Source organism: Stegodyphus dumicola, chromosome 4 (assembly GCF_044657685.1).
Source record: "Stegodyphus dumicola isolate Sdum_Otavi_A_Nest chromosome 4, ASM4465768v1".
NCBI lineage: Eukaryota > Metazoa > Arthropoda > Arachnida > Araneae > Eresidae > Stegodyphus > Stegodyphus dumicola.
The window spans coordinates 86,690,723-86,762,811 of NC_140771.1; the positions used below are offsets into that span (position 1 = coordinate 86,690,723).

The 72,089-nt window shown below is 34.2% G+C and overlaps 1 protein-coding gene across 1 annotated transcript; it reads right to left on the bottom strand.

Annotated features, from left to right (window-relative positions):
• Positions 1 to 5,722: 5,722 nt before the first annotated feature.
• LOC118205348 (protein KRTCAP2 homolog) lies at positions 5,723 to 33,050 on the bottom strand. The gene is made up of 5 exons (XM_035377640.2): positions 32,903 to 33,050; positions 23,352 to 23,506; positions 19,624 to 19,687; positions 17,874 to 17,940; positions 5,723 to 5,913 (listed from the first exon to the last, which is right to left on the bottom strand). Exons 1-5 carry the CDS (start codon positions 32,904 to 32,906, stop codon positions 5,796 to 5,798), a joined length of 408 nt encoding a protein of 135 aa, XP_035233531.1. The 5' UTR covers positions 32,907 to 33,050; the 3' UTR covers positions 5,723 to 5,795.
• Between the last annotated feature and the right edge of the window lie 39,039 nt (positions 33,051 to 72,089).

Consider the following 72,089-nt stretch of genomic DNA (forward strand, 5'->3'; position numbering starts at 1 on the left):
AAGAACTATTTCTGAATCAAAAAGACTGAGATGCTAATATTTCATAACATCAAATTTTATAGTGAAAACATTAATGGTTTTTGTAACATATATAGCAGAAAATCAAAAAATATACACTAGCAGAAAAAAATATAATTATAACTTTTATCTTAAAATTAAAAGCACTATGCATTTTTATTTTATAAGGATGAAAATAAAATATTCATACATAAAAAACAACATTAAACAACCAAAATTTCTTACCAGCATTTAATAAAAAAATTACATTTAAACTTTTATTTAATAACTATAGTTTTAACAAACAGAACAAGTACAGAAAAACTTACGTTTTTTACAGTCTGACTGAAATGACATGATAAAAACTGCTATATATTTAGTTAAAGAAATATGTAAATAAGTATTTAAAGTACCTAAAAAAACTAATATATAATCAAATTAGTAATTCTCTGCATATTCATGTAATGAAAATTGAAAAGTGCTAAATAAATAAACAAATATTTAAAAATAATCACTTTCCACTAATCTTTATATTTTTCACTAATCACTTTCCAGCCTTTTCCTTTTGAGGAGGGCAGATAAATTTACACTTTCAATATTAGAATATATGTAAAAGTTGCAATAGTAGCTCAAGTATCAGTAAAAAATTAAAAATTTACTGAAATACTGCATAAAATATCTATATTATAGTTTTATAATATTTATATTTAATTTTCTTAAGCTTCATGTTTTGTACATAAAATTCTTTCAAAGAATGTCATACTACAGGTGCTAACTTTGGGATATGGAAAATTCTCCAACAAAATTCAACAGTTTTTGGGTGTTTTCACCATACACCATTTTAAAAGAGCTTCAAACTGATTTACTTTATAATGCATGATTTAAGTTACTGCACTATTTACAATATAATTATGATGTAAAATGTATGAATATTTTATGAAATACTCTAAATTATATATTCTTTGGTTAATTTAAATTTGTAATTTTCTTACACAGTGAAAATCCTGAGCACTGAGTACTCAGTAGCAATTGGAATCTTTGATATTATTTCTGAAAACTTGTTTAATTTTGTAACATTAAGGACAATAATAATTCAAAAATAATAAAATACACATCTAATAAAGAAATTTTCCCCAAACCTCTTATCTATATTCTTAGCCTAAATGTTATTTTTTAAATTATTTATATGCAATGATTTATTATGAATATGTTGTATGCTATATCTTATAAAGAAAAATGTTAAAAGGTCGATGAAGAAAACCATTCTTTTAAAAGGGCTCAATGTAAGGAAAAGTTTGCAATCCTTGGTGTAGATAAACTTCAATGTAACATATATTCATGTAAAGCAAAATTAAATATAAATATTAACTGAATAAGCACTACTTGAAATTTCAAAAAAGTTCTAAAAATGCCGATACTACATTTAGATTATTAAGTTCAAATAAAATTTAGAAATTAATGATGAAAATCACTATGGTAGGGGAATGGATTTACAGAATTTAACTTTCATTATTCTGGGAAATATTTTCAGTACTTGCATATTATATACCATCGATCGACCACTGGTTATACCATCGATCATAAAATTGCTGCTAAATACTGTCCTGTAGTACCAGTTATGGATAAGAGTGAACACACTCATAACATCTGCACTTTTTTTCCATGCAATCCTGATTGATTCTAGTTAAGCCAGCTTTTATTTTTATAAATAAAGATATAAATTAACTGTTGAACTTTTCCTTACATTCCTTGTATTTACAGGTACAGACAGTGAGTGGGACAGAAATTCACGTTTGGTCATATAGGCATAATCCTGCCACTCTAACTGTGCAGTTCCATCCCAATTTTAAGCAAAAAGACCCTAGAGGTAGTTCAAAGGTCTCCACCCTCTTCTCATGATACCAACCCCTCAAGAGGACTTTCAGCTCACTGTGCATTATATTATGAATGCGCCCTTGCTACACAGACACTTTAATCTACAAACATCCATGTGTTCTCCAGGATTTGAATCCTGGCGCATCAGTAAGGCACTCAGTGTCATGAATCACTATACTGCTGAGTGGCTCTACAGAAGAGCAAGCAGTATGCTCAAAATTATGGTATCCTACCATCAAAACAAAAGTGTCTATTAATGGACATGATAAGGTCAGCTGAATTTGGCCAACAAAACAGTAATAGATTGAAACAGTTATGCGCAGGAAATTTGCATACATAGCATTCTAAAGAAATCTTTTGGTCGATTGAGAGAGCCTAACAAAATAGTAGAAAATGACAAAGCCTTTCTACAAAGTGGTTCAAATTTTTAAAGTTTACTAAATTAAGAGGCATCAATTCCTTCAGAATTTCACAGGAATGATTGGGACAACTTTGGCGAGATCTCCATCAAGTTTCATTGTTCAATGGCAGCCAACCTTACAGTCAATACAATAATATGCAAGTACCATATTTTTTTTCTGCAAAGGCTAAAAATACAAACTTAGGAGACCAGGAGAATCTACCAGGAAAATTGATACCTATGCATTGATGCAATGTATATTTTTTATTAAAAAAAGGAAATGTATCTTAGCCAAACAAATTCAGAAAAAAAGCTTCTATTGCACTTATAAAACTAAATTGATTTGGATCACATTCTATACCAAGTGAGGCAAACATTATCAAAAGAAATTTTCCAATTCATATTTGAAATATTAAATTCTGAGATTATTTTTTACACAACAATTAAAAAAAAACGTTGAGAATAATGGACAAAAGTTAAGCTCATATATTTTTATGCAAAAAAATTTATCATTCATAAAATTTGCATGTTTAATAAATTATTTTTACATATTTGTCATATTTGTAATATATACAAATAATTTATTTTACTGCACAACTTTTTCATTTGTATAAGTTTGATGATGTCTGATATTGTATATGCACATTAATAAAAGTTTCACTTTATGTCTATAAAAAAGTTTTTTTTTTTTGCTGCAAAATTTTCTTACCTCTGTATCGTAGCCTAATAACATTTACACCATTAAATTTTAATAAAATATTTACAGTATTCCAATAAGATTCCTATAAATATCTTTGTCTCACTCAAAAGAAAATTTAAATATCATAATGATTAGTAGGTTTTTGATAACTGGCACATTTAGGGACCAAGTTGCATAAATTAGAGAATATTGCAAACCTTCCTGAATTTTTTTACATTTTTACCTTTCTAATTTTTACATTAAAAAAGAATTATCTGTATATAAATAACTAATCCTTTTCATACTTAAAGCACTATTAAATCCAAATTTACCTGACTATTATTTTGAGTATACTTATATCGAAAAAAAAAAAAAAAAATTCAGGACAAAGGAAAAGCATAATGGGAAGAGGTAAATAATACAGTACAGTCAAAAGTCATTAATCCGGACTTGTCGGTGATTCCAGATTATCAATTTTTCCGGATTATAGATCATCAGTTTAAATCTGGTAAGATGGCATGCAGAAATTATAAAATTAAAAATATGAAACCGTAATTTATGAAATAAAGAACAATTATGATCTAAAGGGTATCAAAATTTACAAAAAAAAAGCTTAATATTTATTTGTTTACTTTATTAAACATTTCTTTCAATGTAAGTTGTTTAAGTTGCTTTGTTTTATGTGCTAATACTTTCTCTTTAATTCTATATAAACAGACATAATTTCTTGTTCAGTTACAAAGTTCCGCTGTTCAAGTCCTGTAATTGCTGTGCCGAGAATACCGACTAACTTGTCAATTGAAATTTTTTCGTTTTCACTAACCTCTCTGTCACTTTCTTCATGCCTTTATCCATTTTTTTGCAGTAATTCCACTTTTTGTTTGATGGACATCGAAACATACTTTCGCTTTGTAGATCCTTTGGGAGCTCCAGTATCGGAAATTCTATTTGACATAATCGAAAGTTCAAACTTACTTTTATAAAATTGCTCTAACAGTCTGCAAAAAATAATAAGCTGGATTCAATTCGAAGATTAAGGAACAACGCAATCTGCAACATTAACTGAAATAGATAATTTTAGCTTATACTGTCCGCTATACATTTAACGTGCACGCATAAACGTATTATGCCCTTGCGCACATGAATATGTGCAGCCATAAAGGTCTTACGCGCGTGCGTCAACTCGACGCATGCGCAGAAAGTTTGTAGCTTTGAGGTCCGGATTATAGATTATTCTGTATTATTGGTGTCCAAATTAACGACTTTTGACTGTATTTGGAAGTAGTGTGGGAGCAAGATTGAATTTGGTGAAAATGCATCGAAGTATTAATCAATTAGGATTTATTGGAAGCAAAATTATCATATTTTTAAGTTCTTTCTGATTATCCGCCCCACACCTGAAAAGTATTCACAAGCCAACACACCAAATAGTTATATGATAACCCATCATGCCACCAAATTATATATATGAAGCAGCACAAGCCCATGTATCCAGGTTTAGAAATTTGATTGTTGTTTTTCTGATTAGCGTTTTTTATCTTTCCACTGAATACACTTTTTTCTTGTAATAAATCATAATGGGACTGTGGAGTTTGCCAGCTGATGAAAAAGAAAGCTTTGCATTTCTTCAGAAATATTGCATTTTATCCAATAGTAAAGTATGCAAAATTTATATTCCACGAAGCTGTACTTCTTAAACAACATTTTATGGAGATATAATGTGAAAAACTGCAAGCAAAGTATTAAGATTGCAGGATGTAAATTCAGACATGTTTATAGATCACTGTGTACATGTGAAGAACAACAGTGCACACAATGTAAAAATTGTGATTGCTTTTTAATGAAAAACAGATCAATGATGATCATAGGGAGAATAATGCACAAAAAAATCAGATTTCTTGAAAATGGTCGTTTTAAAACAGATGTTTCTTTTTTTTTTTTTTTTTTTTTTTTTTTTTTTTTTTCAAAATTTTATTGGCTGATTCTTTATGGAATTCTTAGTATATTGCCATTTTGAAAATTTTTGTTGCCTTTTATGTATCAGCTTGGCAAGATAATAGTAGCCGACTTTAGGGGAGGTGGCTACAGTTAATCAGGAAGTATACATTTTAAATAAATTTGCATACAGGAAAAATAACATTAGTACAAGGAGAAAAGATAATAAGAAAAAATGGATGATAGGGAAATTTTGTTTAGGAATTAAAGAATTCTTTTGTAGAAACACAATGAAGTATTTGATGAGGAAAAAAAAAAAAAAAACAATATAATCATCTGAAAAATTTTTTAAAAAGTTGTTTGGTTCACAAACAACCTAGCAGTATGTTTACAAACACTTTAGCATACTAGCACCAGTTTTCACTAAACTGAAGCTTTGGCTTGTTTACGAGTGTCCATGTAACAAGCTGCTGATTTTGAGGAATATAAAGAAAGCACATACAAGGTGCCTTTAAGCTGGAATTCAGCATCTTAAAAGTTGTAGACCAATATATTTTTCATATATGTTAACATAAATTCAAAACCAATTTTAAAACATAAATTGCCTTTTTTTAGTCGAATTATGTTATAATGTATTTTTATTAAAAAGTGTAGTTGCATATTTATATAAGAAAACATTAATATTTAGCACAGTGAATTTATAAAAATCAAAACTTTTATCATTTGCATCCAAAAATTAGCATACTTACAAGCATTAAAGGATTATTGGTATTTGTTATATAAGCAACTTGTTAAAGTTCTTCAAAAGATTAAAAATGAAAAGAATCAAATAGATCTTACTTGAAAAGATATATTTATTAAAGTTGTACAAAAAGGTATAAATTGCAAAAAATTTACAAATAGGTTGTTCTATCGTCTCTTCTTTTTTTCTGGAATAGGATTAACTACTGCAGTAGGCACTGATGAGCCATAAACTTTTATAGATATTTTGTTCATGTAATATAAAGCAACCAATGAGAAAAGGAAACTGTAAAGAAGGGAAGAAAAAATATCTTAATACAAAGGAAATCATAAGCATATAATTAATATATGCATTTCAACACTAATTTAGAAAATTAGGCAAGCACATTTTGGTCATTAAATATATAGAAATTTACAATTATTATATCTACAGAGGTATTTGTTAAGTAAGAGAGAAAAAAAAGTTTTGGTACTTATTTTCTGTAGTGACCTTGGCAAAAAAGTGGACTCGGCAAATTTCTACACTGACAAGAAACAAATGGTTACTAATCTGTTCATGAGCGAAAAACAGATGGTTAATGATTTAACTGATTTTTTGTAATTGCATTCTGTTAATACAGAGATTTTTCACCATAAAATACTGATTATGCTCACTATTTTCAATCTTCCATCAATGGAAAAAAAGAAGCTATACTTGATGTTTGAAGCATTATTAGCACCAGTTGCTAAACTGTGGCCTCCAGAAAGAGATTAAAATATCAATTTTTTAGCATGTTTATGAATGATTTAAAAAACAAAATTGCTAACAAAATGACATTAAATAAAATCATAAATAGAATTTTATGGTATTCTAATTTTTCAACATGTTTACATATGTTATTACTTTAAATAAACTCATTATGTTATTGTATTATGTACCACAATTAGTGTATATATTAAGTAAGTTCTGCTGAATTATGTTGTCATTTTAAACAACTTGCAGACAAAATTGTGTTAAATACTATCATAAATACAAATAACAATATTAAATTCCTTCTTTCTCTCTGTGTACATATATCAAATAACTTGTGTTGTACAAATATTGAATGATTTGCTAGTTTATTATTCACCATAGTCAATTTTATTTTCATGGATGTTTACAACATTTGGCAACAAATCAAGCTTTCTTAAGCTTGAATTATGCCAATGGCATTTTCTGTCGCCAAGGATGCTACAAAAGGCAAGTACCAAAAATTTGTTTTCCCTTTCTTTGATAATGTCTGATGATAAAATATAGTTTTACATCACAAAGATGAAGGAATCACAGTCCATTACTATTTGTTTATATCAGCAGCTACAGTCACAAAAATTTCATTTTCAGATATCCGAGTAAAGACCACCATGGTGACTTGTTTTGTTTCAAAACAGGTAATTCACAAGGAATTTTTTTTCCTCGCAGATGAACTCCACATTTTAAAAAAGATATAATAAATAAATTTTTAAACAGAACCTTATTCATAAGTTTATTCAGAAGGCCTTAGGCCCAAATAATGGTTTCCGTTTCACCCTAATATGTCCTCATAGTTTTCATCAAACAGTTTCTAGCAAAGAAAAGTATCACCATTCTCAGCCACCCTCACCATATTTAGCACTTTAGCCATTTGTGCTCTTCCCTAAAGTGAAATCTCAACTCAAAACTTTGAGATCATCATTGCACTGATTTACAACATTGTATATTGAAGGTTACAAATAAGAATGTTGTTTCTTGAACCTAAAACTTTGTAAATGGACTGTAAAATTACAACTCTTCTTTTCTTCTTTTGATACACTTGGTACAAGTACACTGTGCAAAAAAAAGGGGGGGACAGTTCTATATCTCCCATTCTACTGGGCTGGTTGGGGAAATTAAACTTAGCCTGCTTTACCAGGTAACTCAAAATCCATTTCCTGCTCTGTCAGGAGAAATAAAAGTAGAACAAAAAAAAAAAAAAAAAAATTATATACATGTACATATTTACTACCACCAACATGAGTTGTGATGAATCGTTCTAGGTCTTTTAACAGTGTTTGGGGGGAGTAAAGTTACCCACGTCCGTGATTATCCTTAAGTCACACGTGTCCCCTGGGTGGTGCTAAATGGGTAACTGCCACAAAGTCCTGTGGTATACCGGGGTTTAGTGGGATGAGGTTTGGTCTGATGATGAATAATCTTATGACGACCCAATGAACCGCTCCTCCCTGGGAAAATCGGCGATTGTGGGGAGGATTTGAAATTCCGAGGACCTTTGATCTGGAGAGGAGGGGTCTTGGAGGAAGCAGCCATGTAGAGGATACAGGAGAAAAGCTGAGTTTTGCGTCTCAGGCCGCCAGATAGTACAGGAGCCCGGGGCAGCCTAACCAGCATGCCCTGGCTGCTCTATCAGCTGGTGTATAATCTCGCCTGCCTTGCAGTTCCAGGTGGTGCCTGGGTGGGGTCCTGCATGGCAGAGCAGGGGGCTCTTCCGAGGTCACTGCTGGCTGAATCTGGGGCTAGCCCCTCCAAACTGGCTCTTAGAAAATCGGAAGGAATTTTTCTCCACCTTTTTTCAATCAAATACCAAACTGGATGTTAGCAATATAGAATCAGATAAAAACACATCCTCTGAAATCCCTACTTTAACCACTGTAGCTCCTTCTAAGGGAGTGAATGCGCCCTCAGGTGCGGATGCTCTTCTCTTCAGGACTACAGAAACCAGAACCGCTGATGAAGGGGTGAATGTGCCTTTGGACACGGATGCCCTGAACCCATGGGGATGGATAATGACTCCTCTGTCAGAAGCGCTGTGCCAGATGCGCAAGCGGATGACCGTCACCAATGACGGAGGTTGTAAATAAAAGAAGAGAAAAGAGACAACGACAGAAGGAGCGGAAATGGCTGGAGAGGGCCATGGAAGGGACCTTGATCTCTGGGGAGAAGGGAGCGAGGGAGAAAACAGATAAAGCTGGGGCCTCTGGAACGACCTCCAAACTGGAGAGGAAGAGCCATCCAAGCAATGAAGAGTCTTGTAAGAGAGAACGCATTGCTGGTGACACCCCGGAAATGGCCCTCAAGAAACAACAGCTTTATAGTCAAGCTGTGAGGAAGGCAATTACTCTGCGGGTCGTCTGCAAGGATGACTCCAGAGACATAACATCAGTGGATTCAGACTTCATCACTTCTATAATTGATGACCGAATTATCGATGGCTCCATCACCACCTGCAGGGTCCACAAGACAGTCCTGCAGCCGAATGGCCTTAACATTGCATGTGAGGACCAGGAGACTGTGGACGTCCTAAAGACTTTAATCAATGATCTACCTGGCCCTGAAGAAAACTATCCCGGTTATCACGCCATGGCTCCCGGGGACAGAGCTACTACGAAGAGGTTTTTCACTTGGTTTCCTGGTAACAGGTCACCAAAAGATAACATCAAGCTCTTTGATGCCTGTAACAAGGGCCTGGATGTTAAGAAGATCACCATCAAGGCCAAGGAAGGATCATCATCATTCCTGGAGACGGGGGTAACACTTTGGTGCTGGGAGTGGAACCTGAGCTCATGGATTATCTGGAGGCCCAGAATTTCAAACTTTTTTGTGGTGCCCGTAGCTCTGTACAGCTGAAGGAACCAAGACAACAGGAGAAATCAATTCCTCTGCCCAAGGATCCTCCGAGGAAACAGTTGATGGAAGAAGGGGAGACTGAAAAGGAGTCGGAACCACAGCTTTCTTTGGAGGCTCTGGGGAAGATATCTGAATAGTTTTCCCCTGTCACTACTTCCTTTGAAGTCGTGGGTTAAGGATGCGGCTTTTAACTAAGTCTCTCCTAAAATCCTTCAGGGTAAGTTCTTTTCTCTCATTTAACCTGTTTTAATGGTTAAGGTTAGTCACCTAAACCTGCAACATAGCAGAGCAGCTTCATACAATTTAGCTGCTCAATTAGGTAAGCAAGGCACTTTTGTTGCCTTAATTCAAGAACCTTGGGTGTACAAGGGTAAAATCCTTGGTTAGGCCCATGAACGCACACTTCTTTTTGTCAGAGGGACCTAATAAAAGACCTAGAACTAGCATTTACATTTCTAAAAATATAAAGGCTATGAAATTATCTCAATTTACATCAGAGGACTTAACTGCTATTTTAACTAAGGACATAAACAGTTCACTGAAAGGAAACATTTGTTTTTGCTCGGTTTACATGGCTTATGACCTTATTAACATTCCACAAGAATTTATAGATCTTGTGAGTTTCTGTGAAATAAACAATATTCCTATGGTTATTGGTGGTGATATTAACACTCACTACCTATCATGGGGCAGTTCTGATACCAATCCTAGAGGAGAAAACTCATGGAACTTATAATGAATACCAACCTAACTTGGGTAAACAGGGGAAATCGCCCCACCTTTGTCAACAGAAGAAGAGAAGAAGTCATTGACCTCCCATTAACTTCTTCTGATATTTATAACCTTATTGAAAATTGGCATGTAAGTGACAATCCCTCACTTTCAGACAATTTTGTATTAGAGATGAAATTCCAGCTGAATATTTCAGAAACATTAAAAACACAAATTGGGACCTTCATAAGGACTCCCTGGTTTCTAATGTCATTAACCTTCAGGTTTTAGACAATAATTGTACAGTCGAGGAGCTTGATACTCAAGCAAACAATCTGACAAATATCATTATTGAATCTTATCATGCATCATGCCCTCTCAAACGAAGGAAGTACTCTCCTAGCAAGAGAGTTTGGTGGACCAAGGAGCTTGAAAGCCTCCACCTAGAGAGCTCACAGGAAAGCAGTCAGAAATAAATCTGAAGTTAAATGGTCTAACTTCAAAATTCTACAAAGGAAATTTAAAAGTGAAATCAGGAAAACTAAACACAACTCATAGAGATCCTTCTGCACAGATATTCTGTCCTACCATGAGACTGCCAGAGTACATAAGATTCTTAAAAGATCTCAGGAGTCTCAACTCTCATCGGTTATGCGACCAGATGGCAGTTATACTATAAACCCTTTGGATATACTTTCGACCATGTTGAATTTTCATCTGCGGGACACAAGCGTCACCTCTGACCCCCAGGAAAATCCATTGGAACTACTTCATAATCCATTAGATTTGGATTTTGCTAAGACAATAGTGAGTTTTGAAAAGGCTAAAGCGGCCCTAGATGTATTTCTTCCCTTTAAATCTCCAGAGAACGATGGCATTTACCCAATTCTGCTTCAGAAAGGCTGGGATATTTTTGGTCACATTCTTGTGGACATATATGAATCCAGTTTGGTTTTAGGATATGTTCCTAAGGTGTGGAGAACTTCACGAGGTATGTTTCTTCCCAAACCAGGAAAAGATACTTATGAAAAACCAAACTCATTTAGAATGATTACACTAACATCCTTCCAGCTCAAGCTGTTGGAGCGATTGATTTTCTGGCACCTCCAGTCAGATAATAATCTGAAACATACTTTTGGCTTAGACCAACACGGATTTAGGCCTGGCTTCTCCACTGAGTCGGCCCTACACCAACTTGTGTGGAGAATAGAAAAAACAATTATAGATGGACACTTTGCCATTGGGATTCTACTGGATATTGTAGGAGCCTTTGATAACATCGGTTTCGAGAAAATACATAAGGCCCTTATTGGAAGTCATATTCACCCTATGATAACTAGATGAGTCATCTTTATGATTAAAAACAGGAATATCTGCATTAGTCTCACTGATTGTGAAGTAAAGAGAGATATTACTAAAGGGTGTCTACAGGGTGGTATTCTTTCTCCGTTCCCGTGGAACCTGGTATTCAACTCACTCTTAGTACTTCTACGGGAGGAACCTGGCATGTCACAGGCTTATGCAGATGACCTTATTGTGTTACTACAGGGTTTCGATATCGAAACCCTACACAATCAAGCTCAGCAGATCTTGAATAAAGTTTCACACTGTGGTGAAACAAATGGCCTATCTTTCTCTGCTGAAAAATCTAAGGTCATAGTTTTCACGTGGAGAAGGAAATGGAAACTGGCAGATTTATATCTGGGTAACCAGATTATCAGACGTAAAGAATGCATTAAATACCTAGGATGTTACCTGGACAGTAAACTTACATGGATCACCCATATAAAAGAAAAGGCACAAACAGCAACAAATGTACTAATACTTTGCAGGCAAATTGTTGGTAAACAATGGGGCCTTAACCCAAAATCTACTCTATGGATTTATACTGCCATAGTCCGGCCAATGCTTTCTTACAGATGCGTGGTCTGGATCAATGTTATTAACAAAAGCACATATTTAAACATTTTACAATAGGTGCAAAGACTTGCTTGCCTATGCATTAGTGGGGCCTTAAATAGTACCCCTACTGCTGCATTAGAATTTTTATTGCAAATTCCACCCTTGAAATTATTCTTGAGCGGAGAAGCAATTAAAACCATGTATAGGTTGAATAAAAATGGCACATGGTGCCAAAAGACAGGTTTTCGTCATAAAAGCCACCTGAAAAGCCACATTGACATATGCCTGGACTTGGGCAATGAGATCCCTATAATCTATATGCCCAAAGATGCAATTACTAAAACAATAGTTCCAGATAAACTATTCTCAACTTATATACCAAAAAGGAATGAGATAGAATCTCTAATTGACCTAATTCCAACAGGATCAATTGAATGTCACGCAGATGGATCAAAATCCAACTTCACTGGAGCTGGAGCTATTATAAGAACCAAGGGATCTGGAGAAGATTTTATTAGATTTCATCTATACCTTGGTAAATTAACAACTGTTTTCCAAGCCGAGGTTCTGGCAATCAATATGGTCGCCAGGGAGCTCTTAGCTCAAAATACATTTGATAAGAATATATATATTCTCTCTGACAGCCAATCAGCCATCCTTGCCTTGGCTAATCGTGTCAAGTTACAAAACTGTGTTTTGAACTGTACTCAAGATCTCATTTCTCTGGCTCAGGCCCATAATACCATTAGTTTAGTCTGGGTCCCAGGTCATTGTGATTTTGCTGGAAATGAACTAGCTGATAAAGTAGCTAAAGATGCTTCACAACTACCCATGTCTGGCCCAGAACCATTTTACCCAGTTTCATATCAAACTGTTAAAAAAGAAGTAAGAAGCTGGATAAAGAACAAACATGATGATATATGGTCTAAACTACCAGACTGTGCTCATTCTAAATTGGTGCTTAGTACACTTAACTTATCAGGTAAACTCATACACCTCAGTAGAACTAACTTACACCAGGTAATTCAAATTGCTACCAGACATGCTTCCCACAAAGCATCTCCTCAAATGTGGTCTTGTCGAATCTTTTCTCTGCCCAGCTTGTGGAGAAGAAGAGGAAACACCTTTTCACTTTCTGGGATGATGTTCGGTGTTTTCTGTCCCTAGAAACAAATTCCTTGGGTTTCCCTATATTAGCTTTGATCAAGCCCTTCTACACAAAGGCCTCTCTGGCATAATAGGGTTTCTGATGTATACTAAACACTTACAGGTATGGTGAATTTGAAACCACAAGAAACAAGCACTGAGACGCCCTGCGAGTTTTTTTTTTTTTTTTTTTTTTTTTTTTTTTTTGAAAAGAAACTATGCAGGAATTTCCCTCTCATAGCTGTGTTTTGGAATATAATTGGGAAATAGATATCAAATCTTTATACACCACCTGGCCATTTGGCGTGAGAAAACACCTCTGCCCTCCCCCCCCTTTTTTTTTTTTTTTTTTTTTGACTCGCCATTGCACCCTTGTTTGGTCAAGAATTTGCGTCTGATGGTTGGGAGGGATTAAATCGTCTCTTCATCCAATAGGGAAGTTTTCACGATTTAACCGACACCGTGAATTTAGAGATGGGATCTTTTGCTGATACTGTATATTTGGTGTCAGTTTGGGATCTTATCTATTTATTTATTATTTACCTTTCATGGGAGTTACCATTTCAATCCTTTGATTTAAATGATCAAATGGCGGAAGAGCAATGGGCAATATTGCCTAAGCTCTTTTCCTTCTTTTCATAAGAAGGAAGCGCCACTAAATGTTATGTTATGTTTAACAGTGTTTTCAATTGTTGGAACATAGTTTACAATTTCTTGAATGACTCAATACTGTTGATTAACATACTCAACATCAATCCCCATCAAAATTATTGCATTTGTTTTTCTAAACTTCACTGAATTTAATTGCTTTTAATATCTTATTCAGCAACAAAATTGCAAACAAAAAAAAAAAAAAAAAAAAAAAAATTTGATATGAAATATCTTAAAGATATAAGGCTCAGTATTTAGTCTTTTACATGAATTTCTTTTTTTTCTTTCAAATTACTATGTTAGTCTTTTTCCAAATGAACATACTAAGGTGTGATTTAATTGTTAATTAAATTACTCAGCATCATATTCATCAAAATTATTGCATTTGACCTTCTAAAGTTATGAATGCAATAAATGAATGGAATCTTGGTTGCTTTTGACATCTCATTTTGAAATAAAATTGTAAACAAATGGGGGAAAAAGCCTTATTATATCCCAAAGATACAATGCTTTGATATTTCACAAAATCAATTTTTATTTTCACACTTTTAAAATATTTAAAAATTTTTTACTGTTCATGTTCAGTATTAAAATTTCATATTGATCCTAATATAAAAATAGTTAATCAAAAAGAAATTAAGCCTTTTCCTCCAAAAATAAAACACTGTATGATATGGCCCATAATTGCAATTTCAGCATCCTGGTAGAAAATTTAAAATTGCATGAATATGAATTAAAACATTCCATTCTTTTTGTGGTAAAACTAAAAACATTTCCATATTACTCTGTCAATGATCAGTTTTAAATACCTGAAATTTTAACCTTGTATAACATTCCAAAAAGATTTTTAAAATGGTTATAAAGTACTTCATAAAAGATGTATATTTTAAAGCATTTTAATTTTGAGTATAGTTTAAAAAAATAAAGAAAGAATTCAATGCAAGAATCAGCCAAATTACAAAATAATAATAATAATAATAAAAACTCCCATTTGACACATGCTATTATCAAACAGATGTTTTGGTTTTGAGACAGTCAACAGAAGCTTTCAACAAGCATGGAATTTTGCAATAAAATCACAGATTTCAGTTTTGAAGAGCTAAAATTATTACTTGCATTACTCTGCAAAGCAATTTAAATTTTTTTGAAATTTCTGATATTTTTCTGCACAGCAATTTTGCTAATGATGCAATTTTCACTCCACTGATGTCAGAAGTGAAGAGAAAACAGTATTGGACTACACTTCTGTTCTTTTGACCAAGCACTGCAACTTCCACTTCAACTACTATACTTTTACTGCAATTTGCTACCAACACAATAATGTTTTAATCATGTTAGACTAAGTTTCAACAAAACTGCAGTTAATGATAAAAAATTTTGGTTATAATGTACTAATTACTACATTGAATCTTCATTTTTACTATTAAATTACGCAAATGTATTTTCCTCAAATTTTACTACAGTATGACCATCACTCTAAAACTTTTTTTATAGCTATTATGTTACCATATGATAGTGATATCATAAAATCAAAACTCAAGTACACAAGGATGTCTAAACTAATGTATACTCAAACCAATCAAAAATTATGCCAATTTGATTTGTATTGATACCATTACTTTTTCCATAGGAATACTTTGTTTTTTATAGTAGTGTGACACAATACAGTATGTTCATATTACATACCATGCTTAGTTAAAAGTAAGACCCCCTTGAATATAAAACCTTCTTGACATTTTAGGAGAAATTTTAGGAAATAAAAGCGCATGTGAAAATAATTATTTTGTTGTGCAATAATTAAAAAAAAATCTTAATTTTATTATCCATCTTCCACAATTTCTTCCTAATAATAGTACCATTAACTGTGGTAAACAAAAATAGCCCAAAAACAAAGGCAAAGAGAAGCTGGTGATTCATTGTTATTTATTTGCTTTCAGTATAACAGATTCAGGCTTAAACTGAAGATTCTCAGCTATATGTAGCTATTAAAATTAGCAGTGCTGTAATTATCAATGTCAATGGTCTCCATTTGGCAACCTGAAAGCTACATCTGATCCCCAAAATAATTTTACACGGCCTGCAAAAGCATTTTGTTTACGTATTTGTAATAAGTACAGTGCTCATTTGAAAGACAGAGATATAGACTGAATTTATGTGTACAAGTGCTATTGAAAGAAAAAGAGATAACTATGTTGAGAGGAGGGTTGTCTTGATCAATGTATGTTTGTGCACCATGCCATGTAACTGGGGTAAAGCAGAAGAACATTTTACATCAGCACAATCAGTAAATTTAATTTGTCAGCTGACAACTACTGCTGCTTCTGTATTCTTATGTTTCCAATTTTTTGAATTGGTATTTCTGATACACACTTTCCCTCAGTCAAACATACTTGTTAGCTGGATGCCACAGCCATGAAATTCATATTATTTAATGTATTTCCTTGCATATTTTTATTGTCATAAATTACTGTCCAAAAATCAAGAGTAGAAAATCATGCAAATAATTTAATTTCCAAAGAATGCAGTTACAGTAAGAACATTACAATGAAAGGTAGACACAGAGAGATCACAGTATTATTTTTTTAAAAGAATCCTCTATTCCAATAAAAAATACATAGTAATACTAACATTACAACATTGCAGTGTTTAATAAGATAGCTTCACTTCTACTTCCTGTAACTTGAATCTCAATGATTCTTATTGTTAGCTCTGCTACTCTTTAGATTTTAAATCATCCATAAATAATTAGAGAATGTAAACTGACACCTGACTTGTAAAATCGTAGACCGACTGCCAATTCATATTTGCTTTGCTGTGATTAGTTGACTCTCCTATTAAGGTGACATAAAATTAAAAAAAAAAGTTCGGCGTGACCTTTGTAGTTAGTTGCCAAGGGTTTATTTTTGTTAGAAAAATGAAAACAATCACTACGAGGAGAATTCATGCTAAAATTTAGATGGGTTCATTCTCTGAATGCACCAAGAAAGAGAAAAATTCTGCAAATATTTAAAAATTTTTAGAGCTTGGTGCAAAAAGCTGGGGAAGTCAAATACATGAGGAAATAAGGTAATGGCAACAACTAATGTATAGTTTAGAAGACATGTTTATTTGTGCTTGTTGCTAGATTTAGCTTATATACTTATTACTTGGAATTGTGCATAACTTTTGTGGATTGCTTTCAAACAAAAATTTATCTAATTGAATTAACAATAACATTAAAATTATAATATGGATTTTAATTAAGGATGAGATTAAACTGTACAAGCCATGTCTTTAACATAAGGTAAAAGAGAAAAGAATGAAGAAGTACAAATTTTTCATGATAATTCGATCCTTGTGAACTTTTGTTACAAATTTTACGAGAATCAAAATGTTACCAAGAGATAACGAAGTTTATAATTATTTATATACAAACATAGGTATTTTTTCTGCATATGTCACAGAAAAATTTAATAAATAAAAGTGACGGAATAGGACTTCATTTTTTACTCTCAATTCTTATCTCATTTAGAAAATGTTCATAACTTGCTTATTTTAGTTAAAGCATAGTTAATTTCATAATTTGTTTTTTTATTTAAAGCCAAAGAATTATGTAATTCATTGAGTTAACCACTAAATTATTTGAAATAAATGCTGTTTTGATAATTTAATATTTAGATGTGAATTACTAAGTGTAACCAACTTTTAAGTTTCATATTGGAAATAAATATTAATTCGAATTTTTTTGCATTATTATTTTTTTTTCTTCAAGTATGATTAGATAAATATTTAGTAAATGAAGTTTAAAATTTTGTTAATTAAACTATTTAATTCCTGTTAGTTGTTTTCAGATTGCGCATACAGCCTGCATGCAAATTGAGTTTGAGATCACTGATTTATGTTGCTTATTTAGTATTCAAACAGTATAATTATTCTGTGTAGAATAATACTTAAACTCTTACTAATTTTACTTATCAAAATATCCGATTAAAAAACCCACCAAATATTAGAACACATATATAGCCGAAAAAAAGTTTTTTTTTTCTTTTTTAATAAATATGGTGTGTACCCAGCAAAAGCAGTCTTGTATTGAAATTCAATCAGATTATACCTTTATTTGGGACACTATATATATAAACAAAATACATTTTTATATGAAAATAAAAAATACAATCTAGACATACAAAATAATGCAAATGTTAAATATTTTCCAATAATGATTAATATACTTTACTTACCATGTTGTAATACAAACTCTGTGAACCAAACCTGAGGCAAACACAGCAACTAGCATGCTAATCATAACTGGAAAAAATTCCCGAAAGAAATTAATGAAAGCACATATGTTTTTATAATTTTTAAAGCTTAAAACTACGTTTCAGAAACAGAATTTTTTTAATTCCTTAAATTATTATTAACACATTAAATGGAAGTATTTAAAAAATCTAAATGGTAATAAATGGCAAAAAGTGAGATACAATGCCAAAGACTGATATACAATGCCCTTATTGTGCAAATAAGCAGCTGCTGAATTTCAGCATTTTTTTTTTTTTTTTTTTTTTTTTTTTTTAAATTAAGTCCTAAAGGATTTGGAAAATAGGAATAAAGGAATGAGTTTAGCTCTAGCTCTTGACTTTTTCAAACTAAAAATCAGAATTTTTAACAAAAATTTCAGACATGCATTTTCACAGGCATTTTGTTATAAAATCTGCCACCGCCCAGCTGGTATAACAGTTAGTGACACCGACTGCCATACTGATGGGCCTGGGCTCAAAACCCAGAAAAGGCATGAATTTTTTAAAAATATAGTCTGAACGGCAAGGGGAGTCACTCGAGATACATGGCAAACTAAAAATCTTCTTGAGAGGCTAGAGGAAAAGGAGTGGAAGACATTACACTGATCTCCTTTCAGGGTGCTCTAAAAATTGAGGAAGAACAGCACAGTTAGTGAACCAGGACCAATGCTGAATTTCTGGTGGCTCACCTACTTCTATCAGTAAAATCTGCTATTTTTGTACTTTTACTGCCTTTATACTTTTACTATATATTAAGTGACTCTCATAATTGCATAAACAATTGAATTTTAATTCAATATTTTTCTGTCTACATGGAACAGTTATTTGCTGATATTTGCAGTTTATTTGCTCAGCTAGTTTGTAAGTTTATACAGTTTTTATGTTAATAAATTTTTATGATTTTGATCTATACTGTTACTTCTCCTTTTCATCAGCCATCACAAGAATACAATGAAGATTTAAATGTTTTAGAAATAGATCTGGCAGTGATGCTTGCAGCTTTACTTTCTACTGCACAGGTCTGCAGTTAATATTCCGACATTGGACATTTTGTTAGTCAAAATTAAACCACACTATTGAAGCTTGAGCTAGCTTAGGCCAAATTTGTGCAGTCATGGACTACAATCCCTTTGTTGCTGCCTTTAATTGTAATTTCACCAAACTTGGCGATATTGCACTTTGAATTTGAATGCTGCCAACTAGGTGGGAAAATTTTAGTTTGCTGTCAGCTGGCACCAAGTCACATCGGTATCAATTGTCAAGAACTTCGGTTCTTAAGTAATGTATTGCATACTGTTGTGTTTTTAATAAAACTACGAAAAGACATTACTACCTCAGCCTATAATACAGTCCCAATCAGAGACAAACACGTTTTTTAATTAATGTATGTTATTTGAATACCCACAAGTGACAGAGTTTTGATTGTGCACTGAAGTTGTGCCTTCTGTTCAATTCAAGATTAAATAAAACAGTTATGTAAAAACCTTCATAAACTTACACATTTTCAGACTGAGCTAAACTCACTTAGTAATCTAAAAGAGTCAGGTGGAAGTTAATATTACACAGTTAGGAACTGCAAGTTAACACAGTGATGTTTGAAGATAAACTACAAAATGGTTATAAAAAATTACAGATATTTACAGCTACAGATTAAATAAACAAACTTATGTTTACAAACAAAACTGTCACTTACCTTCAGGAAATAATTTGGTGTGAAAATTTTTACCAAATACATTAGTTTCAAGATTACCAATTGCCTGCAGAAAACAAGAAGTCAAGGATAATTATAACTGAACATAATTTAGATTTATGCTGCTTAGAATATGTAAAGGTCGCAAAAATACTACATGAAATCATATAGCAATATTATAAAAAATAGGTACTTAGGTATTAGTCAGTGTCTGCCCAATACACAGCCAATAATACAGTACCTTCCTGAGATTGTGGCAGGCTGTTCCAAATTCTTCTTTTCCTTCCTCTTTCTCTTCTCAATTAAGGGAGAGTGGAAATGGTTTCTTTCATTCCTTTTTCTTTTTTAAATTTAAATATCAGTTCCAGATCAATCAGATAAAACATATATCTGCATCACATCACATTTTAAAAACTCTTTTCATGCAGAAAGATCTTAGGACAATCCTTGTTTGCATCACAATTTTTCATCTCATATGATGGATTGCTACGAAGTGAGACAGAAACAATTATCTTCAGACGTAAAGTATTTTTCCAAAATATTATGATTACTTCAGTTCTGAAACAGTGCAATTGTACAAAATAGAAGACATGCAATGGAAAAGTAAGATTGACAAAAAGTTAAAACAAAAACCTGGATATGAAGTTTCATGTGATTTTTAAAAGCAATATTTGCTGAAAATAAAATTAAAAAATAAATAAATAAACTCGATCTTCTGACCTAGAAAATCCATGTTAAAAGACGTCAACATTAATGCATTAAAAGATGTCAGCTAACCCCAAATATTGAAAAATTTAATAACATAATAAATAATATATACTGTTTGACACAGAAATGTAACACAATGAAGTAAACGGAAGAATATGATAAAAACTGATACACAGGCATGGAATTAAACAAAAACATGATGCACTACAGTGGCTGAATATTAGGATGATCAACAGGAAAAATCATCATCCCCGTGGTGATACAAGCACCCCGTGGTGATACAAGCAGCAACTCTTCACGCTACAGATTCAGTTAGCATTCTAATGTCTTGTCTAAACGTGTAATAAACTACAGTAACTGAACATACAAGATGATAATCAGGAAAGAGATTCAGTTGTTTGGATGATACAAAAAGCAAATCTTTATAATTTAGATTCATTCAGCATCTATGTCCAAAAATACACTACCAGTGCACTACATCGACTGAATATAAAGGCGATCAATAAGAAGAACCACCTCTTTGGATGATAAAAACAGCAATTTTCAACAATTACAATGTTCATTACAATGGCAGAAAACATAGAATGATCAAAAAGAGGAACCACTTCTTGGGCAGTACAAGTCTCTTTGCAACTCAAGATTCATAATAAGCATTTGGATGATATCTCAAGATGTGGATAACCACATAGCTTTCAACATTAGTCCAGTTTATTTTTCATTTCAGGTTGAGGCAAACAATTGCCCATAATATTCGGCAGATGCTTGATTGGAAACAGATTTAAGGGTCCTTATGCATAGCCAATGAAGCATCTGGATATTTTACAAAACTTGAATACTGATCTTGATGGTGTTTAGCCATGCTTTAGCTTGCTAAAAAGCAGCATCTTCCAAAGAGTAGTGCAAATGGTCACAGGGCTACATTCCTGTACTAGCAAACCATTATTTCATCTTTTACATGGACTTGGAAGTGACTGGCATGTTGATATTGATGACATCCCAAACTATGATGCCACAATGATGAACAATATGGCATTCAACAACTGCAGTAGGATTTTATCTGTTTCTATGATACATCAAAAGGCCCGGTGGCGCAGTGGCTAGCGCATCGCGCAGCAGCAACACAGGTCCGGGGTTCGATTCCCGGGCTGGACAAGGCCGACTCAGCCTTTCATCCCTTGAGTTGATAAAATGAATACCAAATTCGCTTGGGAACTAAACACTGGGGATCCTGCGACAAGCTGACCACTTGTTCAGGGCATATGCTTACGCACCCCAGGGCCCAAGGTCAAGAAAGGCTCTCTCTCAAGACTATCATAAGAAAGACATAAATGAAACTGACTACTAAACACCACAATGCCCATTACCAATCATTACACTAGGAGGTTTGGTCTCATTACAAGCACAGTTTTCCAAGTTGATAAGATGATTCCAAAGAAAGCCTTTTTCAAAGGAGACATGTTTGCAATATAGTTAGCCATGCTCAGGAAATTGTTTCCATTGAAAATGGAACAGCCCAAACCCTCTACACATTCTATAAAATGCTAAAAGTATTAGACTATGGGGCTTCTGTTCACATGCCTTTTGTATACGCCAATTCAACTGCTACAAAATACATCTAAATGCAACTGTACCAATAATGATTCACTTATCATTTTCAATTCACTGCCTTCAAACCTATGCACAGTCAATGAATATTGGCATTTTTCAGATGCAATATGACAATATGACCACCCAGCAGTACATCAAGACTTAAAATGAAACCCCTTGTTATTAAACTGTCAGTTCAATAAAAATTTCATTGACATCTTTCAAGCATCTTCACATTCATTTTGAAAGGAGAAAACAACTCAAAAACGGATTTCTGCATGGGAAAATGATAAATGTACACTCAAGTGACTTTTTCTTCCATTTCATCTCACTCACTAATCAAATGAGCAATTTGAATTTTAGATCATTTCCACAGCTCGTAGAGCAATGCATTACTTTGCAATCTGCAAAATACTGAAGCAAAATTCTCATGGTGTTTCTCACCCTTTCACAATTAGATAGTACAGCAGGAGATCTAAAAAAATCAAAGAATTATTTTTAAACAGTTACATTATAATCAATACAATTTTTCCCCTTCCTGGAAACATGAACAGTTATGGAATTCAACGCAGAATATTATTCAAGACAGATAGCAAATTTTTATATATCACTAACATTAATCCTTCGGTGGTTGCAAGATAAAGCAATTCTTTCTTCTCAAATATGTGCGATATTCATCAGCCATAAATTTGTAATATGAGCTATGTTTGTTAGCACTCACTGTGGTGCACAACTGAAATGCAAGCTCACCATGTTGATGACCATAAAAAAATTAATGGACTGCATTTTCTATACACTAAATTGCTTTTTAAGAGCTTTCTTTACTTGTGGAAAGAGAAGAAAGTCACACTGAGGAAAATGATGATTTGGTGGTCCACAAACAGCAAGTTTTTTTTTATTTTTTTTTTAAAGCCAGATGGAAAGTGTTTATGTAGATATCTGGTTATTGATCTTTCAGTTATGTTCATTAATGCTGTACTTTTCCAATGTTTCCCTCTTCCTTGTCAATCGATATCTATTATTACACCAATTTCCATATGAAATGTTCCCATGTTTTAAGCTGGATAGCTACTAACTCGTACACTTGTTAGGAGTCTGATTTTTCCAATAGTTGTGATTTATCCAAGGTATCACTTTTAAAGGTTTTCTGAAGCATATGAATAGTACTAGCTCCAGATTTTCTCAACAAAGAACAAAATTTCACGTTCACTATTTATTCTTGGTGATCAGGTATTATCAAAATTGCATACTGTTGTGAGCAGGAACACAAATTAGAATCAATCATACTGTTCATTTCATGAATCATTTTCTTCTCATTATTTTGAGGTATTCTCCCACACATGTTTTTTTACCAAGGATTATATCTAAAATGTTTTATGTATGCATATTAAAAAATATAAATAAAAACTCGTAATGATAAAATGTGAAAAGGATACAGTTAAGGCAAGCATGAAAAGCATTGATCCTAGAAAACCTCCTAACACTGTCATCAGTTGAGTTGATGCTAAATGTACACGGTACACTTGCATTGCAGCAAACAACAGAACAAATAAGGATGTTGATAATAAGCATGAAGCACCAGTTGATATAGCTGCAAAGGAATGACATATTACTACAAACACATTTTGTTACTTTAATTTCTACAGAGAATAAAAGTCTTAAGCAGCTAAGAAATAAAGCACAAAATAATGTCTAACAAAAACCCATACAACAAGTTATAATCAAATTTATATAGCATTAGTCATGCATAAAGTCATGCATTGTAGCTAGGGAAAAGGCAGTTACAGCCTTTGTCTGATTCTGGGGTAGTGTGGGAGATTATAGATGTCCCTCTCTCATAGTTTATCTCTTGCTCTTTTCTTTTTAGTTGTGACAGTTACTTGTCCATGAAGGTCATATTGATTTTTGATAATACAGACTTATAACCAACCTGGCCATTTGAAACTTGAAAATAAGGAATGCCCTTTTGGCCCGCTCATCGGCCTTTTCATTTCCGGGGATCCCACAATGAGAAGGAATCCGCTGCAAAATGACCATTTTATGTTTTTCATACTAGGGATCTACACTGGTTTACAGATAAGAAAATAGAAGCTTGGTAACCATTAGTAACTGCCAGTATTATTGATTGAGAGTCTGAGAAATGAAAAACTCTTCAGAAAGGGAAGGACAAGCTTTTAGATGAGTTATAGTGAATTTAATCATTTCAACCTCATCATCAAGCATGGTCTTACAGTTCCGAGAGAAAGATAGTATGTGAAATGCTCATAGAAAATTCTGGCTCCTGCAACACCATTTTTATCAAATTTTGAGCCATCAGTATAGGTATGCAACCAAGCATCAGAAGGAAAAATGATTATAGATAGTTTCCATACCTGCGCTGAACAAACCTGCAATGCAATCTTGAGTCTTTAAAACATGTTCAAAAGAGTCAGACAGTAGGAAGTCATTATAGCTTCCCAAGGATTAAGGTAAGTCGTAATAATGGCTAAACCTGAGTTGAAATCTCAAACCCATCCATCATCCTCAAGACAAAGCTTTCCCAAGTTTTCAGTCTGCAGGGTCAAAGCCCAGAATTAATTCAAGATCCAATATATGGTAAATATATAAATTTTTGATATAGCTTTAAAGCAGCTTTCTTTATTTAATACTGAATACTTAATTCATCAGTATAATAATAAGGTGTCAACAGGTGTAGTGTTGGCAGCACCACATATAAGGCAGAAGGCATTATTCTGCAATTGTTAAAGTCTATTCATTCCTTTTTGATAGACCGTAATGAGTAGAGCATCTCAAGTTTTAAGAAGGTCCTATAGTTAGCAAGAAGAGCTGAAGTTGCTCAATCCCATTTAACTCCTGCAAGACGTTTGAGCAATGACATACGTCTATCAGTATACAATTTCCCAGTGAGTTTGTGATCAGATATTGTTATTCCTAAATACTAGGTGTTCTCACTACATGGAAGAGTTGTATTGGCATAAAATATATTTAGCTGTAAAGGTTGGTGGCATAAAAAAAAAAGCACAATAAACTGTTTCATGTGTATTAACAATCATATTGTTTTCAGAACACCAGGAATAAAGTTTTAACATGGTTCTGTTTAGGAACTTTTTAAGTCTTTCTTTAAATCTGTATTATATAGGAGCTTTGTTTTCTACATGGAATAATATGACCTTTAAAAGCCACAAAAATAGCACCTATGATGCTGCCCTTATCAAGATGGTTTTTAATAACTCTGTGAAAAATAACATGTTCTTCAGTAGATTGGTTTTTCCTAAATGCCAGCTTGTGCAGGGTGTTGAAGACCCTTGGTCTCAAGATGCCATCATAGCCTGCTTATGACAAATCTCTCCATTACCTTTGCCACAACACAAGTTACAGGGATTGGTTTGTGACTATCAAAGTTGGATGCTGGTTTATCTTTAACCTTTTTCCATGAGGATTGAAGTGTTAATTTCACACCAAACTTTAATAAAAGCCTTAAAAGTACCTTTCTTGCCTTTTCCCTCCAGTATAATAAATAAGATCGGGTCCTAAAGATTTACCCTGCCTCAGCAGAGAAATAGTAGTAAATTCTAACTTGTATTTTGTAAACTTAGTCATTATACAATTCTGTAGCCAAGTGATCTGAAGCTCTAGTCAAAATATAATATTTTTAAAAATCTCCAGCTCTTTGTTTCATGTAAACTGATTTCATTTGCTTTGAAGCAAAGTATTTTGCAAACGCATCAGCAATCAGACCATCATTACATAAAAATTCATTTTTAATTTCATTGGCTCCTTTGTATTATTAAAATGTTTCGAACAGAGCGTGTTCATGTATTTATAAGCCTTTAAAGACTGTTTTATAATTTACTTTAGACAAAAATTGTTCTATGGCAGCTCTCTTACGGATTTCTCTTTTTTCATAATCACAGACCTTCTTTGCCAGTTCCTCATAACCTCGTGATCACTAGATTTTTTTAGCTCTATTGCAGAGCTCATCATGATTCTTCCTATTAAGATTGGATTGGATTATTTAATTATGGCAAAGTACACGAGGGCTATCTGCCTAAAGGGAGGGATACCTTTGTGGAGGACTTTCTAAGGGAAACTGGCTCGTATACACGTTACACATGGGGAAAACCACGAAAACACCCATGCAACCAGCCCGTTCAAGCGATTCGAACCACGGACCGAACTACCAGTGTTCAGCGTCTTTACCGCTCAGCCACTGGTGGGTCTTCCTATTAGGAAGTCATTCCAAACACAACAAAAACCTTCAGCTTACCACTAGGTATGGATCTCTTGGTGGCAATGTTAGTAATGCTGTTAATGTTAGTAACAATTTTATCAGGGTCTTGGTTGAAATCTATCTTCTTTTATCCATGTTTCTTTCCAAATAATCTCTAAAAGATGGCCAATTTACTTTGCGAAAGTTGCAGGACATTCTACTATGGGAGTGGGAAAACATTATACCTTGGAAAGAAAATAGAACCATACAGTGTCCACTACCACAATCATCAATAACAGTTCTGTGACTAATGCCCCTAATATCAGTATAAACCAACAGCAAAGCTTGGGAAAGATCTGGGTTATTGGAGGTGCCACTATAAGCAAAGTCAGGTGATCTCGTTTATCAAATTCAAGTTTCACATTATTTGGATCGCAAAAAGTTTCAAACAGCATCTCCTGCCCGGTTTCTATTACTATAATCCCAATTTTGGGAATGTGTGCACTGAAGTCACTAGTTACAATAGTCCTTCTATTGATGTTAATTAAATTAAGGTTTGGATTATTTATGGGTGGATTATAAAGAGAGATAATATTTTTAAATGGAAATTATTCATCCAGCAATTTAGCTTAGCAATTTCAATTTTATCATCTGTATGATCCATGGATTTTAAAATTTCAAAGCCAGAAGTGATGGCGTACCTAATACCAACCACAATACCCATAGCTACTTTTCTTTCTTTCTCCAGAACAAAAACATTATAACCAGGGTAGGAAAATCTCTCCATATTTGCCTTCACTTTATTTGCCTCCATAATACTAAAAATATCGACTTTTTATCATTTAAAATCTTTAAAAGTTCAATCCTTTTAGACTGAGTATGTCCACCTTTCTGAAATTATACATCCATCCATTAGCCAATGGATATTGGGATTTTGTGCCCAATGAAATGGAGACATACGGTAGCTTTTTAGAAACAAATACTGAGACAAAGCCATCCAATAATTCTAGAAATATTAAGAAAAATAGAGAATATAAAAAAAACTGCCCCGTATTTCAGAAACAGAATGTGTCTAAATCGTACCATACGCAAAGGGTTAAATAAAAACAATTAATGTAATATTAAATAGGTTAAGTACAATTATGCTATTAAAAAAAAAAAAAAACTACTGATAAAATTGTATTGAATACTATAATATATACAAGTTTATATTAAATTCCTTTTATACATGAGTTAAATAACTTATGTTATACAGATATTGAATGAATAGTCAATTTATTGTTTGCCTCTGTTAGTTTTGTTTTCCTGGATGTTTACAACATTTGACAATAAATAACTTTATTTACACCCAAATTACATCAGTGCAGTTTTCTGTCACCAAAGCTAATACAGAAGATAAGTACCTTTTTTATTTGTTTACTTTTTTCTGTAAGTAATTATAATGTGACTTTAGAGCTTGTTGGCAGATAAAAAAGAAACATTTCATCAGAAATGTGGTGTTTTGTTCAATCATATAATTCTTAAATGATCAAATTTTATGGATTGAAATTGTGCATTTCTCTGGTGTTTAAGCAAAACCACATGCGGAAAATAACAGTGTGCGCAGTGCCAAGTTGTGTGCAATGGCCCGATCTGCTATTCTCTCATGTTTTTGAGGCTGAAACAGATTGCAGTGTAGATGGAGAGAATAGTGAAAAGAAAAAAAATACAAGTGTTTTATTACAAATGTTTCTTGCAATTTTTAATTTTGTTAAATTGTTACTACAGTCAAAAGTCATTAATCCGGACTCGTCGGGACTTCAGCGATTCCGGATTATCGATTTTTCTGGATTATAGATCATCAGTTTAAATCTGGTAAGATGGCATGCAGAAATTATAAAATTAAAAATATGAAACCCTAATTTATGAAATAAAGAACAATTATGATCTAAAGGGTATCAAAATTGAAACAAACTGAACAAAAAAAAAAAAACTTAATATTTATTTGTTTACTTTATTAAACATTTCTTTCAATGTAGTTGTTTAAGTTGCTTCATTTTTTATGTGATAATACTTTCTTTTTAATTCTATAAACAGACATAATTTCTTGTTCAGTTACAAAGTTCCACTGTCCAAGTCCTATAATTGCTGTGTCGAGAACACCGACTAATTTGTTAATCGAAATTTTTTCGTTTTCAATAAACTCTGTGTCACTTTCTTCGCTATCAGGTGTGGATAATCAGAAAACACTCTCTTTATCACTTCTTTCTATTCTAGCTGTGCAATTATAATAGTACCAAAAAAGGGGTACTTTTCAGATTACATAAATCTCGTCTTTTTTTTTTTTTTTTTGTAAAATATATGCTAATTAACAACCATCAAAAATTAAGAAAATAATGAATTCATGTGATAAAGTGAAAGCTTATAATAATAAATAATAATAAAATAATATAATAATAATAAATAATAAAGTGAACACATTGAACTTAGTAAAAATCAAACAAAAACATTCCAATTTAAATAATAATTTTCATTACAAGTTATAATGCCAAAATAATGACTTAACGCATTATATATCTCAAGGCATAAAAAGTTACTTCAAAATGAAATCTACAATATTTTAGATCAAATTCTGAGCAAAAAAAAAAAAATGTGCTACAGCTGATAATATATATAACAGCACTAAATTATGGCACTTACATGTTAGCATAACCACCTTGGTGCAGTGTCAAGAGTTTTACAGAAAAAAAAGGAATGGTGATTTACAATTGTAAAAAAATTTATTACATACAAATATATTATTATAGATATATTTTAACAAGCTATTCCAAAATAAGAATCAATAAACCTACTTAGAAGGGGCTTTTGTTTCCTTTGTTTGGGTGGAAATCTCATGATAATCATTTAAGAAGACCCCAAGCAATTGTTCACTTTAATGATTTTATGGCAAAATAATGTATTCTCTCAGAATTTTTATCGCGCCCACCTCAATGAAAGCAAATTTCACAAAAACATGTTTTAAAATTTAGATTAAAAACATTATAATTTATCCAGAAAAGCCACTGGAATTTGGAATACAATAAACAAACTTACAATGTCAGATTAAAACAAAAAAACAGTTACATGTATAGCTGCTTCCAGTTGTGATATTACATAAGTACCGAAATTAATTTTGTAATTAGTTACTTATTATGCTGATGACTTTTATTTTTTCTATTGACGCCTTTGGTGACCCCTGAGTTAGACAGAAAGTACTTAGGAAGCGAGAAATAAATGGCTAACTGATATATAGTTTCTCGTCTCCAAAATCTTGAAATCAATTCTTAATGTCAATTAATGTAGCACATACTCGTATTTTGCTTTTCATCTGGAAAAAATACCAATGTGAATTAAATTGTTGCTTTTAATGATGGTTTGGTTTGACTACAGCAAAACATATGAATGCTGTATGCCTCAGGGGTGAGATGCCTTCGCGGAGACTTTCTAAGAACTTACTCGATTTTACATTACATAAAGGGAAATTACCCCGAAAATGCACATACAGTTAGCTCATTTGCCTTGAATCGAACTCAATTAAATTAAACTACCAGAATTCAGTGATTTTACAACTTAAGCGATGGTAGACATGCTCTTAATGACAGACTATTGCAATTTCAGCTAAAATTTGAATGCTCTCATTCTTTGAAACAAAACTTGGTACAGTTCCGTTGGCAGAGCAGAGTAGTTGCAAATGTTTTGCAAATTCACCAAGAGATTGGTCTGTATGAAGTTGCATGTGTTTACTTTAAAAATTGCTACAATGTTTACTTTAAAAAATGTAAAAGAATGCCTTTTCAAAATTGGCAATGAGAATATACATTCTAAAGATTTAACAAAGACTTGTGTTTTTATTACTATTGTATTTACCTATGGGATTCACCTAATAATGAAACACATTTTTTTCAGGAAAGAAGAATTATTCACTCTGAAAGAAAGTGCAGAAAAACTCATAAAATGAAGTTCTATTTCTATTTGAAGGAAGCACTGGAATAGAGATGTGAAGGTGTAATGTGCTGGGAATGAATTTTGTCAACATCAATCTGATATAAATCATTGTACTGTTGTTAATTGAAACAGTTATTATACAAGGGAAGTCTGTGACCATGCATTAATGTCTAGACCATGACTTAAAACAGATGGCACTGCTAATACTGTCAAGTGACAAAAGTCTGTTTTTGCATAGAGGAAACATGGGTTGTATCTTTCCGCCAAAGTGAGTGTGCGGCAGGATTAGCCAAGAAACAAAAGAATGTTTTTTAGTTGCTGTGCTTAACTGCTTTGCCTGAACTTTTCTTAAAGTTATTAAAGAAGATATTGCTTGATCTTTACATTATGGTAACTTGGCGTTTTTTTGGCGAAAATTTGGCGACCAACTCTTCTACAGCAACCCTCTATTTTTTTTTCCCGCCGCCATTTTGTCTTCACGAAGTAAAGACATGTTTCTTTTCTTTTTATCTACTGAACACTTCTTCCAACAATCTACTAGCCGAATTACACTTATGCTAGAAATTTTATCTAACAAAACTGCCTAATCATGACAAATATTCACTGCAAAATTGGGAAAAAGTGCACAATACCATACTCCTTACGCATTTTTCAAAATAACACATACACATAAACCATGTACACGCCGACTTATTTTTACTTAAAAAAACATCCCAGAATTGCACAAAAATGGCATTGCGCACACTCTTCACTATATCTATGTACACTGCTTTTTTCTCATAAATTAGAAAAATTTCACGAAAATACATGACAATTTTCTCAATCTTTAAACCCGGTAAAAAGAACATATATGAAGTTACCTGATCGCGAAAAAGTAATGAACATTTCCACATATAAAATATCCAAAAACTTTTACCTCTAAATCATTTATTACATTATACACATCACCAATGAATTCATACCGCAACCATTACAAATACTTAGTGTCAGATATTTAAATTATTTCCATGCACGTTTACTTCAACTAAAACGTATACCAAATTCCTACAAACATAAAATTCACAAAATAACTATCATTTAATTAAAATATAATTAAATTCAAAAACACTACTTAAAATATAAATGAGCACATACATTAAATTAATACATACATAAATACCCATTTCGAATTCACTTTAGTTACGGCCATGGGATCCAAAAATTCACGAACACTGTTTCACACAACACAGAATAAAGCCAAATACAAAATTTCCAGATTTTTTCCCGATTTCCCCCCTTTTCCGATTAAAGAACCGTAATTCGTCCATTAATATCACATGACATATCCCATGATCTCTCATTTCCCTCACACAAAATAATGCGTAATCGGAACTGAGTACTGCTCACATTATTACCAAAGTCCCAGGTAGTAACCTTTATCGCCTCCAAAATGTCGCCAAACTACCAGTTACTATATTGTAAAGATCAACCAAGATATTATTAATGGCATTATAATACACTGAGACAGTTGTAACACTGAAAAATAAAAAAGAAGCCGGATTTGAACATTGTTGCCTTAACCATAAGTTTATTGATCTCATTACCAACTGTCACATGCAAACAACTGAAAGGTTATGAGGCAATAAGAAATGAGAAAATAAACTTTAGTGAGAAATGAGAAAATAAACACTGAGGTAGCTAAGTAGACTCCTATTTAAATGAGTTTATTAGCACCGTTTTAAAACACGAATGTTTGCAGACATTTTAAATATCTGCAGTTTTATGCCTTAATTTGATAACCGATTATTTTTGGCTCTAGTGTAGAATTGGGTGCCCCTTCGATTAGCGACATTTTTTTTTAAATGTTGGTGATGAAACCTCACTTCTGTTTACCATGATAGTTTTAACTTTGTTTTGGCTTCCTGATTTTATTTAAATGAAAATAGATTGATGTGTACATGGACAAATTTAAGGCAGTGTGCAATGCCTAGTTTGTGCAATTCTAGGATTTTTTTTTTTTTTTTTTTTTTTTTTTTTCTTTTTAAGTGAAAACAGATTGATGTGTACATGGACAGAGAGTTTGTGCAATTCTTTGACTTCTTATTTTGGTTTTGTGTATGGGCCATCTTGATATTGTGCCTTCCAAGCGCCGATCTTGGCGTCAAAAAAGAATCGCCAAGAAACAAGGGGCACCCAATTGTAAACTTTTACCTTATTTTTTTCTGATTTCGTTGGCAAGTTGTTTAATTTACATTAAAATTTCTTCTTTTGATGAATATTCGTATTTTTTCTCTTGGAATTTTCTTTAACTTAACCATATCGTAAATATTTTGGCGATTATTTTTATGCTTCGGCGATATCTGAATCTTGTGCCGATAATAGAACAGTATCCATAATTTACTAATTACTTCGGATGCATACATAATTCCCTTCAGTAAATATTTAAAAAATTCCTTTTAACCCATAATGTAGAGCTACTAAAAATTTTCCAAATAATTCATATTTTTAATTTCCAAATTTCCATGTTGCATGTGTTGGTCCTTCCGTTTATATTTTTGCTTATAGGTTAGAAACCGCCCAACAAACTCTATAAATCACAGAAGCCTGCAGTTTGAAACCACCTGGCTTAAAATGAGCATTCAGAAACCTGACTGGAAGATATGTAAATTTTACTTAAAAATGGTATACAAAGAAAAAGTGGGAAAATTTGCATCTAACGAAAAAACGGTGTGAATAAAATATGCAACAGTAGGATGCCGGTACTATATTTCATAAGCACTGAAACAAGAAAACTCGACAAAAAAATTCCTCTTCGTCATTTAATGCTTTCCTTACCCATTTTTAAGTAGATTAATTCGATCAAATCAGTATTTAAAGTTTTCAACGTTTATCAACGTAACTGAACCATCAACATCACACGTCACAACCAAGCATACTGTAAATAAACTTTCACAAGACGATAGCTTCGCCAAGGCTGCGAACAAAATATCATTTTCAATATGTAAAAACATTAGATTTTGAATTAAATAATTTAGGTTTATATTCTAAATTAAAATTCAGTAGCAAACTTTTCTTTTTTTTTCTAAATATTAAAAGTTTCTTCAGTAAAATTTAACCGCATATATAACATAATAATTAAAAGTCAGAACTAAACATGCAGCTCAGGGATATACTTCTTCCGTATTATACAAGTATTACAGTACTGGAATACTTGATTGGTAGCCTCCCTCGAGAAATATGCTATTTTGAAGTAATATAACTGCAAACTGAAAAATGAATGCAAAATATTTTAGCAAATTTCGAAAAATTATGTTGAAAAGCCGTATAAATGCAGAATTGTTTCAGTGCTCAAGCTCCTGTTACCAATAACGAAAAAGATGGGCAGGTTGCTCATCCCGTTGGTTCTATCTGTTGGTCAGTAAAAGAAGTGACGCGGGATTTCGAAGTGTCATCGTGCATATATTAATGAACCTGAGTGCATTTCTTGGGCATTTGAACTCTTACATCTAGTGAACTATTATATTAATTAACTAATTTCAAAATTTAATACTTTATACCGAAATAATTCAGATCTGTGAATAATTATAAATTTTACATTTCTGATAGAGGCTGGATCCCTAGTCACTCTGGTAACTACAATTAAACCTCTGTGTTAAACACTGCTGCAGGTCCATTTTTCCAAGATAGACTACAGCCCGTGGCGATCGCCTGCGTACTTGGGTGGGCCTGGGCTACTCCAAATCGAATCCAATTAAAATTTTAAATTCCCTCCCTCTACGTTCAAGACATAGTTTCGTAAAGGTGTCAAAGCTTGTCTGCATTCGTTGACAAGTTTCAGTTTCTGAAGATTTAGCGTTTTGTGACTCAGAATATTTTGTATTTCCTTAAGAATGTCAATTCTCTTCTCTGCAGGCTTCTTAACAGAATTCGTCTTAAATGCTTGAGCGGGATTAAGTCCTTCGAGTTTCCAGCATAGAAACACTGAACTCCCATAGCTTAAGAAATTCTGGGCATAACTTCGATGCAGCTGTGTGATTGCCGGAACATATAACATTTTTTTCTTCTTTTTACAGAAAACAAGTATACTTTATGTAATTGGAGCACTCGATTTCCCTTGAGGAATTAAAACAGGTGGATTGGGCTTATCCAAAGTGCTGACACAGGAAACACTGTACTGAGAACTTCCGTGACTGTACCGGAAACTTCCGAGACGAATCTAACTACGTATTTGCATATATTGGATTCGGTACTCATAATGAACTTTCAAAGCTAAATATGAAGTGGATTAATTTGTTTATCAACAAATATGTTCCAGTAAAGCACGTCACTTGGAGCATACTAGAAATAATTTCACGGAGGAGTCCAACTTTCACGAGGAATTGATTCACACAAATATGGGTTAAGCATTTGTAAAGGTATATAAGACAGACCTATAATCTCTGTAGACCTAAGAACACTTTATAAATTAAAATCAAAGTAGATGCAGCATATCACATTAGATTAAATATCGATTTTTTGTAACTTTCTAAAAGTTTAACTGCTTTCAGTTCAAATTTAAATCTCATCAACGTACTAAGAACGGTAATTTTCTCAGTAAAACTCACAGAAGAATTTGAAGAACTAAGTAGAAAACTTAGATAGTAACTTAGAAAGTAGAGTAGGTAACTGTTTCTGTAGTTTTGTAGTGAATAACTTTCTGTAAGTATCTGCTTTTGTAATCTTTAGTCTAATTGAAGGACTGGATATCATCATCCTTTCTTATAAAAATTTCCCTTTCTCACCTCCTTTCGATATCTTAGTCTATTCATATCCATCTGATTGAGGTGCTGCAGTTATTTTATAATTTATGGACACCTAAGGAACTCCTTTGTTAATCATGTCATGATCTGTGTAGCTAAAAAACCGACTTGACATTCCCTATATGCTCACATTATGAGATTCTGCAGTGGTGTACCGACTTTCAAAAGTGGTGGGGAGGGTGCCCATATACTGAAATGGAATTTTACCAAAAGAAGTTAATTTTCTGCCGTTTTAATTACTTGAATTTGTAAGAAGGAAAATAAAGTATACTGAAATTCATTCTTTCGTAAAAAATCAAAAATGATTCGATTTTATATGTTTATTGCATTATTAATAATAAAACATTAACCTCCTTTTGGATTTCTTCATTTTGATGATAATGTTACGTTTTATAGGCTCGTGGATTTTGATTAATTATGATGACACTTAATGAAAAATCCAAACACAATTTATTCGCCAGTAATTACTGTTACACAAGACAGTTTGAAAGACACGTTTACGATCGTCGAAAAACTACGATAAACACATTGAAACAATCAGCGTCATAGTCTTCAGGCTACAATGGGGAAAAGAGCTTCACTGCAAAGCACTAAAGTACAGCTCCAAACTCGGACGATCGTTCTCAAGTTAATCTCTGAACTCAAGACACAAATCTCTGAATTCAAGTCACCCTAATATCCGAACTCAAGACACACTACTCTCCGCGTACAGGCGGGGTATATTATAGCTTTAACCCTTAGCCTGTCGAGCGATTTTCTGCAAATCCCTTTAAAACTGTCGCTAGTTTTGGGCCGAACTTCCCGTAAAATGTCGCGAAAATAACCCTAAACCTAAGAAAATTGTCAGGCAGTTCTTTTGTTATTTTCCATCTCTCCCAGAATTTTACTTCAATGATTCCGCTAAGTGAGATTGCTTACTAGATATTGTCTCGTAGATGTCAGCTGTCAAGAGACTTGCAAAAGACTAGAATCTCCGTGATGACCGTCTCAATGCCGCAGGATACAGCTGCGAAACTTAAAAGTTTACTTCCCTAAAACAAATATGCTTTTTTAAGTAAAGTTAAATATTCAGCGAAGCTAAAATTTGGTAACTGAATGTCTTAATTTCAAGGGCGAAAAAAAATATTTTTATGATTGTACGTGGATAGCTGTTTTGAAAAAGGATGGGTTTCAAATGTGACTTATTTTTCATCTGATTTATGAAAACAAGAAATTAAGTGATTTTAGGATATAGCATAAACATTTTTTTAAAATATCTTCTCGATCTCAAAGAAATTAAACGTGCCCTTGGTATAAATAAATAATAATAATGCCTTTGGTTTCCGCTTTTTCTTAAGCAATAATTTCGAGATTTTTTAATACAAACATTACGGTATTAATTTTTAAACAACTGATCTGTTTTTAAAAGCAATAAACAAAACATTTAGGAGTTATTTAAGGGCTGAAACGGTGATAATATCAATTTAAAATTTGCATTTCACTTTTTTTTATATACACTATTCTATTTTGAAAGGGAATTTTAACCCGAAACAGTCTTTATGAATTTTCAGGTGATCATGAATTTATTGACTGAGTTTAAAAATTCTTGCCTTCCTGTCCTTGAAACATTAGTACACTTTGTCTGAAAAAGGATTAAAAACGTTACCCTATAACAAACAGAAAGCTAAAAAGGAAAAGTGGCACATAGTTAATACGAAACAAATTCATTAGCTTATTATCATTATATTATTTATTAGCTTACAATATAGTTGTTGAATATGGTATTTTTGTAAATAAAGGGTATTATTGTACATTTTGTAAAAAATAAGTAAGCATTATAATATTTAATAATTATAACAATTATTAATTATTTAAGAAATCATTATAAGAATAAAATTCAAAATTTTTTGTGGAATATATTTTTTGAGGATAATTTCTTTCCTAGGAATCCCAGCATTCAATTTTTTGAAGCATTAAGTTCTAAGAAATTGTCTTGCTTCAACGCAGATTTAATTATTCACATGAAATCCCTAACAAAAGAAAATGTCTTAAACAATAGTTTTTATTAGAGTAAATATTTTTATTATTTTAATACTAATAATAATATACAAACAAATATTTAAGTTCACTGCAGTTGAGTGAACAAGAATACTGGATGTGTGATGTTTGTCCTGGATTTGTTGCTGGCAACCGAACAGGTTAGCGGCTTGGTGTCTTTATAATTTTCCCCATGCGTAATGTGAATTCAAGCAAATTTCATTTTGAAAATTTTATAAGCAGATATTCTCTTAAAACAGATAATCCATGACTATTTTAACAACTATAAAAAAATAATTTATGAATATTTTTCGTTTTACGACAACACGAGCAAAATAATTTTCTCTGAAAAAATATATGCACCAGCACTCCTTATCGGCCGCCGTTAACTGCATCGTTCTTATTCTTCACAGTATTTTTTTTCGAAGAACGTTTTGTCAGTAAAATGCACTATTTATAATCTGTCATTTTATTTTGTTCTTCTGTTATGTAAATAATCAACTTAAAATACATATATCGTAAGCTGAGAAAGCCCAGTAACGGTCGAGAAGTAAGATAGTTGAGCATGTTAAATCCTAGCGGCTGCATAGGAGGTTTCGAGGTTTTTCATAAGTGTATTGTGAATTACCAGCCTGTTTCCCTAAAAAAAAAAAAAAAACTCTTCTTTTAGGTAAGTAACCCCTGCGTGCTTTACCATAATCCAAAATCTTTGTCGGGAAATCTTTGGCGCATGTTACCTTGAGAAAATTGTGGAGTGGGTAGATAAAGATCTACCGAAAAGAGTGAATTGAAACCCAAATGTACTGCTTATCAAGCCAAAACACCACTGTAAATGTTTATGTTTGGCAAGGAATTTCTAGAACATTTGACATTTGAATTCAATAGGTACAGGTTACAAAATCGTAGCAAAATAAATTCAATCACAATCGACGAAATGAAGGTATTTTGGGAGATCTGTACGTACATGTTAGTTGTAGATTTATCATTTAGAAGATGGTAATGATCACTGCAAACAAGGCAGGAAATGATTTCAAATGCGATGACGATAAATCGTTGGGAAGAGATTTGTATGCATACACGTACATGCATGCTGTCCACTGTGAACAAACTGTAGCAATTATTTAAATTTTTTTAAATATAAACTTTGCATATAAAGCTGTTTTTTTTAATTCTCCACTATAAAAATAATACAAAAAACAGCATAGAAATGTTTTTCTCACATGCACCAAATGCACGCATTATTACCCTTTCCTGGATTTGAAGAACTCACAGAAAGAAAGAGGGAGCAGAAATGCTGACAACAAATTTTATTGGTCTCCGACTGATTGCTTTGGGAACACGAAGTCTTTGCAAACGGTTCTCAGAAGCAGTCCCAGTCCCTTATCTAGAGGGGGGCAAGCCGGGGTCTGTGCCCCGGGCGGCAAATTCAAGCGTGTTACTGGATCGTATTTGGAATGTTGTCTAATTTTTGATACAATATTAGTAATTTTAAAGACCACTTTTAAGAATATTTATAATTAATTACTAAGAAACATTTTAATGAAACAAACAGTTAAAAGAAAGCTAAGTACATCCGAATACGACTATAAAGATAAGATCAGAGAGAGGACAATCGAGGAACTGCAGGCGTCACTGACAAGGTCAGACGACCCTGTCCTCGAGGCTCGCGCCTCTGGACTCATCACAGCCTAAATATAATAGATCTGGGGGGGTTGACCTCATTTGATTTTTCACTGCCGTTTGCTTGTCTTCCCAAAAGGGATTATTGCCCCTTTAATGCAAGCTCACTTCAAAATGTCTTGCCCGATCGTATACCAACTTCGCGGAATTAATTGAAGCCCTCCTCAATTCTCGAAGGAGGTAAGAAAGCAGGTTATTTCCTACCTCCATGAAATTCTCCTCGACAACTAACAATGGTCAACTTTTCAGTCCCTCACTTTAATGTACAGAGGGTGACACACAAAGAAGAAACTATGAATTACGAACGAATTACTTTCTTTTATACTCATATTATATTTTTATAATAAAGAATGATGAGTCAGAACTTGTTTATGCTCCACAGGAATTAAAAAATTTTCAAGTTGCAACATTTAGCTGCTATATGTTTGACAATTATTATATAAAGAAGAAATTTTGGACTTAAGTAGTTAAAATCTTGCAAAGCGATAGTTAATGTACTAAAATATTATAATTATATTTAATTCTTGAAATTAAAAGTGGTCAATTAATGTCAAAAACTAAATAGGAAAAAATTGAAATTAAACTGAGCTATCATGTTTCTTAAAATTACCATCCATATTTACTGATGTAATTTTAAGAAGTGTAATAACCGAGTTTAATTTGAATTTTCTCCTATTTAGTTTTAACGTTACTTGTCCACTTTTAACTTCACTTTGGAGGTAATGTTTAATATATCAGTTTTGACGTATGTAAACTAGATAAATTAATGAACTTACAAGAAATTGATATATATATCTACTATATATATATCTACTACATATATTAAATCAACCTATCAAATATCGGATTTAAGAGAAGATACTACAGTACTAATATTAATTTGAATCGCAGTTTAATTTTTTTTTTTGTTGTTGTTTAGATAAATATTTATGAATTTTCCTTAGATCTTAAATTTCAAATTCAACATTTTAGGTAAATAGTTCTAATCTAATTTTAAAATTATTTTCATTGAATCCCAATATTCGGCCCAATATTTGGTTCTAAATTCATACAAATATTGTTATAATATATGTCATATTAAGCCGTTATTTACTTTTCCAATTTTTAATCACTGAACTTGAAGTTACTTAACTTTCTTACAGACTCCATATTTTAAGAAATATAAGAACTGTTTAAAAATTTATTTTGTTTTCCAATACTTCTCTCACCGATATGCAATGAAACACTTTTAATTTAATTAAACACATACACGTTTAATTAATCATTATGAACATATGAAACATGTTCATAATTATACAAAAAATTTCTAACTTTCTTCTATTCATCGCTTAAAATTTTTAATGTCCTGTTCACCCATTTCTTTTTAAACTTGCATTATATATTCCTTTTTGCTATACATTAGAATTTGTATATTGTTGCATTGTATTCATCCAAGTTGTATTTAAATGATAATTTTTAGAAAGTTCTGCATCATAACTCTAGTCAATAGAAGATGTTTCTAACGTCTTCGTGTTGATGAATCGTTAGTATGCATCCTTTTTTTCAGTTTAGGTTTAGATTTCAATAAAACTATTCTTAAAGAGAGATGACGCTGAGTTATGCTAATAATATCTCTAACTATTGCTATTTATAATACAAGTTAACGTGATTAATAGTATAGCTCATTTACAATTTTTATAAAAATTTCCAGCCATACCGGAAATAATAGCAAATGCTCCTAATATTTTGATTACATTTTCTTCTTCCTTTATATTTTTGTGATATAATGCTTCATGATTGCATAGAGATAAATGTAATTCATTTACCAGATATGTAAATCTATATTCAGCGCACTTTTGCGTTTACTAATATTGTACCTTCTATCTTCTTTAATATATTATTCAACACACAGCATCTCATAAGACTAATTTCAAAAACTGTGCGTTCACCAGCGATCAAGCGGTAAAGTCATTAAACATTGGTAATTTGACTGAAGTTTCAAATTCAAGAGAATGATTTGGCTGTATGACAGTTTTCGTGGCTCTTCCTCATATGTAACGTGAGTACGAGCCAGTTTATCTTGAAAATTTGCTCCTACTAGTGACCGAATTGAAAACCGAATGCAATGGACTGAATCCATTGCATTCGTGATTTTTAACTTGTATATATTTGCTTCAGATATTAATTAGTAATGTGTCATTCCTATTTTTTGTACCATGCTGAACTGCTTTAGTATTTAGGACTGAATCATTTTCCATTAGTTTGGCTGGTTATTGTTGCAAATATTTCAAAACTGCATATTTCAGAGAATTTCTATGTAAATTTGATTATCACAGTGCAAAAATACTGTGAATATGTAAATATTTTGAATATATAAATATATGTTATCGAGCTGTGTGAGGACGATAATAGAGTTCTTGAATAGTTTACATAAAGGCGTTATTGCGAATTTTAACGTGCTAGGTTAAAGTTACTGCTAGTATAGAGAAATTGGTATAAAATTATTCAATCCATTGATAATTTGCTTATATTTGTTTACATGAAATTTTTAATTATTTAATAATGTGTGATTCCCATTTTTGTACTGTGCTGAACTATTTTAGTGTTTTGTATTGAATCGTTTTCTATTAGTATCATTTATTAGTATGAGTAACTATTGCTGCAAATATTGAAAAAATGCCTATTTCAGGGAAAATGTAAATTTGATTATTTCATTGCACCGGAGAGACAGCTGCATTAGGAGGGTTCGCGAGGTTTTTATCCGTGTAACTTTTGATATGTATGTCGGGCCTCCGCCCACCAGCGGCCGAGCGTAAAGTCGCTGAATACTGGTAGTTCGGTCCGAGGTTCGAATCCCGCGAACGGGCTAGCTGCATGGGTGTTTTCGTGGTTTTCCCCATGTGTAACGTGTATACGAGCCAGTTTCCCTTAGAAAGTCCTCCATAAACGCATCCCTTTCCTTAGGCAGATAGCCCTAGTGTGCTTTGCCATAATTAAATACACCATATGTCGGGCCTCCAGCGGCTGAGCGGTAAACTCTGAACACTCGTAGGTTAGAATCCCGGCGAATTTGCTGGCTCCATGGGCCGTTTCCGCCGTTTCACTCATGCGTTATTTGCATACAAGCCAATTACTCTTCGAAAGCCCTCAGCGAAGGCATCTCTCTTCTTAGGCAGATATCCCTCTTATGCTTCGCCGTAAATAAAGAAACTAAACAATTTGTTATGTATATTTCTTTTATAACAAAAATGGCACATAAAGAATTTCTTTCTATAAAATGGATTTTACATTTTATCTCTAACCCTACCTATTTCTATGTTTATTAAAAAAAATTGAAATTTGTTAGAGAAACTTAAAGGAAGATAAGTGAGGGCGGCAGTTTTAAGTTTTTGCCCCGCCTAGGAAAAATGCTAAGTCCGGCGCTGTTCAGAAGCTATTCGGGCAAACGGGTTTAGTTATACTATTTTGCAAAGCAGAAGCCAAAGATAAAAGTGTCCGCCCTCTATTTAGACGAAAGGTCGGTGGTGAAATCGGTCAATGTCTTCTTCAAGGGCTGGCCTTTTATCTACGTCCACAAGGAAATACCACAGAAACATGTGTTCAAAAGACCAATTTTATACTTCTAAATACTTCCGGTCTGACAGCAAGATTTAAAAAAATTGTTTTCGATATAAAAAGGTAATAAGCTAATTTTTAAATTGTTTTATACACAAAACCAAGTAGGGAGATAAAATTTTATTTTCTTAATATATATATTTTCTCAGAAATTATTTTGCGAGTAAATCTTTTCAAGTTACGAAACTCTCACCTACATGTATTTTTAAATCAGATTTATTTAATGTATATGGATAAGCTAAACAAGCGCACTTTCGCACGTATAAAATATTCATTAATACATACATAAAAATGAAATAAAATTTTAAAATAATGCAATTTAGTAATTAGTGTATTAAAAATAATTTAAAATTTGTTGTGATCTCATTTCTTATGTTATATGCTTTTATTTTAGTTTTGAATATGCACTTATTTTATTTTATTATGGTATATGCATTTACCATTCTTTGTTCTCAAATTTTGTCTGATTATTTGAATATGGCAAAACAAACGAGATCGTCTGTCTAAAGGATAGACTAGTCGCCGTGGTGGGCTTTTAAGTAAAACTCATTCGTATCCATGTCACACATGGGAAAACTATGAAACCCAGCCATGCAGACAATTTGTTCGTTTGGGTTTCAGTGCAAGCAGAACTAGTAGTAATCAGCGGTTTTAGTCAGGAAGGCCACTGGTTGGCGTCTGATAGATTTAAAAATCTGATAAATCGTATTTAATAAGCATAATACTAATAAACGAAACCAGTTTATAAAACCAGTTTTATAAAACAAAAATAAAATGCTTATACCGGACGTAACTAAATCTCGATATAACACAGAATAACACTGATAAAGGAGAGTGTTATAACACTGAATTTATATACTAAACGGAATATACATTAATTCTATATATAGAAAAATTTAGCAAATTTCGTTGGGAATGTCTAGCGGCGAAATCCTTACTATATATATCCTTATTTTAAATTCATCGCATACCTCGTGTTTCAACTATTACCTCAAAATACATATAACCCACAAATAACTTTTTTTTTATTTAAATTTAATAACTTTATTTCCCTATACAAATTTTTCAGGATCTTTTCAGTTATAGGACAACACACACAAAAGAATTTTCTGTATACAAATAAATGTGCTAGTAAGAAAATGCACTTTTGACAGCAGCTCATGTCTATAATGGTAAAATTTTTCGGAACATAAGAAATTTGTTGCTTAAATTCATTTTTTTCATTGAACAAAAAAACAAATAGAATGACACATTATTAAAAATGTTTTATTCACATTCTGAAAACAAGAACATTGCTATAAAAGCAAAGAAAAAAAAAAAAAAAAAAAAAGGAACGGCATATTTCACTTAAGGTGAGCCAACTTTGACGCATAAACTTTTAAACACAAAATATTTTAAGCATGTTATGTAGTAATCGTTTGGTTTATTTGACTGTTGCAAAGCACTCGAGGGTTATTTTACATAAGGGGAAGGATGCCTTCTTGGAGGGCTTTTTAAAGGAAACCGGCTTGTGTACACGTGACACATGAGAAAAACACGGAAGCATCCATGCAGAATCCTTTCGCCGGGATTCGAACCCCGGACAGAACTAGCAGTGTTCCGTTGTGGGCTAGCTTGGGTAACGGAAAAAAGCAAAATCTCATAATGGATGCAAAATGATGGCCTGTATAATACGAAATTATTGCCATTTCAATAGCATAAAGTGACCTTCGCGATATTTTATTTTATTTTATTTTATTTAGCTCACGATAAAATACACGACTATTAATATAATTATAGTTTGACCCGAATTGAAACCCCTGTGATTGGCTCACCACACGGGCGTTTTCGTGAATTTACTTATACGTAACACGGGTACAAGATAGTTTTCCTTCGACAGTCTTTCATGAAACATACTTTCTTTAGACAGATCGCCCTTTGCGTGTTTTATCATAATCTAACAAACCAAACTAAACCTAATCCCAAGCGAGGACTAGCACTCAGAGGAGATCTTCATGAAGGACCTTTTTAAAGGCTGAAGGCAACGATGGATTGGAATTAGGGTCGTTAACTAGAACAGAAAGATTTTTTTGAATGTGAAATGCCTCTAGAAAATCCGGTTAACCAATGAAAGATGTTTTTTTGAATAATTTTGACAGCAGAAAAATTGAGTGTGTGATTTTCGATTTACGGACCAACAATGTTGGGCAACACAAGACTTCTGTGTTTCCTTTTTTCTAACATATGCCTCATGCTCCTTAACGCGAAATTTTAAAGCTCTCTTCGTTTGGCCAATGTAAATTAAAGCACACCGGCAAGGAATCCTATAAACACCCCAGGCATTCATATCCGGAATGGGGTCCTAGAGTATGGAACTCGGAATTTTATTGTCGGGAGAGTAAACGACCCGAAAGTTAAATTTCTGCAAAATACGTGCAACTTTATAGCTAATTGATGGAAAGAAGGGAATGACAAGAGAATAGTCGTTATGGATAAGAACACTTGCATTGATGTTGTCACTAAACTCTTAAACGAAGGACCGTATAATCCGATCCCTAAAAATCCTTCACCTTCGGGCCTGCCAAAAATAAAAACTGTGATCAAATCTTCACAAATCCTTTCAAGCAACTTAAAACATTCGCTTATCCCATCTGTTGCGAATTGTGCCAGATAGTATGCTCTTCCCAAAAAGTGGTATTCCTTTCCGCCCTGTTGTATCAAATTTAGGTACCGCCTCGTATCCGTTAGCTAAATATTTATTTTCTAGATTTTCAACTCTATTAGACAATAACATTTACACCATAAAATATTCAACAGAGTTTATAAAAAAGGTTAAAACATTTCTCCTAAAAATTTACTCATAGTTTCTTTTGCTGTAAAAATCATTATTCACCAATGTTCCAGTGGAGGATGCATTAAGATGTCTAAAAACCAGACTTCGCAAATTTCATTTCTTTTCCATCGAAATTGATGAGCTAATTTCTCTCACTCAATTCTGTTTGAAACAAACACATTTTGTTTTCCAAAATAAATATTACAAGCAAACTGAGGGATTAGTCATGGGAAGCCCCCTCGGTTCCCCATCCTGGCTGTACGTAGATGATACTTTTACCCTGTTTGAAGGTAATAAAGATGATTTAAATAAAGTTCTTTCAACAATGAATTCTGTTGACCCTGCTATTCAGTTCACTTTTGAACTTGAGATTTGCAATTCTCTTCCGTTTCTCGACATTCTGATCACGCGTAACACATCCAACTTCAGTACTACGGTTTACCGTAAACCTTCATCGGTTTGCCTTCCACCACACTTTAAATCATGCCATCCGACTAAACAAAAGTTCTCTTCATTTTATTCCTATGTTTTCAGGGCTCTTCAAGTTTGCTTTTCCAAACTATCCCTTGACGAAGAACTAAACTATTTAAAAGCAATAGCTATTGACAGGGGCTTTTCAGCCAACATTATTACTCAAACACTTAAGAAATTCTCACCTTAAGACACCAAAAGGCATGCTTTTGTTTTAGGAGAATATAAATATTCTGTTGTCATTCCCTTCTTTCCATCAATTAGCTATAAAGTTGCACATATTTTGCAAAAATTTAACTTTCGGGTCGTTTACTCTCCCATCAATAAAATTCCGAGTTCCATACTCAAGGACCGCATTCCGGATATGAATTCCTGCAGTATTTACAGGATTCCTTGCCAAAGTGGTTTAATTTACATTGGCCAAACTAAGAGAGCCTTAAAATTTCGAGTTAAGGAGCATGAGGCATATGTTAGAAAAAAGGAAACACAGAAGTCTTCTGTTGCCCAACATTGTTGGTCCGAAAATCACACTTTCAATTTTTCTGCTGTCAAAATTATTCAAAAAAACAGCTTTCATTGATTAACCGGATTTTCTAGAGGCATTTCACATTCAAAAAAATCTATCTGTTCTAGTTAACGACCCTAATTCCAATCTATCGTTGCCCTCAGCCTTTAAAGAATTGTGTTTTAGTTCTGGTTTCATCAACAGATGGCGTCAGCAGCTTATCTCCTGTCCATGCTTTCTTATCTTATCTAATCATTATATCTCACCTCGTTCATTTACGGTTTTGCAGCTGAGTAAACTATCGAAACTAGTCATGTGAAAATTTGAAAATATATGGCTGATTTTTTTGTTGTTTGGCTTTTAAGTTAATATTTGTTCGACGTGTTATTGTATCTTAATTATATCACTTAGGCTTCGCTGATTATTGTTGTTCTCACATGTGGCACTATTTTTTGAATTTTAATCGCTTTCAATTGACCGTTTCTTTTTTGTTAGTCCACTGTGGCTTCTTTTTCGTTGATTATTGCCCAGTCATTTCTACAAAGAAGTATGTAAGTAAGTACTATTTTATTATTATTATTATTTCATTTGTTATTAGCCCAAAAATCAGAAGGGCTATTAATTTCGTTTAGGGATTTTGCGTTGGTTCATTATAAACAGCGAATCACGTTTTAAATGGTTGCCACCAAATATTAGAGCTCTTAAAGAAATTAAATAATGTAAAATCTGCATAAATGTATGAGTGTTTCTCGCATTGTGATAAAACAACGATACCTAGAGCCATCCAAATTTGAATACCGTAATCTTCCACAGAATCTGGACATGTGGAAGCCCTAATTTGAATTTGAAATTTGTTTTATTATCGATTTCATATTTTGTAATACTTCAACGAATTTTTGGTTAACAAACTAAACAATTTCAAACCGAGCAATGCAAACACTGTGTGTAGTTCCAACCTTTTATCTAACAGCTAAGTGTGTAGGAATTTCGTGAACATGTAGGTGAATATTCGCTTTAGTTCAGAAACAGATACGTAAAACTCAAAAAGGGTTACCCTTTATTTCTGAAAATAAGAATTTCACAGATAGGCCCTTTCTCAGGAAGTGCAGCAAAGCCTTGACAAATTAAATAATGAAGAATATGCGTAAATGTATGTATGTTTCTCGCACTTTGATAAAACAACTTACCTGGCGCCATCAGATTTTGAATAACGTACATCTCAACCCGAATATGGACATCTGGGAACCCTAATTTGAAATTTGTTTTATTATCTACTAGCCGCTATGCGGCCAGCCTTCATCTGGCTTTTAAATGTACCGAAAAAATGCCTTAAGTGAACACTTGGGACCGATGGCCCCGTAAGTTCTTCCAATTTTCTCCCTTTGTTGAGATTACAAACCCCCCTTGCATACGACCCTAATGTATAAAGCAAACAAATATATATATATATATATATATATATATATATTTTTTTAATTTTTAGCAAATTGATTGCATGAGGTGTGTATTGAACATTTGTTAAAACATAATTTATCCCACTTTACAACTTCTTTTTATCACTTTTCTCTCGACAGTATCCAAAAGAAACATTAAATTTAAAAACTGCACAGAATTATTGCCCTTCTGGGTGTAGTGTTAATGCTTACACGGTGTGGTGTTGAACTCCAATGAAAACGCTAATAATGGAACACCACATGAAAATTTTATTGAACGCCAAAAAAAATGGCTACAAGAGGCTACATCAACAAGAGAAAAACCTAAGTCTTTTTCTTAAAATCAAATTCTTTACATTTTACGTGCGAGAGCAATACGTGTCTCTCGAGCCTGCGTTTTTAACATTGCCAACAATTTAATTATTTTAATAACAACTATTTTAACAACTATTGAAAACGTATTCGGAAGAACATTTGTTAGATTCTTACTACAACTGCGTCCTTCGGAAATTGAATATTCGCATGGTTTTCCTCTCTCTGTTTTCCCACAATAAAAGTAGTGAAAAAGGGGGAAAACAGGTGAGGAAATACAATAATATTTGTCAAAAATAGTAGTTTGTGTTCTGAAACAGTGAGTGCTTGCAAATTGCGGTCAGTTGCACTAGAGATGCGAACAAAAATACGTAGCACCTAATTTGATAATTATATCAACATGATTATTTCCGATAACATCAACTAAATTCTTAAAAACTTCTTGTTTAATTAATTGTTAAATTTAATTAATTGTTAAATAATTAATTGTTAAATTTAATGTAATATACGTAATGAGGCTATCAAATGGCTGGTACATTATTTCCTCTGCAGCTGACCACTTAATCAGCATACATCTCCCAATAATTTTCTTGCGATTTCTTACTGAGCTTTGTAAAAAAACTGCGATAAGCACTTCAAAATTTAACAAAAGTTTGCATAATGTAGACTCTAAGTAATTCTTAATAAATTCCCGCAGGTCTGTACTCAAATATTCTAAAATATAGCGATAAATTGAAAACAGATGTTTCGGTTTCAAAATAATATTGTTCAACAGAATATATCATTTAGTATTTTTCAGGTTCAAATTTATACTTATTCTTAAAACTGATTTTTGTTTTCAATAAGCGCAGCTTCAGCTACAACTTCAATTGAAGTTTCCACTCTAACTTCTTATTTTCTTTTCTCACTTCTAATTCGTAAGTATTTGATGTATACATATATTCAGCTCCCCGTAATTTCTGACATAGCATCCTTGTTTTGGCCCCAAGTTATAGTACACTGAAGGCTCTAAAATTAGTTTGAGATGTTATATCCTTGGTGGATTCGAATATGTTGTCGCTATGCTGAAACGGTTTTGTGCAATATTTTCAGTTAAAGAAATTTGATTGTCATACTTTAAAAATATAAAACACAGATTCTTTATAAATTGTTGCTTATTTTTCAATCTAATTACGATATATAAATTTGGAAATAGTTTTAATGTCTTTCGTAATTCCCAAAATTAATTAATTTTTAAAAAACACTCACTGTGTTTTCCAACGTATGTTTTCTCCATGCACAGGCAGTATTTCCTTCTTTTGTGAAAGGGAAATCTTTCTTACTTCTTGTTTTGTAACAAGTATAATATGGTTAGCTCTAATTAAATTAGACGTTACATAGTCTAATTTTAAGTCTTAGATTGCCATTTTTAATATTTAGTACAAAGTAAAGGAAGTATTGTTACTGCGAAAACTTTCGGGTGTCATATTTCAACAGAATTATCCAATTGGACCGTTCCTGCATCCATTTGGACGGTTTTTTTATGTGACTTCTGGATGTACGGACAGAATAAAGGACTGTTTTTCCCCAAAAAAGATTGTAAAATGCATTTAAAATGGACTGGAAAGGGACTGAAAAGGGAAATTTCGGATACATACATCTAGCATAACTCAAAAAAAGAACCGTAGAACGTTGAAATTTTGTACATCGGAGTAAGTGCATAAGTTCTAGTTGCGCCCCTCCCATTTTTATTCAAATCGGCAGAACCGAACGCTTATATATGTAAACCCGCCGCCTTAAAATTCGTCACCCGGCCTTTATTTTTCCAATCGTTGGTCTTAGTCCTATACTTCCAGTTCCAGAGTTTTCAAATGGCAAAAATATTCATGTTTTTGGAAATGTGAAATATAAAAATAAAGTTTTTTTTTTTTGACAATTTTGTGGTCTTCTGGTTCCTGTACGTACATTCTGGAAAGTTTTCGATTCGCTATGAAAAAATAAAATTGCAAGGCATTTGACACCCGAACGGCAAAAATCGATCGAGATATTTAAGTTCAAAATTTGCAAACTTTTAAGTCATTTTCAACTTGCTTTTAGAAATCGTTTAATCAAGTTAGAATAATTTTCATAATAAGGAAGTCATGTGATGTCCGCATCAGTTTAAACCTGAGCCCTTTTTTTCATCAAAAATGTATTAGATGGAATCTGCTGAAGTTAGTTATGTTTGATCATAGTCACATATCTGGGTAAGCAGAAAAAATTAGTATTGAGTGTCCCACTGGTACTGAAGGGATCCTAAGTTTTACTAACGTTTATTTTATTTTAAATCTTTACTATCACTTCTTATTTTCTACTTCCGGCCAGAATTAAAAGCTTTAACTTATTTATGCAAATTTATCTTGCTAACGCCAAGTACTTAAGTTGTGTCTTTTTGCCAAGCAAGAGAGAGGAAGGAGTTATTGGAAGCAAGCCGCTTGCCATAGTAGTTTTACGAGTTTTCACTCGGTTGCCGGTTGCCTTCAAGGCCAGAGGTTTAGTCCTCTTGATAATTTCAAACGTATCGTAGTTTTAGCAGCTCGGCGTACTACATACGGACTTTGTTAAATAACGGCCAATCTTAAAGCTAGGCACTTGTATACTAATTCAAAGTTAGTTTTAGTTAGAGTTTTAGTTAGTAGTTTTATATTCTTACGTTCAGACCACAAGTGGTTGGTCTCTGTATTCCGAAGTTCCGGAAAGATCTGCAAAGATAGAAAAATAAAGGGTTTCGTATACCCTTCCTGTGTGTATTGTCTACTTCACAATTTATTGAACATAGCTTGATTAAGCTCCCTGTTCCGAGTCAGGACAGTTCATGTTTCCAAAGCAAGTCAAGAGGAACACAAGTCCTGATAGTGGCGCCCGATGAAGAAGAATAACTATGGCCGAGTTTCAAGAAGAACCTGTGGTGCCTGCAGAAGCGGCTCAGAATCCAGAAATGCCACCTGCCGCCCTGGAAGGATTTGGGTACATCGTCCAGACCATGCGCGCATCGATGAAACCAGAAGCAACATTTAATGGAAACTCACCGGTAACAAGTTTTTTGGAAAAATTGGATGATCACTTCATGCTGTATCCAGCCCATGAGTTCCAGAAAGTCACCTTAGCTACCAGCGCTTTGAGGGGCCAAGCGCTTAATTGGTTCAAATGTATAGGCAGAAACATCTTGGGTCAAGCGGGAACTCCCACCTATACTTACGGAAATTTCAAGACTGCCTTAGTAAAAGCCTTCCCTGTCGTAAGATTCAACGAATTGAAAACCTCTCAAGCTTTATTTTAAGAAAATTCACGTCTTTAAACTCTTGTATGGAAGCCGTCCGGATCCTGAGATAATCCAAGTAATTTTGCCTAGATTACTTACCCAAGTACAAGACTTTATTGAATTAAGGAATCCGACTACACTGGAAAAGTTATTTGAGCTGGCAATCCAGTTTGAAAGTAGAAGAACGGCGGACATTGAAAGAACACGCCAGTATGAGCAACGAAGCCAATTTGGTGCGCCAAGACCACAGCAAAGGCAAGAACACGGCTACGGAAGCAAATCGAATCAGTGGGCAAGGAAACCTGAGTATCCAAAAAACAACCGGCGAACGTCGACAGTTCAATAGTAAGCAAGAAAAAAAGTCTGAAGGCCAGCGGAAAAACAAGGAAGGCATAGAAAGGAAGAAAGAAGATTTAAACTAAAACGGATTTCTGCTGACGGGAGGGTGCGGAAATCCGAAGGCCAAGAAAACCCCTCTTCCTTCAAGTTAAATACAGTTATTGTGAAAAATTTGACTCTTCCAAAGATTGAAGTTTTGATGAGCAACATCCCAGCCACCGCACTCCTGGATACAGGCGCGCAGTGTTCCTGTGTGGCAGAAGATTTTTTTAGGAAGTAGTTCCGTAGATACAGAATATATAATTCGGATAATACGACAGTGTTAGCTGGGCAGGGAGAACGATGCAAATGCATAGGTAAAATACCATTATACATTCGCATTAAGGACGAGCAAGTAAAGATCATGTTTTTTATCGTAAAAAATCTACAAGCACATGTAATTCTAGGGATAGATTTTCTTTCAGAGGCAGAAGCAACGCTGGATTTTAACCAAGCGTCCCTTAAGCTGACCATGAAACCAGTTCTGGAAGAAAAAAGAGAACCACCCACGTTAAATCTCAACCACCTACCTACGGGAGAGCAACAAAAAATTCGCCAAGTGGTAAGTGAATTTGCTTCGTTATTTAGTGATATTCCCGGATTTACTCAAGTTACTAACCATAGTATCGACACAGGAGATTCACTGCCAGTTCGCCACAAGCCGTATCGGTACGATAAGAATAAAGAAAAAGGTTAAAATGCGGTTTAACCCACTGCTTGGCGATTGTTTTTCAATGGTCAATAAACGCGCCAACATGGCTAACCCGATGTTTTGAAGCTGTGTTGTTATTCGGTTGCCACTAAATGTTATCGCCCTGTGTTATATTTAAAGAAATTAAATATTGAAAAATCTGCAAAAATGTTTCTCGCATTGTGATAAAACAACGGTACCTAGAGCCATCAAATTTTGAATAACATGCGTTTCCAACCTAATATGGGTATCTGGAAGCCCAAACTTGGACTTTTTTTTTTATTATCTGATTGATATTTTGTAAAACTTGAACGAATTTTTGATTAGCAAACTCAAAGATTTCAAAGCGAGCAACCGCAACACAGTGCGAGAAAAAGAAACATTTTTACGTGCAGAGTGCAAAACTGTGTATCGGAAATTCTAAAGATATGCTCATTTTAAAATTATATTGCGATATTGCTGTTGAACTGAATTTTATGGTTTAAGTGTTAAGAACATTATATTTGATAAAGAAAGGTAACACACAAAACGTTAAAAGAAAACGACCCTTTGGGCGTAATGTAAAATCTAAAAGCTTTCATTTTGTAAAATTTATTTATTTATTTATTTTTATTTTTACTTGTTAATTCTGTTGCGGTTTGAATATTCTTATGCGGTGGTTCTTTTTTTAATCGAGTGTTCCCCCCCTGTGGGTTTTAGGCTTTTTTCTGCATATATTACGGAAACGGCGTATAAAACGTTAGTAAATTTATTTAAAGATGAGGAGGGATCCAAAAGGGTTTTCCCCTGAGATAAATTCATATATAAAACCCCTCTAAAAGTCTTTACATTTTTCTTGAAAAGGGTAAGTGAAAAAATTTTTCTTGTATGGTTCGTTTTAAAGTTGCTTAGTTTTAATATTTTGTATTCCTTTTTGGCTCAATCCTAGAAGATTGGAAAAGCTGACGTTGTGCTATTCTCTGATGTTTTTTAAAATGAAAATAGATCGATATGTACATGGGCAAAGCCAATGCAGTGCGCAATGCCGACGTTGTGCGATATGCCGAGTATGTGCAATTCTGGGATGTTTTTTGAAGTGAAAATAGATCGATGTGCACATGGGGAAAGCCAATGTAGTGCGCAATGCCGAGGTTTTGCGCGATGCCGAGTTTGTGGATTCTGGGATGTTTTTTTAAGTGAAAATAGATCGATGTGCACATGGGCAAAGCCAATGTAGTGCGCAATGCCGAGGTTGTGCGCGATGCCGAGTTTGTGCAATTCTGGGATGTTTTTTTAAGTGAAAATAGATCGATGTGCACATGGGCAAAGCCAATGTGGTGCGCAATGCCGACGTTGTGCGCGATGCCGAGTTTGTGCAATTCTGGCATGTTTTTTTAAGTGAAAACAGATCGATGTGCACATGGGCAAAGCCAATATAGTGCGCGATGCCGAGTTTGTGCAATTCTGGATGTTTTTTAAGTGAAAATAGATCGATGTGTATATGGGAAAAGCCAATGTAGCGCGCAATGCCGAGTTTGTGCAATTCTCTAATGTTTTCTAAGTAAAAATAGATCGACTTGCACATGGACAAAGCCAAGGCAGTGCGCAATGCCAAGTTTGTGTAATTATCTGAATTTTTTAATCTTATTTAATTGACTTCAAATTGTATAGCAGGCTTTTCTATACACTGTTTCTGGTATGCATAGTGACTGATATCTCTTTAATAAAATATATATGCACGCAAATAAATTTTAACAAATGAATCCTTCGCATGAATCATGCATTTTGCGAGAAATAAACTTCCATGTTTGAATGAAAATGTTGTAAATTTCTACGAGGTTTAAACCTCTCGCATTTGTTGTGAATTATACGTAGCGTTTAAGCGAAACTAATGGTATTTTGTGTTTTAAACTTAAATTTCAGATTTTATTTTGTTTTTGAATTTCATTATATTTGTTGTCTTTTTTTAATTTCTTATCGTTGACAATATTACTTATCGTAGCTTTAGATATCGAAAAGCCATGGCTTTCACAGCGTTTTTTAATAACTAGATACGAATAAATTTCTTCGGAGAGAGCATAAATGTCCGAAGACAAATTGTCAAGTAGCAGACGATAATTTATGTTTTCAAAAATACATACTTGCAGTTAAAAAGAATTTCCAAGTAGACGATTTCTCTTGGAATTTTTACTTCGTAATTTGGGCAGTTAATTCAGTTGCCGTTTGAATGTTATTTGGTAGTTATCAATCGAGTGGTTTTATCTGAGTGTTTTTAACATTTTTCTGCATATATTTCGTTAAATAAACAATCGCTATGGATTTATCTGTGATGCTGAGAGAGGTGAGTGAATGTACATGTAAATTTATTACTTTATTGGAAATGAAAGGGAAACGTGCCGTCATTGTCAAAAAGACTTTTTATTTTCCTGAAAAGGGTAAGTGAAAATATTTTTTCTTTTTAAAATTGCTTATTTTTAATATTTTCTTATTTTCTTTCACTGTGAGAAATTAGATTTTTAAAATGTATTAATGTGTAGAATTCTAATACGAGAGTATAGAACGTGGTTTAGGAACTTATGAAACAGGGAAATGAAAGCTGTGTATGATGTTGATATCCATTCATAAATATTTTTCTTTTTTATTAATGTAAAGCTTAAAAATTTTTAGAAAATAATGAAGATTGTTTACTTACTAGTATGTAAGAGATGGTGTCGTTAGGTAGCAATAAGGTAACTTTGTAAAGATGATAAGTTAAAATGTTCCGCAATATGAAATTAAAATTAAAAAAAATCTGTTTTTATTTGTATAAATACTAAAGCTTAAAAATATTCACCCTGTATGAGAGACTGCGAAGTTGTTTACAGTTTTAATAATTGTTACAATTCACTTACCGTATTATAGTAGTTTGAAATACAAAAAATTTAGTATACTTATTTCTACATCTGTAGAGAATACATTGTGACGTCACAATCTTAGTCCCACCCATTTATGAACGTCACATAGCTCGGCCTTCGCAACTTTCTTTATGCAACGTATTCTGATATTTTACTGGCGATTTTTAAAAAATTGCCGCTGCTGAAAATCGCCAAGCAGGGGCCTAAAGCACATTTTCACCAAGAAAAAATTATAGAGTGGCACATTCGAGATATGTTACGTAAAAAGATCATAACGCCCATCTCAAGTAGTTATGCTAGCCCGGCTGTGTTATGTAAGAAAAAAAAATGACTATCCAGTAACACATCCGAAAAGGTGGCGTTTTGCAATTGACTATCGTAAATTAAACTCCATGACTAAATATCCGGTATATCCGTTACCTATTACTGAAGAAATTCTAAGGAACATAACTTCTACGAAATACATGACTACGTTAGACTTAACGACTGCTTATTTTCAAATAGGTGTTAAACCAGAAGATGTGCCTAAGACTGCTTTTATAACCAAGTCTGTCACTTATGCATTCTTGCGTATGCCGTTTGGCCTTTCAGGGGCACCGGCAACATTTCAGCAATGTATGGACATTGTGCTAAGACCTGTTCTAGGAAAGACCACATTTATCTATTTAGACGATATCATTATTACTAGTGATAATCTGGACCAACATGTACAGGATTTAAGAGAGGTGTTTTCATTATTAAATGAGGCCGGTCTAAAAGTTAATGTCGAAAAGTGCAAATTTGCAGCCCCTGAATTAAAATACTTAGGTTACAAAATATCTCAGAAAGGAATCGAGACGGACTAATAAAAAATAATCGCTGTATCGCAAGTAATCGCAAGTATCCGCCGCCAAATACGGCGAAGAAGCTTTCTTCTTTTCTAGGACTTTGTTCATATTATAGGTCCTTTATAAAAGATTTTGCAACTATTGCTGAACCATTGTTAAAATTAAAAAGCAAAAAGGCAAGGTTTTCGTGGACGGCCGAAGCCAATAGTGCTTTTGAAAAATTAAGGCAAGCATTAACGCAAGCCCCTGTTTTGAAATTTCCTGAGAAAGATGAGAATTTAGAAATTTCAGCGGATGCTTCGGATTATGCGGTAGGAGCTGTACTTTCGCAAAATCAGCAGCCCGTGGCATTTTTTAGTAGAACTTTAAATGAAACACAAAGAAATTATTCCGCGACTGAGAGAGAGGCACTTGCAGTTCTGTTAGCAGTGCAAAAGTTCCGAGTCTATTTTGGAAGGGCGCCAGTAACAGAGTATTCTGATCATGCGGCGGTAACTAGATTGTACTCAGGAAAAAATTTATCCCAAGGTTAATAAGATGGGCACTCAAGTTACAAGAGTATAATTTGGTAATTAAGCACACACCCGGAAAGGAAAATATCGTAGCAGATGCCCTATCCAGAATAAAAATAGATGAAGAAGGTAATACTGTAAAGGTGGCAATGCTCACAGCATGTACGATACATTCCCGAGAAACTGTAATAACCGAACTGGGTAAGGATCCTGAGTTTGGAAACATTTATGAGTATTTAAAAGATCCTGAAAATTTTAGCCACCAAGATACTGCGGCAATAAGAAATAGGGCGGCCCATTACGAACTAATAGATGGTCTATTATTTTATACAATAACTACGAATTCCAACAACGAATTTCGACCTGTTATCGCAGCTAGTCTTAGATTAAATATACTGCAGAAATTGCACGACTCCCCTTTAGCTTCTCATGGTGGTATTCGAAAAACCCTCCAACGCGTACGCGAAGCAGTTTATTTTCCTGAGCTGTAAAAGTTAACAAGGGCGTATGTCCAGTCGTGCCCAACATGTCAAGCAGTTAATTATATTAATTTCCGCCCGGCCGGGTTTCTAAATAGCATTAAATCGGAATTTCCAAATGAAATAATTGGCATCGATTTATTGGGCCCTTTTCCGAAAAGTCAGTTAAATTAAATTCGGTATCTCCTTGTTATGGTTGATCATTTTAGTAAGTAGACCGAAATTGTTCCTTAAAACGAGCCTCCGCGAAATTAGTTACTGATTCTATTTTAAATAAATATATTTTAAAATACGGGGCGCCCCTAAAATTTATATCGGATAATGGTCCTCAACTCCTGAGTTATTTTTAGGCAGAAAGATTATAACGCCGTTAGATAAATTATTTTATGTTCAACAAAGAGCCCCAGAATTTAAAATGGGCGATATAAAAAAATTAATTGAAGAAGCAAAAAAGAACACTGAAGTAGCACAAAGAAAACAGAAGCTGTATTATGATATGAAACGACGGGGAGTAACTTATAAAGTAGGGGATGAAGTGTTAAAAATTAAGCATTCTCTTTCTTCAGCACCAGAAGATAAAACTGCCAAATTCTATCCACGATTTGAAAGACCATATGTCATAGAAACAGTTACTCAGGCTGTAGTGGTGTTAAAAGCCAGGAATGGTGAAACCTGCACCGCAAACGTTGACCAGATAAAACCATTTTATAATCGTAATAAAATGCCAATACTTCAAGATCTTTTGCAGGATCAGGCACGGCAGGCACAATCTCCAGAGGTGGAACAACGACAATCACAAGGGCAAGCCATGAGTAGACAGGAGCAATTGAAAAGAAAGTTCCCCAGTTGGAAAACTGAAGGTAACAAGAAAAAGAAGCCGTTCCACCGACCAGAAAAGAAAGGGGACGAACACCCCCAGAATGAAGCAAGGAGAAGTTCGACTAATGCAAAGAGAGCCAGGAGAAATGGCAGCAACTATAACGTGGCTCCAAAACGGAAGATCTACCCATCGGATAGGAGTCTACGCAGCAAATGTCGACGAATTGATGAAGGAAAACCAGCTGCAGATGCAAAAGAAGGAAGGAAAGTTTGAACAACCAGCAACGAGATCCAGGCAACAACGAGAGAGAGTTGTCCCGGTTCCGCCAAGACCAGCTGCCATCAAACGGCCGAGACCACAAGCAGATGCAAAAAAGAAGGTCTTCAAGAGTGACCGAACTGGAAGAAAGAGAAAGGTCATGGAGGAAGGAACCGAAGGGCGAACCTGCACAAGAAGGAAGATAAACCAGACGGTAGTCTTCGCCACTTTCCAGGACTGGGTAGCAAAAAGGATGTCTGAATATCACAAAGATAAGTAAAACGTTATGTTACTTTGAAACCTTAAGTTAATTTTTCATTCTTACTGCAAGTGGCAGAATTCAAGAAGTTTTACCTCATGTGAGGCCTACCTTTATCGCCAAAAAGGCGAGAAATGAGTTGTTACCTATTTTGGTATTATGTTTTTCAATTACTCGCGAGTAAAACTAAAATTAATGTATAATAGGAATGTGTAAATACTTGAATATTGTAAAAGCATTGATAATCTTTGAGAAAGGTACCTTAAGAAAATTGTAAAAATTATTATATAAAATTTTATTTAAAAGAATCTGGCAAGAAAGAAGTTTTAGTCTGAAAGACTTTTGAAATGTAGTATTTCAATGTAAGCGATAAGCGATAAGCAACGGAGGACGTGGGCACTGTCCCTTTACCAAAAGGTTAATCGGTATAGCACCACGTCCACCTATATCTAGAGCCTAAAGAGGAATCACAAGACGCCACGCACCAGGCGCCCAAACCCAGAGCCAAATTCAACCCGGGGGCAGTCCAACAGACCAAATGCCCACGAAAGACAGTCCCAACAACCACCCAGGCCCCACATTTATTAAATAAAATAACAAAAGCATGCGGGGCCAAAAAGGGCGAGTTTTGACAATAAGCAAAAATTTTACAAAGGTGAAATACACACAAATATAGAATATACATAAGCTAAAGTACAGTCTGATGTTGGGCAGCCCAATAATATACAATGAGTAAAATATAGACAGTAGGATTAGACTTAATGACAATATAACATAAAAATAGAGAACATAGTGACATAATGAATGTAAATGATTACAGCAATACACAGAGGATATACCAAAAGAAATAAAAATAAAAGAATACAATAGCCATCAGTGTGTGACTGGAAGTACTGATACATGGGAAATGCGTAAATCATTCAGAATTCGACTTAATTCAGAAGACTAACAACTGGATCGGGATACATTGCATAGCCAAGTACATATATTTGACAAAGCAGCATATTGAAAGTCAGTGTAATAAACTAGATATTCGCTATGACAAAGTCATGCTACAATATCGCAGGTAGTGATGTGATACAGAAGAAGTAGGTAGCGTACAATATAATTTGATCTCGATACGCATTCAATCCCTATAGTACAACAATAGTTAGGAAAAAGGAATATGTTATACAAAATATATTTAGCATGCAACTGTGTTTAAGATATACAAAGGTCGATACATTGGTTACTAGCAATTATGGTACAGGATTCGTACCAAACTTAGTAACAGAATGCAATAGCGATAGAATACAATTGATCACGTGGTATTGTGGGAAAAACATGCAATAAGGCTAATTATACGATTATGAGGAATAAAAATAACATATTTAGCCTGCTTAAAAGTTAACGAATATAGGATACCCTACAATACTATACAATATTACAATACAATACAAAAAAAATTAACATATTTAACCTGTACTAAAAGCCAACTGATATAAGATACTATACAATATTATACAATACCACAATACAATACGATACAGTAGATACAATACCACAATACAATACGATACAGTAGATGCTATACAATACTATACAATGAAAATACAAAATACATTCAGTGTTGGTGACACAAAAATACATTTAAAATTGTCATGACACTAGTGATGAAAATACAAAATACATTCAGTGTTGGTGACACAAAAATACATTTAAAATTGTCATGACACCAGAGATCCTAATGCAGCAAATAAATTGATGCAGTTACCTGCATAAAAGATAACTAATATAAGATACCATGCAATACTATATAATACTACAATACAAATCAATACAAAAGCTAATTAAACGATTATAATGAATAAAAATTAACATATTTGACCTGTAAAAGCCAACTGATATAAGATACTATACAATACTAAACAATACCACAATACGATACGATACAGTAGATACTATACAATACTATACAATAAAAATATAAAATACATTCAGTGTTGGTAACACAAATGTACATTTGAAATTGTCATGACACATGTGATCCTTATGCAGCAAATAAATAGATGCAGACAGTTAAATGTGTTACTATACATTTGCAAAGGATGAAATATAGACTTAAGTATGCCACAAATTATGAACATATATTATACCGTGAAAAACACAAAATACATACAATGTTGGTATAAATACAATGGATATATTTAAAACAATGGATAATGGTTGGATATATTATACAATGAAAATCTCTAGCGACCCCAATACATTCAGTGTTATTATTACACAGAGAATTAAATGTATGATATTCCATGGGCAATAGATGAAAAGAAGACAGTAACAGTATAATGTATAGCCAAATATGCAAATATATGGTATACCGATGTTTAACAGCAACTGGCAAACAATGTATCATTAATACGCACAACTAGATATGTCAAGATATTATATACTATTATACAGTGAAAAACGCAAAATACGTTCAATGTAGATATTATCATAGTGCATTATGAGGGAATACAGACAGTTATATGTATGATAATACATGGGCAAAAGATAAAAATATAGACAATAACATTATTATTCATAGGTAAATATGCAGATTTAATATATTCAGATATTTAACAGCACCTGGTAAAATATGTACCATAAGTACATTGATAGCTGCTATGGACAACAGAGACTATTAGGACAATACATATGCAACAGATAAATATGCAAATTCAATATATACAGATATTTAACAGCACTTGATAATAAATGTGCATATGCAAAAGATAACATTATTATTCATCGGTAAATAGGCAAATGCAAGATATACAGAGACTAAACAGCACCTGGTATTAAATGTACCATAGGTACAGGGACAACTGTTATAGACAATACTACCTGATTGCACTTAGAAAAAGATGCTGAGAGAGAATATACAAATATTTGAGTGCTGCTATACACAGCGACTTATAACAGATGGATTATAATAGATTACAATGGTTACAAACACTTCAGAGCATAAAAGTAGATGGGTTATAATATACGAGTATACAAGCAGTTGAAGAAGTTGAATCATATGTCGATATTATAAGGCACAAAGATCAAGTCCCAGATTCATCAGTTTGTCAATTAAACAGACTATCCTTTTGACTTGATGCCGTTGCTTAATCAAAAAACGACTAAAGGCAGTCCTATCCGTTGGTGGAAAAGGAATATGGAATTCAGTAGTAAGTGGACAATCGATTAAATAGTGTTCTGGATTGCCCAGTTGTCCACAACTACAGAGTGCTGAGGAAGAGAGTCCATGTCTCTCGAAATATAAGGGAAAAGGCCCGTGGCCCGTAATGTAGAAGATAAGCTGTGGTGGCATGATTAATCGGTCTAAATCTACTTTAGGGACATAAGCAAATGCTCGGCGACCAGTTTCCTCCGAACTCCATGCATTTTGCCACAAGGAGATGGCTGTGAGAAGTAAGTGACGCTTTAGATTAGATACTGGGCGTGAAACCGTCAAGGTCTGTGTTATCTCGTGATTCTGTGCTGCTTCTTTAGCAAGCCTATCGACAGTTTCATTACCGTAGTTCCCCCATGAGCTTTTGTCCATTCTAAACAAATGTGTAGATTTTTATGTCGAGACAAGCTAGTTTGAATGTCCACAATAATGGGGGATGAATGCAGAGGATTTAAAATGGCATACAATGTGGAGAGACTATCGGTAAGAACATAGGAATGTGAATATCGATGATTAATGATTGTTTGTATGGCTTGTCGAATAGCAATAGCCTTACTTTGGAAGACGCTGTTAAAAGAAGACAGATGACATTTCCACTGGTGAAGAGCCATCAGTATAAAAGACCAGATCAGCATGAGAAACTTGATGACTCGGTTTGAGATTAACTTTAACTCCCGTTCCATAGAGGGAGGGGTGTTGATCTTCTCTGTTTATTGCTGCTTCTTAACCATAGGAGGAGAAAGAGTGATCTCCAAACTGAACTGAACAGCCAAGTTGTCTATTCAACTGATAAGCTGCGTCCTTTTCAACCGCAATAGGTAAAGGCAAGACTGCAGCTGCAACTGCAAGGGCGTTAGTTGGTGATGTGCGAAAGGCACGAGTGATATTTAAGAGAAATGGTCTCTGTATACTATTTAAATGTCGGACTTTGCGTCCTTGCATTGGTGCTGCCCAAATTGCAGCACCATATGAAACAATCTTTTCAGTTACTGTTGCATATAAAACTTTAAGAAGATGTGGATTCCCTTCATAAGTTTAAGGCGTTGAGCAGTACGCTTCTTGAGATCTAACACATGGGGAATGCAATTGAGTTTGTCGTCGAAAATAATTCCAAGGTATTTAAGTTCACGTTTAATGCGAAGACGCTTGCCATTTATGGTTATTCTCGGCTGACTAGTCATAGAACCACCCTTCTTAGGAATGATCAGAATTTGCGATTTCTCTTCAGAGATTTGCAATTTAAAATCTTCACATCTAGTCTGAAACAAAGAACAGGTCTCCTGTGAGTTTGCTTGAAGTTGATCACGAGTCCTACCTCGCACTATGAACGCGGTATCATCGGCATAAGTAACCACAGTTGTATGTTCAGGCCATGGCTGCTTAAGGATAAGATTGTATGTTACATTCCAGAGAAAGGGGCTCGCACATGAACCCTGCGGGCACCCTCGAGTCTGACATCTATGTACCAGGCCTCCATTATAGCTCCATTATAGGAAATGATCAAATGTCGATCGGACAGATAATGTGCAAGAGTATTATATAAATTGCGGGGGCAATCGGCATCTCTTAATGCATATAGAACTGCCGGCCACCACAGCGTATCGAAGGCGCTCTTTAAATCCACTGAGATAAACGCTGTGTGGTGGCCGGAAACTTATTGCGCAGGATGGTATCTTGAACTTCCTTTAAAGCATGCAGTGTTGATCTTTTGGTGCGAAAACCGTATTGAAAAGGACACAGATAATTTGTTGAGTTCAAATGAAATCTCAGTCGTCCCATAAGAAGTTTTTCAAAAGTTTTGCCAAAAGCTGACAACAAACAAATAGGGCGATAAGAATCGGCTCGGGTTGGTTTCTTTAAAAATAAGATCACCTGGCCAATTTTAAAACATTGAGGAAAAGTTCCACTATTGAATAGCTTATTAAACAGGCTTTGGAAGAGACTGAGATTGGTGCTAATGATCAATTTGACAATACGATAGTCAACACCATCTGGACCCGGTGCGCGCTTATTAGGGAGTTGGCGTAAGACTTGCCGAATTTCTTGAGTAGTAAAAATAACATCGTCTGGTGTTTGAAGACTAAAAGTTTGATTTCGAATAGTCTGATGAAAGGAGGAATCAGTTGAATTATAATCTGTAGAAAAAACCGTGTCAAGGACTTCTGATAGAGTTGATTCAGTCAGGTGACTATTAGGACTAACTGTAGGTAAAAGATGGAAAGTTGCTGGCTTAAACAGCTTGTCGGTCACAATCTTATGATGAATACCATAAACAGATGTTGTCTCAGAACAAAATTTGCGCCAGCTAGTTAATTTGGCACGTATAATCATTTGTTTGTAACATGCTCTTTCCTGTCGGTAAAGAAGCAGAGTATTGGAGCTGATATTATTTCGACGCTCTTGTTTCAGCCGACGTCGAAGAGCTCTACATTTTTGTTGTTGAGTACGGAGCTGAGCATTCCACCAATTTAATGTACATAACTTCTTAGTGGTACGAATAGGCAAAACACTATCACATACTATTCGAATGGTAGCCATAAGATCACTAGTAAAATTTTGTAGATATTCACGAGAATGCAGAGATTGAAGACGAGAATGATAAGAGGCCAAATTGGCTTGAATGGCTGCAGTAAACTGTCTGACCTTTCGGCCAGGTAAATTATAACGACGTATGATGGAGGTGGCTGTAGTTCCCGCGAGTGAAAAACGTATATAGTTATGGTCTGATACACTTAGACCCTCAATTACTCGCCAATCTTGAAGAAGAGAGGCCATAGGCAAAGTAGACAAAGTCAAATCTGGCAAACCATGTGAATGTTGACGATCAAAAGTCGGAGGAGCATCATGTGAATTATGTTACACGAGATTAAAACTGGATATAAAATCTTCCAGAAGTCTACCCTTTACGTCCGTAGTAGCATATCCCCACGAAACATTATGAGCATTAAAATCACCAGAAAAGAGCAAATTTGGAATTTGAATTGAGGTCAGTAAATCTTGCATCGCAGAGAGCACAGGTTCGATTTCTGAAGACGGTGAGGAATAAATGGAAACCAGGAGGACTGTCAGATGATGAACTTCCAGAAGAATAGCAACAATATCTCGCTGCGCAGTGACAAGTAAAGGAGACCAGGAAGGATTACAACTGACAATAATTGCACGGGGTGGAAGTAAAGGATCTTCCTTTTGATATAGTGTCCAGTGCAGTGGAAAGTCAACCGCCTTACCATTTAGACAATACGGCTCCTGGATTAAAATGAAGTCAATATGCTCAGAAGTAGCATATTCTACAGTCTGTACCGTCGCAGCTCGAGCATGTTGAAGGTTTATTTGTAGACATTCCGTCGGTAAAGTTCGTTGCAGAAGAGTGGTATTAAGATCTTTTTGTATATGATCCAATGAAGAATCAGATACTAAGTTACCTGATGCTAGACTATAAGGATTGAAGTTAGTAGTCTGTGTTTGCCCTGATGAGCTTGACGCGACGTTGATACTCTGGACAATCGGGGTGGTAGGCGGGATGGGCGAAGTCATATCTGGCACCGTAACGATTATTGGCTTCGCCACAGTTGATACATTCAGGTGTTTGAGCTGTGCAATCTTTGAGCCCGTGATCTCCTGCACAGTAGGAGCAGTATTTTCGCTTACTTTTGCATTCTGTTTGCACATGGCCATATTGCTGACAGGAGTAACATCTTTTAATTCCAAAAAATTCAGTGGCTCTGTGAACTTGCCAGCCGACGAAAATTTTTCGCCGACGCATGACCGCAGCAAAATCTGGGGAGTCACATTCAACAATCCATTTAATGTATCCTTTCCGTCGTTCCCTGAGACGGAATCGCATCGTGAATGCTATTTTTAGCAATCCTGTTGCTCCGCTGAGTTCTGAAAGTACTGTTTGCGGTGTGATTGATTCCGGCAAGTCATGGATAGTAATTCTTGGTTTTCGTCTGATTGGTCTACTGACATCTGCTGGTACATCAGAGCGCGTGAGTTCTTGTTCGAGTGTCGCAACATCATCAGGGGTTTGACAGAAGACCTCCAAACCTCCGTTATTTATTTTAGTAATACGATCTATTCCAATTTTAAGTTGTGAGAGAGGAACTTTGGTATTAAGCTGTTCTTTAAGCGTATCACTAGTAGTGTCAGCTTTAGGACGAATAATAAGGCTAGGCTTTTTAGATCGTCGAACAATATCCGCAAAAGATGGAGCAGGAGCCAAAGCCTGATCAGCTGTAGATGGGAGAACAGGTGACTGGAAAGAATGTTGTCGCACCGCTTCACAGCAAAGTATGGTAGATGTATTGACCTCAGCATCCGCCAATTCTGGAATAGGTAAGCCCTCAGGCCCCTGTAAGGCCAAAGTTTGCAAAGTTGTCAGAGATTGTAACAGATGCTCTCGAAGGTCCGAAGATAAGAGGATTCTGCCACCTCTGCTGGTGGTAGCTACTTTGCGTATATCAGCACAGAGTAGTGTAATTTTATCCGCATAAGGTAAGTCAGAGTCTAACAAATCGGGTGCGCTAGTAGCCTCCTGTGATGTTTCTCTGGCAGTTGTTAAAACAGATTTACGGGACATTATAAAGTAGTAAAGAGCAGTAACAAAACATAGACTAAAAGTGCAATGTCCAAAAGTCACTAAGAACGATCAGATTAAAATGTCTATGTGGCACGTGATAACAGAGAATAATACAAGCAAAATTCCTGTATAACTAATCAATATACACAAAGTTTAGACAGCAGAATGACTAAAATTTTAATTGACTCAAATACATATCGAGGTATATTATCAGTAGTTATAATAGCAAGACACTAAATATAGGCAGATATTATAGATTTCAACCTTCACAAAATGAAACAACTAAGTCCAGTAAAATTAATTAAATTACATAAAAAAAACATAAAAAAGTGAAACAATGCTTAAGGAATATTATAAGACAGTTGAGAGATCAAGAGATATACTTAAAACACTATTTTAATCAATACAAATGTCAAAAAACGAAAACCGAACTCTTGTCGAGTGAGATTCGACAATAGTCTAATGACGAGAACTGGATCTCGACAAAAAGTTCAACTTCTCGACAATGTTAAAAATTTCGCGAAAAACAACTGCCAAAAGGACAAACTCTTTGGAGCAAATACATATGAAAATACAGTTAAGCCTATTTAAATACAGGGTGAAATTTAGCATAAGTGCATAAAAACATAGCTATTATATCCTATCTCGTTAAATATCAATACAAGATTATATTAAGTAATACAAAAAGATAGAACTTAAAATTTAACACATTTTGAACAAAACCCGGTATGAAAATCACTAAAATTTGAAGAGTTATGGATTTTTGAAAACAATTGTCTAATCTCTGGACTTAAAAAATTTCAAGCAAAAAGTTAAGCCTACCTCGGTGCCACGTGTTTGGCCGGCGGGAACCTTCCGTAGGGAAGGCGGCGAGGTAAGTGAACAGAAGTCCGCTGAGATTGCAGCAGCCTATAATCCTTTGTTACTGCACTAAAACACTTATATCTCCGTAAAAAATGGTCACACACACATAAACAAAGTATCCACGCATGCAGCAGATATTCATACACACTTTAAAACCAACGGCGCACTTTCGGCAGCAGAATTTCCAATAGAAAATCTCGAAAAAACAGGAGCGAAACAACACACCGCCGATCTCTCAAACATATGATCTGGGTAGTATTTCAATGTAGAAGAATTAGCACTTGCTTGGAAAAGAATAGAAGTTAACAAACAATGTACTACTAATGTATGTTTTAAAATGCGTAAAATTAACGGCATGTTAATATGTACTTATGTACAATGTGAACTGTTATCTTAAAAGTTAAGAAATACTGTGATATGTTAAAAGTGAAAATATTAGAGTAATGCCAAAAAATTTTAACTTACACTGGTGTGCAAAAATTAAGGACGAAGTCGAAAAATTAGCATATCAGCTGAACGAAGAGGCAGAGCGGACAGAAAGACCAATTAGGAGATTAAGTAAGGTGATGTACGGTAGCACAAGCGCAGATATGCAGGTAGACGTCATGGGGGAGTGTCTGAGTAGTATAAAGCATGTTGTCGGTGTAAGATCAGTATTTCTGGCAAAGAGATTGCACGCCGTATAGCAGCTAAAATCACACCGAGTTGCTGCCTCAGCGAGAAATGGCGAATAATCAATCTGTTAGACCACATCTGGATGCTTTTACCCAAAGTCGAATCATTGGAAAGTTGGAGGAACGCCGCAGTGTGACAAGTGGGGCTGCAGAGTTCGGAATTGCTCACAGCATCGTTTCACGACTTTGGAGACAATTTCAAACTACAGGAACAGCTATCCGGGGGTTTAGTAGTGGTTGTCCACGAGGAAGCACACCCGCAGATGACCGGTATATTGCCTTACAGGCCAGAAGGAACAGGCGGCAGACAGCGGGAGAAATCGCTAGACACACGACACAGGCGACTGGACGACCGATATCGCGTTTTACCGTGGCCAGAAGACTGCACGGTGGTAGTCTGTTTGCACGACGCCCTGTACGGTGTGTACCTTTAACGCCTGCCCATCGGAGAAGGCGTTCTCTGTTGTGCCGGGAACACCAGAATTAGAGAGACAATGAATGGGGACGAGTACTCTTTGCAGATGAGAGCAGATTCAGTCTGAGTAGCGATTCTCATCGCATACTCATCTGGAGAGAGCGAGGAAGCCGTAATCATCCCTCGAACATCATTGAAAGGGACAGGAATGGAGGTGGCGGTGTTCTCGTTTGGGGAGGCATCATGCTTAGTAGTCGTACAGACCTTCACATCTTCGACGCAGGTTCAGTCAACGGGACCCGTTATTGTAACGAGATTCTTCTTCCATATGTGCGTCTTTTTAGAGGCGCTATGGGTCCGCAGTTCCTTTTCATGGACGACAATGCACCATGTCATCGCACAGTAGCTGCCGAACAGCTCTTAGAGAGTGAGGATATTGAAGGTATGGATTGGCCGGCACGATCTCCGGATCTCAATCCCATCCAGCATGTATGGGATTTTCTAGGCAGACGCTTGGCAGCTCCTACCTTACCACCAGTAACTATTCCGGAGCTTCGATTGGCGCTGCAAGACGAATGGGCAGCAATGCCTCAACAACTCATTGACAACCTCATTCTCAGCATGGGCAGACGCTGTGAAACCTGCCTAGCAGTCAGGGTAGATCATATCCCCTATTAAAGACCGGATGTTTCATGCTGGACACCCATCACAGGGATGTTTCGGCCTTCAGTCGCATTGCGCTCCACGCTACTTTTTCAATAAAGCTTCTTTTTATCCCTCTGATTTCTCTTTTAGTAAGTGTTGGTTACATTACTCATGTCCTGTCGTATTGGGGATCTTACGGTATTAAATGTGTTGATTTGGAAAGCTTTTGTACAAAGTTATATTGAAAAAACCGTCTCGTCCTTAATTTTTGCACACCAGTGTATTCGTACGACTGTAAAAAGAGCAAATTATTGTGAATATGTGTTAAAGGTTGAATAAATGTAGTTAGACTCTCTGACGCTACACTTCAGAGTTAGCCACTTTTCAGAATAGTACCTCAGGGTTCAGAGATGAATATAAGGTGTGTTCTGAGGTCTTGTTATGTTGAATTTTAACACGTTAGTGTTTTGATTGCAGGCGGTAGTGTTGAAAACTTGTACATAGACACGCACGTGTTTGGTGTTTTTCTTTACAACACATGTCAGAGAGCACGGGGAGATAATTAAATAACGTCATGAATGAAATAAGAATTTTAAAAGAGAAATATAAGTAATCATGTTACTTGCCATTTGATTGTGTAACATTTCATTAAACTAGTTTTCCTTCCAGATCTCTGGACGGAACCAGATTCAACTAAGAAACTCCTGTTTATAGATGCAGTACAGATGAAAATTATTTGTCCATGGAGTTGATAATGTAAAAACGACTTTTTAATTTCTAGATTAGATAATTTCTAGTGAGAAATGTTTGTAAAAGATTGGCCACGCGTTAGATTCTAGAGCTAAAAGTTTTCAACAAGGTCGTTTTAGACCTCAGTTTCAAACTAATTAACTCTGGCGGGAAGTATGTAAGGATCTTAAGTTTTACTAACGTTTATTTTATTTTAAATCTTTACTGTCACTTCTTATTTTCTACTTCCGGCCGGAATTAAAAGCTTTAACTTATTTATGCAAATCTATCTTGCTAACTTAAGCTGTTACTTAACTTTACTTAAGCTGTGGCTTTTTGCCAAGCAAGAGAGAGGAAGGAGTTAATGGAAGCAAGCCTCTTGCCATAGTAATTTTATGGGTTTTCACTCGGTTGCTGGTTGCCTTCAAGGCCAGAGGTCCTCTTGATAATTTCAAACGTATCGTAGTTTTAGCAACTCGGCGTACTACATACGGACTTTGTTAAACAACGGCCAATCTTAAAGCTAGGCACTTGTATATTAATTCAAAGTTAGTTTTAGTTAGAGTTTTAGTTAGTAGTTTTATATTCTTACGTTCAGACCACAAGTGGTTGGTCTCTGTATTCCAAAGTTCCGGAATGATCTGTAAAGATAGAAAAATAAAGGGTTTCGTATACGCTTTCTGTGTGTATTGTCTACTTCACAATTTATTGAATATATCTTGAGTGAGCTCCCTGTTCCGAGTCAGGACAGTTCATGTTTTCAAAGCAAGTCAAGAGGAACAAGTCCTGATAGTACTACTAGCTCGTATCGCTAGGTCCCACTAGGTAAACTGAGTAAGAAAAGAAAATGCAACAAGTATGCTACAAAATTTTATTGTAGGAGTGTTTACAAAACATGCACCTGTAAATCAAACTTATGCGCTTAATGATGTCAAACAGTGCTTGCAAAATGGTACTTCACAAATGATATATATAGTTTCGGTTATCATCTCAACCATGTTTTGGGGAATATCTCAAGATGTTCCCAAAATAAGGTACCTTCTGCTACTAACACCCTCATTAGGCAAGTGTTCTCTATATTTGCCATAATCTTTGAAACCTTTGATGGCCTACTTTACACGGCTGTATTGTTTTCCACTGGTTATCATTTTCACTTCTTCATACTAAGTTAAGGAACCATTGCAATAGCGAAAAATTTCGGGTACCATATTTCAACGAAAATATCCATTTTGACCGCTCTCGAATCCATTTGAAAGATGCTTTTGCTTGACATCTGTACGTACGGATAGAATACAGGACTCATTTTCCAAAACATATTGTAAAATGGATGTGAAATGGATTCAGAAGAGAAATATTTTGTGACGTTTGTAAGTACGTAATTACCTGTGTTTCTCGCATAACTCAAAAAAGTGTAGCCGTAGAACGTTGAGGTTTTGTATATGGGACTGCTATAACATCTTGTTGTGCACCTACCTTTTTCGTTGCAAACGTTTATTTATTATACAGACACTCATCCCTTTATTTGGTTAGGGGAGCTCTGTTATTTTTTTTTCCTTATATGTTGGTAAATTGCGCAATTTTCGCTTTAAAAAGTGACTGTATTATATTGTTCTTATCTTCAGGTAAGGATTTTGTGCCTTTAGTTAATCTGCATGCAATAGTTGTAAAATTATCAAAAATTATAAGTTTAAATGGCGCTCTTAGTCTAACGGGGCCGCTCAAACTCTTACTAGAATAGTGAATTAAGTCAGTTGATACACCAACTTTAATATCTTTGTGCCGAGTGGGATCAAAAGTAAACTTTTAATTTTCAGTGTGCACCGAAAAATCTGTTTACCTGCCCGCTAGCCAAAATGCTTTTGCGTAGAAACTCTAATTTTAATTGTACGAAATATTTTTAAAACTATTTTAATTTTATTTGGTGTTTTCTGTATTTTACAATTTTTAATGAAGATATTTTGAGTTTTATGTATTTTTGCCTTACCGCAAATTGACAACTGAACTGACTGAATGAGAAATATATCTCTAATGATATTCGGGCAAATAAGTTTAAATGAAGTGCAGCAAAAATGTGTATAATTTAATAAGCCGTACAAAGAAGTATGTGGTGCCTACATCAGATATTTTCAGCAAGTATAACAAGTAGCAGTAGCAGCTTTACTACTTTCCTTGTGAGTACTTTGGATAAAATACATCCTTTTACAACGGCCACCATAAGCAACATCCTTTCTTCATTTCTTGGAGCGTCTATCGACGTTAACCAACATTTGGTCACAAATATTAACACTTTCCATTTGAAACAAGATTAGACTTGCCGATTTATTTCCAAGCTGCTTTCTGGGGAGCTTTCTTATTTGAAGCATCACACACTGAGACAGTACCATTGGAACATAATAATCCACTAAAGAAAACCAATATATAACCCTTAACACAATAACATGAAATATTTTAGTATTATTTATTTTATTTACCAAATTCGTAGTTTAGTTTAGTTTACCAGTGTGTTGACCCTCCTGACCGATAATAATCGGCGTCATGGTTAACGCAGTACACCCGACGCAAACAAACAAAAGTACAGTTAAAAGATAAAAACAAAAATTTAAAGCACAGATTAAACAGATTGTGTATCTCTAAAAATACACTCACACAATACAAAATAAAGAAAATCATAAGCATAATCGATTAGAAAACAAACAAAAGTAACATGACACATAACTCACTTAGCCAACACATAAACTCGTAAACAAAACAAAAACTAAAATATTTAATGTCCTATTCCTATGATAGTCTTGTTTTCATTCACAATCCTCATAATTTCTGTTGCATAGCTATTCAAGAATTTTCTTTTTTCAATTACATTCTGTTCATTTATTTTTCCAAATCTCGTCCTTACCCTCTCGGTCAGTTTACATTCT

Coding starts and splice junctions, on each gene's coding strand:
- LOC118205348 (XM_035377640.2), bottom strand. Junction 19,688..23,351: donor TTTTCATGCTTGCCTTAACT/GTATCCTTTTCA, acceptor TGTTTTCTGCAG/GCAATTGGTAATCTTGAAAC. Junction 17,941..19,623: donor CACCAAATTATTTCCTGAAG/GTAAGTGACAGT, acceptor AATTTTTTCCAG/TTATGATTAGCATGCTAGTT.